The sequence below is a fragment of the Vanessa atalanta genome, chromosome 12, assembly GCF_905147765.1.
Source record: "Vanessa atalanta chromosome 12, ilVanAtal1.2, whole genome shotgun sequence".
In the NCBI taxonomy this organism is placed as follows: domain Eukaryota; kingdom Metazoa; phylum Arthropoda; class Insecta; order Lepidoptera; family Nymphalidae; genus Vanessa; species Vanessa atalanta.
In genome coordinates this window covers 7,129,856-7,201,944 of record NC_061882.1, presented here as the reverse complement: position 1 = coordinate 7,201,944, position 72,089 = coordinate 7,129,856, and the positions used below count along the sequence as shown (strand labels likewise).

Sequence of the window (72,089 nt, the reverse complement as noted above, 5' to 3'; positions counted from 1 at the left end):
GCGTGGAGAATATCCTCTTCATATAAATTTACTACTTTAAATGAATATTAAATACTAAATAGTAACCAATTACTATGAAACTTTGCAATATAAAGTACTAACTGTTATGTATGAGCTATTTCCGAAGGTGCAAGAGATTTGAATACGGAGCTAATAGAGGATTGAATATTAATACGTCTGAGTTACAGAGAACTTGTCAAGCGTATTACTTCATCATCGAAGTTTAGGTCGCTATGAATTAATAAGACTTCATGATAGTTACTATAGAATAAATTAATTGAATAAGTATTTATTTTTAAGAAAATATTTAATTAATTAATCTTAACCAAAATCAAAAAAATATTCCTTAACCAATTATATTGAAAGCTAATGATTCTTAGTATGGAATTACATTGTCAAAAAAATTAGTTCAGCTGGGTGCATGGCAGTAGATTCAAGATGTGATCCACATCACATGTCTTAACATGTGGATCACATATTAAAACTACTGCCATGCACCCAACTGAACTATTTTTTTTCCCTACTGGTGATGGTTCTAGTCTTAATCCAAATCAAAATATTCTTTGTTTAAATAGGCTCATAAAAGCACTTTTGAATCGTCACGTTATACTGTTGAATTAAATTTAATGCTACCACCGGTTCCGAAAGTAGATTCTGCCGAGAAGAACCGACAAGAAAATCTGTAATTGCTCTTTTCCACCATTTTAATTACAGACTAAACAACAATTATTTTATTAAATAGCCTGCCTAAAAGTCCAACTCTTTTTTCTTTAATATAATCTTCTATTGAGTAATATGCCTTATTTATCAATGTTTTTTGATATAAACTTTAAATCATAAACATCCGCAGCGTTACCTCAATGCAAAATGCCTTAACATATAATGCTATAAAAGTAACCAAAATATGCTAATCAAGCATTATCAACATCAGTTGTCTAATTTTTCTAACCGCGTATGCTGCGGAGCTGGGTCTCCCTATCAGAGATAGTATATGAGAATTCCAAACAAGTATTGAATCTAAAGTGATTCCTAGAAATACTGTAGAGGTGGTTACATTTAGATCATTATTATTTGAAGCTAATTTGAAATTTTGCATTGCATTACATGCAGACATTTCTTGCATTGAGTAAGGCAAACAGAATGTATTTTGTCTTTTTAGCATTAAGAACTAAATTATTTTTTCTAAACCAACTTTGTATCAGGGATAATCAACTTTAAAAATTATGAGGTATCTTCAGCGAACAATACAAAATCATAAATACCTTTAACATAAAAAGGAAGATCATTTATATGTAACAAAAATAAAAAAGACCCAAAATTGATCCTTGTGGAACGCCCATTCTTGGTACAGATTCAGAAGACTTTATTCCATTAATAGAAGCCTATTGAATTCTTTGATTCAGGTATGAAGCAATGAGATCAAGAGCATCACTATTAACACCGTAATGTTTTAGTTTGTACAAAAGCGTTTCGGGCTCTACACCATCAAATGATTTGGATAAATCATAGAACACGCCAATATCATTCTGTGATTTCTCTCCTATAATTAGTATATAATATGTCGAAGTAGTGCCATTTCAGCATCAGTTGTTGAGCAAATTTTTCACTATGAAAATAGTATTTATACCAAAGCGAACCAGAAGTTGATTTAACATAGTTTTTTTAAATATTTTGCTTAACATTTGTTCCAATTTTTAATATATGGTAATATTATTATTACTATTATTACTAATAGTAATTGGTTCTTAAACACTTGTTAAAAATTAAGGCTATATAAGGAGCGATATCATAATTAACACTATTGATTAGATGTACGGAAAGAGTCTTGTTTTACTACAAGAATGAAATAATAAATACCATCGTATTTTAAGAAATATTTCAACTTCACAACTTATATCACAATTTACTATATTTAAAAGTCCGTTTTACATTTTATAGGGTTTCCCTTTGTCATGCTTCACTTATCTTCACTTTTGCAAAGCTATTTTTAGAAAACTCACTCTTTTATCAAATTCTTTTATCAAATTCTACTTAATTATTGTAAGGTTTTAGCTAATTTGTTAGAAAACGTGATTCTTAAATGAAAGTTATGGGTCTAAACCTAGCCTAGCATCACTGTATTTCCTTGTGCCTAATTTGGGTTAATAAGGCATCTAGTGCTCGATATTGAAAGAATACATTTCAAGGAAACTTGCATTTGTAAACATCCCACATGTGTATCGAACAATCTATACATACATTTAGTATTTTATACACATAGACAGTATAGACATTATATTTTTTACTTCAAGCTATTTGTTTGTGGAACTATTTTTCTCTTAAAATTTTATGCGACATTTTAGAATTATTAAGTAATATCTGAAGCGTGTCTGGGTGAGACAGCTGTTTTAGTGATAGAGCTGCCTTTTTGTACTTCATTATCTTCCTTGTCAATGTTCTCTAAGCTTCATTGATGTATTGTATTTGTACAATCTACTAAGTATTTTCAGAGCTTAATAATTTTCACAAAGTTTTGTAGTACACAATGGTTGTTAAATTGAAATGAAAAAAAATAAACTGATTAACTTTCTTTTAGTACATACCTGGTGTATTTATCTGAATTTCAGTAGACACTATGAATTTTAGTATATATTAGTTAAAATACATGCAAATTTTATTTTCAAGATGAAATTGAAAATAAATCGATGTTGTAATAAAATTAAAAAAAATGCGCAAATTATTATAAATTTCGCACAACTTGAGTTTAGTTTCGTGATTTCTTCAAATAGCGCTCTACCTTTAAATATTGTGTACTCAATCCACCGTAATCTCGATGGTACAAGGTCAAATCAAGTAGGAAGCGAAATTGCATAGCTCAACAACGCTTAGAGGAGACGGTTAGAATATAACGCCGTAACTTGTAAGCTTGTAAGTAGCAGTTAGGCCTTAGCGTCAAAATTACTATATTCAAATGAGAAGTTCAAATTTCTATATACACATCATCTGTTTATTTAGTAATACTTTACTACTCAAAGCTAAACATAGCGCATATCTTATGAGCAAGCATGCGGAATAACATTTACTCAATTGAATTGAGCGCCTATGCTGCGGTTGATTGGATGTAATTCAATAGATTCCATGTTTAAACTAAGCTTTAGTAGTAAATCACTTTGAAAGCGGTAGATTGTAACATTTGATTTTTTTTATATGCTTAAAAGCTTCATACATACCTTTCTCGTTCTACTACCGCCAGGCCTGCTGTTGAGGAATCCAGGTTCTCCTTTAATCTGAGAATTTGAGCTTGTTGAAATAATACCCTCATTCATCCTACGCTCGCGGACCGAAGATAGATGCCGAATCACTGGGCCTTTGCGCGAGAAATTTCTGTACTTTGCGCAGGGCAAATTTCTTACGAAAAGCGTCGCTCCGTCCATGACGCCGCACGGTAAACATATATCGCTATGACGCTCTGCGGTCTTAGCAGCAGGGCATTATTCTGAGCCTACCTACTCAATATAATACCTTTTTAACATAAGAATTGATAACATTAAGTGCTTATATATATATACAAATATGAATAAAAAATAGTTACTGTATATCTCTGCGCGAAAAACGAACCAGCCCTCCTGTCACTAGTGGAGGCAATAAGGCGAGGTGTTATACTTTTGATGAAGCTTTTTGCACCATTATCTACATCATCATATATCAAATAATATACTTTTAAATAAATTATCCTAGTAAAGAGGAAGTATCTACCAAAGTACTAAATCAATTTATTTAAAAATCGTTGCATAGTCCATTTTTTATATACACACTGGGTAGGCAAACGACTCCACTCCACCAGTACGATTCCATATAGTACGATTATTCGTTTATATACATAACTAACAGGCATGATGACATTTTTAATGTGCGACCCAAAGCATATCAACAGTATTTACATCAAAAACGCCTTGGTATTTGTTTTCCTGCAATTAGAAGTGAAACTTGTGTTAAAAAATAGCCTAAACATAGAATAGTATCTGCGATTTTTAGATCACTAGGTGGACTAAACACGATTTAATTATACATATGTTATGTACAATAAAATTAAAACTTAAAAATAGTAACTATCGTATCAATCATACCGCGTAGAATTGTGACCAATATCATATCCTTATATAGAATTGCTGTTTATAATTTCTGAATGAAAAATAAACATTACAGTTTTCAATGACAATAAAACGAGGAATAAATTTCAAATTTTTATTTGAGCTGCTACACAAATGTCCATAAGTTTTAGCTGCAAGATTGATAAGTATATAATTTAGTAGATGTTTACTTAGATGTGGAATCCGGAATATGATGCTATGTTTAAACAAGAAGTACTTATAGCACAATGCATGCACTTAATTAATGGGATTTCATTAATCGACTTCAATTTATTTTGATTATTATCTGTAATTATTATAATAAATAATTCATCAAATGAATTAACTTCGTTTTCGTTTTAGCCCTAAGTTGATTACGACATTAGATAATGAAGGTTTACAGTTTTATTGTGATTATTATTGATATCGTTATTTTGTTTTACACGACATTGATAAGAAATGCAAAATCATATTTTCGTCAAAATCTATTGAATCTCAACATATTTTAGCGCTATTCCAGGAAACATTTCGTCCTTCACATAAAATAAAATTATATTAGCGTCAGTTGGGGATGAATATATTTTCTTTTCAATATTCGTTTTTTTTTCGAAAATAATAAAAATCCATCCACGGTTAAGTTTCTGTCTACCGTAATAAACTGTTTAGTTTGAAAACAGACCCATAAAATAAAGATCTGGACCCTCGATAAAAATACCTTATGTTAAGTCAACCTTTTATCATTTTTGGCTGGTCTTTTGGCTATATTAAATTCTTTGATGGGATTATGTTCTGTTGCTTTATCTACAGAACTAAGTGCTTATTAAGTTATATTATCAAGTATTACTGAAGAGAATATTACATGATTATGCTTGTGCCTAGAATATATAAATGAATTTATTAATATGCTCGTGTAGCAGCGTTTGCGATGATTGCTATTATTGTGTCTTTTAAAATATTTTTGTGTTACTGCATACTTGAAATAAAATAATGTGATGCATTTTTTAAATCGTAATAGCGTTTAAAGACTTTTTTTTTTAATTTAAACATTTAGATCTTTACCAATTGAAACCATTTTGCGCGTCATTTTAGGCGTTGTCAATTGACTCGCGATGACGACATAAATGCTCACACACCGCAGTGCCATAGACAATCCACAGACCAGCGTTGTCCGAAACATGTTTGTTTGATTATATTTTAAACATTAATATATAAATGAATGGACCTATATGTTTTTATTTTTGTATTTATAAATTAAATGATAGTGTATTTAAATTATACTTTATTTTCAATAGACTGTAATATGATATACTTACAAACTTTTATAAAGATTATATTTTCAGTGTTGCACACACATTTTTTTCACGTTAAATATATATGTCTAAGAACATGATTGATACAAAGAAAACAATAAGATACTAGCCAAGTTCAGTTCAGTTCATAATAATATGATTACAAGGCTTCCATTTATACAGATAAATAATAATTATAAAAAAAAACTATGGACATGAAAACAGTCCAAATGTTTATAAAAAGTCAACTTACAGGAACAGCGCTGTGTAACCGCGCGATTGTTATACTTTCTAGTTAAAACGCGATATGAGCTTGCCAAGGAAGCTTAAAATAACGTTTTATAGCAACCAAGTATCTCTAAGTAATATTACACAGATGGCTTTACAAACTCTTTGCGGCTTAGGTGTAATATACTGAGACACTTTGCAGAGCTAACGGAAAAAGAGAGATTTCGACTTATAAATTTTTACCATACTAATATTACCAAGTAGTCAATTTCGTTTGTTTCAAAAATTCAGGATGGACTGATTAATTATTCTTTTTTTGAATTTTTAAATTGAAATTGAGAAAGAAAATGTCAACGATAACTTTTATAAAGTACGGGCTCACTATAATGATTTCAATCGGCGTTTTCTATTCTCATTAAGTTATTTTAATCAACATCATCACTCTCTGCTTGCTCTTATCCTATTTATTTCACTGCGTGTAATAAGATTTCGCGAACTAAGCGACTAGCGATTTATATCACTGTCTGTCTTACGCAAACCTTCCTTGGAAATGTTTTTGTAGTAACTGCCCTGGTAGTGTAGTGCTTAAGGCGCTTAAACGGTAGAGAGTATTGATAAATGAACTTAAGGAAAAACCTTAGTGGATGGGATGGGCCTATTATATTTCACTAGTAGAGCTTACATGTATGTAGGTAGGTAGGTATATATATTATCAACGTTACCAGACCTTAAAGGTCTTTTAACGTATTGAATTCTATACGTAATACAGGTACTCTTGTTAAATATCCTTTTCAGTTTTATTATTATAAATATGTAAACGCTTCACACTTCAATGGTCAAATACAACGAAAGAATTATTTGATGGAGTTTTGAAATAAATAACAAATACACATACTACGATAAACACCTGTATCTTCAAATGTTTGATGTAAGCGAGAATTGATGTGACGATATTTAGTTCCATATAAATATATAGATTTCATTTGTGTTGATGATAATTGTTGACTTGTATGGAAAAGTATTATTACGAGTTACTAAAAAATAGACATAAAAGATAGAGAGTTACTGAAAAATAAATAAATACGATGTTAATAAAACATAAGTCGCATGTCATATCACCTTGGTAATAACATTAACATTTAAATAATCTCCGAAAATGGGTTTGTATATCTGAAGACCAAATCTAGTATCGTGAGCGCTCATTGGTCAAATCAAATAGCGCGCGCTTCCCCTTCCCGTTACACACTTCCGTCCCTTTTCACTAAAAACGCTTTCACAGATTGCAGAACGGCAAGATGTCAAATTCGTGTCTTTGAGGTAAAAAAACCGTGAAATTTAGACTTATCTGACATAAATGAAATTTCACTTTTAATATAGTTCTAATTAGTTTGCAATATTTGTCTTCAACAAACTGACAAATAGCATGCTCATTTTAGAAAAAAATTAAACAACTTAAAGATTAACGAATTCAAAATCAATATTTTTATATAAGTACTTTTGAATCGTTACGTAACATATTTCTTTAAATGTAAAACTCAAGCTAAGTTAAAACATATAGTTATATGCCAAAATATCGCTATGTCGTTAGCCACAAATTAAATTAATTATCACAACACACGTCGTACATATTCAAATAGAACGTAATTTAATTATAATAATTACTAATTATACAACGAGTTAGAACTGATTGCGTATGGGGACGCCAAGATGAATTTCTATCGAAACCAGAACTTTGAAACTGCGCTTAAACTACGGCAACTGCTTAATTGCTTTGCGATTAATCCCTATGGACCAAAAACGACTTTCTATTAACTTTTTGAATCTCGGTAAAGATTTTAATTACAAAAATCACTTGACGTACATTTTAGTGTGCGTCACTTAATATCATACATAATACTTATAATGTTTGTGCGTCTCAAAGCAAAGGAATTCAAAGCAGGTTTGTGTCATTTAAAAAATAGGTATATTTTTTTATTCACATTTTACTTACTTATATTTAACAAATACGTTCGGTATTTTAAGAACAAGGAAATACATTTTATCAAATGAACTACTTCCCGAGAAATCGTAAATTTAAATAAAAAATATTCATACTATAAATTTCTTAGAACTTTTACAACGCAAGTAAGATTTTGAAATTTATAACAAGCAACCTCAGCACGAAAATATATTACATCTTAAGCGGCCGGATTGTTTGTGATTTTGAGCACGTCTCGAGTCCTGCACTTGCAACGAGTTTGTTTATTAGCCGTCGTGAATAAGTCCCCAACTTTCGCTAAGTTAATTATATCGCCGAGCGGGAATTAGCGTTCATGTCCGAAACACGGCGGCTCGCTTTCTCCTTCTTTTTCTTCTGTCTAGTCTCGAATTTGCCTTACGTTTATATTTATACGTAGTCGTCTCTAATTATCCTTTTAATTTTGATGTTTAACGTATTTTTAAACGAGTTTGTGTGTATACTTTTCAATGTGAGTATTTGTATGATGGTACGTCTTTCCACCAAGTAACATTTACTTTAAGTTAATTCATCTTTTCTTAAGTATAAGACTCGCGCTGCCTTTTATTAAATACTCTTATTTAAAGAAGAAAATTTATGAATTTCAATATTGTTAACTTAAAACTAATATCGTCGAATGAAAGTAAATCATACATTAATATCTTCAGTGAATATTAAATAACAACATAAATATACTTTGTTCATGTATTTTAAAAATAATTTAATATATTCTTATAAAAGTCTTGCTGGCAGCATAAATTAATAACAGCTTAACAGAACGTTAAATATTTTTCCGTTCAGAAATTGTATATATATTTTTAAAAGTGATACATTATGAAGTTATATTTAAATTTGTTGCTTACGTTCTGGCATTAACGCGAATAAACTGGTGTTTTATATACTTTACTAGCGACCCGCCCCGGCTTCGCACGGGTGCAAAGGTAATACTGAATATACTAAAGAATGTTTAACAACGTTCACAGTTTTCCAGTCGTTAGACAAATCACCCCGCAAATCATTATGGGTTATCCCTAAGATATAGACATCTACCATGCCGTCTTTTTTGTAGACCGTTTTAAAGTATACAATATCATTTTTATCTATTTCGTAGGGTTCAGCCATCGCTTGCAATGTAAGCGCCAAAAATGTGTTTATTTACGACATCACTTCAGTAACCTCTAAAATTATCAGTGTTTCTCTACTATATTGTGCATGTATTATACATATAAAACTTCCTCTTGAATCAATTTATTATAAAAAACCACATCAAAATCCGTTGCGTAATTTTAAAGATCTAAGCATACATAGGGACAGACAGCGGTAAGTGAATTTGTTTCATACTATGTAATGATGACTGGATACAAAACCAAATCCTATTTTCTTGTATATAGTAATCATAAGCCCAGCTTCATTATTGATATAGGTATATAAGGTATATAGGTAAATATGCTATGTATAAGTTTTATCTTACTTTATAGTATCTTCTTTGGATTGTAAGTAGTCCTCGGTAAACTCAGGTCTTGTTGGTAGAGGTCTGGGGTTTTTCTTTTAAGTAATTATTAGTATCTGCGCGGAATATGATTGCATTCAATATGCCAGTATAATACAATTGATCGTGTGTGTGCTAGCTTGCTGACCAGACAGTTTCAAATGTTTCAAGTATTTGTACATCCTTGACGCCCATATACATAGTTAGTACGTATGCAGTTTATACAGTTGCGTGCCACGAACTGCACTTAAAGCTCTTTGCCTTGCGCTTCAGCTTTCTTCAGTCTCGTTTATTGTTACACGATCGGAGTATTAAAGATAGAGCATATATATTTGCGCGTATATTTTACATATATTCCATGAGTTTAGTGCTTTTTATGAAATTTTTTTTTTGTCCGGGGAATACTATGTTGTCAACACCACCAGATAAAGGACGTATTTTAGGCCTAAAGGCCAGACCATAGCAATGTACCTAACCTTTGTTCCAGTCTTTTAATTTATAAAGGCCTATTAATATTCAAGTTAAATAACCGAGAAGTGGTTGGCTCTTAATCAGATGGACTAACACAATGAGCAAATATTAAAAATAATATGGAAGGCACATATGTGCAATGAAAGTAAGTAGATAATTATTATTTACTATATCATGTAACAGAAGCTTTTAGGAGCTCAGGAGAAAGGGTTGACAATCTGATAGTTTTATAAACTATTTTATATTAATAGATTAAATAAATTAATTTATTAATGAGATATTCGAGATGTTTCAAATGAAGATAATTTTATATAGAAATTCATTAAAGGTAATTTTTTTCAATAAAAGTTTGAAGATTTTCCGTATAACTTAAGTGAATTTAAACTTAAAGTGTAAACAGTCAATTTCCAATGTAATAATGTAATAAATTATAATATCAAGAATCACCAAGAAATTTATATTCTTAACTTTAGTACAGCTTACCAAAGATGACAGATGTTTGATTTTCCAAACAGTTTTTTCATGTAGAAATATAAATCAGAAGCCAATAAATTGGCGTAGGCAAATTAAACAAGAGTTTTCATTTGGCAAATTTACCGAGATACTCTATAACATAATTTTGGGGTCAATAAACTCCTTTCAGTATCTATATGTAACTAAGTGCATAAATATGTTGATTAAGCGTTGCAATATTTACACAAATAAATGCTGTATTCAATTTATTTAAATCAACCACAGAATTCCTTACAAGATATTACCAGGTCATCTCAAATAAGCAATTGTATCCTGATCTACACCAGCATCTGTCCCATGAAATAGGATCTAGACATATTGAATGTGTAATTATCGTTTTGTCAACTACAAATCCTCAGCAACTGATAGAATTCAATTATTGTTGCATATCAGAATATCTCGGTGTCACCGCAGATATTCTGCGGTCACTAATTATACTTACTTTGTACATGATACAGGGACGAATATAACCAAATGACACAATCCTATAATTTACGTATGGTGTAATAACACTAAATGCTTTACTTTGTTAACAGTAGTGGTTATTATATATTTGATTAAATTTTACAATAATTATTTTTGTATTTGGTATTTTAATAACTTTTATTAAATAAATAAGTTGTGAAAGCATGTTTTATTTATCATATACAAAAAAAAAAAACAAATCTACTTCAAAAATTTATTAAATTTTTTTCACACACAAATTTAAATATATCCAATTTTTTTCATATATTAAAAATGGTATTTATTGTTTCTACGCGGAGTCTTGCTTTGTTCAAGTTAACAACGCATTCTATAAAAAACTGTAAAAAATTTTTATTTAGAAGTGTTTATTAACAGTACACGCATATATTTTTTATAAGATTATATTTATTAGAGTAATTTTATTTTTTAAAGTTTTATGATGAATATGTATTATATTTTTATATTCAAGAAGGACTCTCCCTTAATATATTAAGTACTGGCAACTAGAATCTTCACGTAGAATTTTCACCTGTATTAGAAATTTCTCAAGGTAACGATTTAAAGTATTATCAGTAGTACAACGATTTGTCCAATCAAATTACAAGACGTGCACACTTAAACGCTTCTTCTGTACAATTGTTCAATCTTCATTCCGCTTGTCACTTTCGAAATCACCGTTTTATTTTACAATTTAATTTAATGTTATATACTTCTATACTATACTATACTTCTTTGAGATGGCAATATGTTCCGATTTATTATTATTGAAATACCTGTAACCTTATTATTCATAGAAAATTAAACTCATGTATATGTTTGTAAATGTAAGTATTTATTATAAAGGGACGACTTGAAATAAAACTAGTTTTTAACGGATTTAATCGCGTATATTAATTATTTTAACATCCCGACGTTCCGAGCACTCTGCAGTGTTCGTGGTCACGGGCAGACTCTGTCGGGATGTTAAAATAATTAATATACGCGATTAAATCCGTTAAAAACTAGTTTTATTTCAATGTGTAATAATCGCGAAAATCTAAGACAACATTAAGGGACGACTTTTTCGGACTTTTGCCATTCCAACCTAACCTAACCTAACATGTAAATCCTAAGATTTACCAAGTGAATGATGGTAAAAGTTCGAATCCCAAAGTTTTACTCGTGTATATTAAAATCTGCTGCAAATAATAATCCATATTTCCATTATGTGTTATTTTTTTCATTTGTATTTAAGTACATTATCCGATATTATCGACATGGTCGAATTTTACGAGAGGAACTTTATTCGAGTTACAGTTATAACGGAGTCCAGGTTTTTAAGTCATTTATCCTTGTATCGAGATATTTTTTACTGGTACAAAGCTGTCGATGCGAAGCCTTCGCACAGTCAACATCCTTTGTTGATAATCCCGTTGCACACATATCGATCATATATATTTGTTTTGCACAAACGCGAACAGTTCATTTATCACGATATTTACACGTCGTACGCGTCACTTAAGAATTTTTTAACTCGACACTTTCGCAACAGTAGTATAGCCTCATGCCTTAAAAGATTATTATTAATATTGTATTAAAAAGCATAAGTCTATTTATTGTTTATAAAAGTTTAGTATGTCAGGGACATACATAACTTTAATGTCTGTCTCTATATATGCTTAGATCTTTACAATTACACAACGGATTTTGATGCAGTTTTTTTTAATAGATAGATTGATTTAAGAGAAAGTTTTATATGCACAATATAGTAAAGAAACACTGATCATTTAAGAGGTTTCTAAAGTGAAGTCGTAAATAAACACATTTTTTTTCGCTTACATTGTCGAACCCTACTAGATAGGTCAAAATAATGTACTACAGTATTTTACACCTTAAAAAGGTCTTCAAAAGTCCGCAATGGTATAAATATGTCTATCTCTTAGGAATAACCCACAGTAATTGTTTTTACGAGAAATAATGGCTTATTTTCGAAGCGATTTTAAGCAATAAAGCATTAATTTTATCCAATTAATTACTTTAAATACATTGTGCATTTAATATAGATTAATATGATCCTTTAAATTAGGTAATTTATTAATTAATATTTTCGAAGATTTAAAACGCAGGGACATAGCGGTTTGTATTGCCTTTGTCTGAAAAACTGTGAACGTTGTAAGACATTCTGTAGTATATGTAGTATCAGCATTGCACCCGTGCGAAGTAGTCTGTTTGGAACGACTTGAAAGTTGATTGGCGGCTTTGCAACTTTATCATGTAGTATCATGACATAATAAAAATTGACTCTCATATTTTTTTTTATAGCAAACTACAAAATACCTAAAGAAGAACTTCAAAGGTATTTAAACACAACCTATGTCGAGCAATGCTATCTAGTTATTAATTTGTACTATTTACTTGGTTGTACTGCATTGTGCAAGCTCGTCTGGATTACCTACAAAGGCACTCATTATATATTTTACCGCCAAGCAGCAATACTTGTATTGTTGTATTCCAGTTTGAAGGCCGAGAGAGACTATAGGTATAACTACAGGCACACTTGATTACAGGTACATAAGGAATGGTTAAACTTTCTTACGGCACCAGTGTCTATGACGGCAGTGACAACACCAACCAATGTCATAAAAAAAATTAAACCTTAATGCGTTAAGGTTTAATTTTTTTTATCCTTATATATTTTTTTCTCGTTATAAAATATATTGAAAACAAACGGAATTTATTATTTTAAACTTTTTTTTATTAATTAATAACAAAAGACGCTTTTTAATATAAATGGACTTAAATTTAATTTAAGATTATTGATTTCATAATTTTAATAGTTCTTATATTTATCCATAAAAGAAGGATAGATAAATTTATTGTTGCGAATAATTCTGCAGCCATTATGGAGATTAAAAAATCTTACATACAAAGTTCTCTTGTATCGTTTCAGTTTTGGCAATGTACCTACAATTTTTGCTCTGTCTACGTTGACAGGACAAAAGGATCAAATTACATACTATTTCAATCCATAACTTTAAAAACTGAACTAAGATTATAATGATGAGAGTTATTATATTGAATGGATAATATATGCGTGATTATGAAAAAAAAAATTACAATCGAAAACTTATACGAAGAAATAGTTTGTTCTGAAAATTTAAATTGTGTAATAGCTATTACATGAAATATGAATACTAAATGATATAAGCTATCTCTTAAGTAAAATATAACGAGCGTTCAAACAAAGGATTGGTTTCACCCCGCTATTTAATATGTAAATTGTAAGGATGTTCAATCAATGCGTTGTACCCGCTCTTATAATATCGTTGCCCATCAATTATGGTTTCGAACAACGCAAAGGGAAAACAGTAACTCATTATTATATAACAAGCACGTGTCTCATTATTTTAAATATATTTTTATACAAAAATAAATATCAATAATAAACAAAATGAAAATAAAGAGGTTATTTTCGAATAGTTACTATCATATCGTGTATTTTTTACCTTTTTATATTTCGGATAAATCATATGTTTAAGTATTTGTTACAAGAATTTATACAAGAGTTTTTAATACAATATGTAGATAAAAAAGGGATAAAAATTTACGCATATTATGTTTAGTATGGCCGAGATTGGGTGCTTATTCAGCTTCACTACAGTATGACCTCAATTTTAATATGAATGGTTCCTTTGTCCACCATTTACGCGGCGTTTATATATCTTCCTCCATTTTTTTTCGATCATGACTACATAGGCTTGACGAGCCTACACATACTTAGTCATTAATACGGACATTATAGCGTGATTTGTATTTTAACACCTAGAGAAAAACACAAGTGCTGGTTCCTGGTGACGATTTACTGAGTCTGGGAGGCGAGAGGTAGTTGTGCTTCAGTTTACATTATTTGCCAAAAGACTGTTATGTGTTTCAACATTCAGTGTTTAGTAACTTATTACAATTTGTGATTATTCATGATTTTTGTAACTATTTTACAAAATACAGCTATTTTGTCGAAAGGCTGTCTCTCTTTGCGCGACACCCGCGTACGCCCACACTTATCGTCGTCGTGTGAAGACATAGATTAGTAATTCTTCTTGTCCAAATACCTCGCATATATATATATAAATACTTATATACTTGGTCTGAGGCACATTTTGTATAAGTCCCTATCTAGATAACACCCACTTTCAGTAATTCTCTACCAAACAGATTTCGTTATTAAATATTGACTCTGTACTACTGTTTTGCGGTTTAAATATTGAGCGAGCCAGTGTAATTACAGACCCAAGGGACATAAAATTTGAGTTGCCATGGTAAAGGATGGTATATATTTCTTACAGTGTCTATGGGCGGTGGTGACCACATACAATTCATGGCCCGGGTGCAAATGTTGATATTATTCGCATTAAAACAGTTATAATTGTGATATAAGTATTAAAATGTACCTACATATATCACTTCAATATTCCTTTTGCACGTCCGCTGTCGCCCTTTATTAAATGTTTTGAAGTTGTCTGATCGAGAATGTAGAAACGCTTAGTAAAAAAAATATTTTACAAAGTAAGTGCTTTCTGTTTAATCAACTGGACATTATGTTATACAAAGTTCATTAGACGAGCGCGATAAATACAATCTTGCGCGTCGTAAACCACAAGTGAGCCGCTTAAACTAAGACGAAATTAACCCAAACTGCTGTAACGTTGTTGCAGAAGATTTTCGTATAAAATAAGAAAAGTAAAAAAAAATTAAAAGACTCAAAAATGTACATACTCTTATTAAATATGTTCTATTCAGTATTTCTATCAAGTTGGTTTGGCTCTGTACATACTAATCTAAGTTATGGAGATTTAAATACTCACAAGTACTCGCAGATAAGCAAATAACAGCACTTTATTGCGCTAATGATTGACAAGTCTTATCTCTGTCAATACGCAGGCTTAAGAGTATGCAACCTCATTATTGCAGTGGACTATTATTTAGTAATTTGGCAGGAATTAATCTGTAAGATTAATTTTTCTTATTATTTTTTTCTCACCCATCCACCAAGAAATCAATTGTAAACATAAATTATACACACTAAAATATTTTTAAACAAAATTTTATTTATAAAATATTCTTAAATATAAAACATAATTTACTGTGAATTCGAAATGAGATTAAAGTATATTACAGTATTAGGGCTCTGTGCAGATCTAGATGGGATCACGCCACCTCCACACTAACCATTCACCTTTTATTAAATCTAAACGGCGAATTGACGCAGTTCATATATCTTACAATGCCAGTGTATACCCTTTGCCATAATTGACCACTTAACATAAGGTCCGTATTATATCATATCATATATCATACATATCATACCTCGTACAAAAATAATGATAAAAAATCGTTACAGAGATAGCTATATAATACAAAAACATAAGGTATTAAATACATAAATAAAATCTGTTGATACTATCATGTAGTTGTATATTAATTTATTTAAATGAAATAATAAAAGTCTAAAACTACATGAGAAAATTTAATTAGATTAAATCTGTTTCAACGGACGAATGTAATATAAACGGAATAGTAAAATAGAAAGCTTTTTGAAAAAATCATTGCATAATGGCGAGTAGGCGCAATTACCCGACATGTTAAACCTCGGGAAAATTAAAACGTGAAACGAGGCCCGGTCTCCGTGCAAAATGAATAAGATAAACGTGCCAAGCTTGCTGCGTTCGCTACGCCGAGGAAATTAAGAAAGTAATCATTTAAAAACTATCCGTATAATTTCTTAAATAACAGATGTATATTTAATGTTAACAATTATAAATCTCCCGGTGTTTTCTTCCATCGCTAATAACGAGGCATTTTAAACATAAATTATCAAGCGTAAAAAAGTAGTCTGGTTTTACAACCTTAATCAAAATTTAATAAAAAACAAAATCGTATTTTCGTTATTGTGTAGTTATTACTTTTTATTAATGTAGAAGAATCAAGCTTCGTGTTAACAAATATATAACATTTCTTTTTAATTTAGAAACTAAACGAAAGAATTTGCTATAGCTAAGACTTTAGTTGCTTCTTTTTTTTCGCTCTTATCGTATGGGATATTAATATAAGGACAAAAAGAACCAGCCGCTACGTCACGAATACGTATTCTTTATTATTTCTCCAATTAGGTATTTCTCTGAATAAACGGATTTTTATTTATATATAATTTAGAAAAGAGCTAAGGCATTTTATATTTTACGAATTTTCACAAGACATTCTTAGATTAAAAAATTCCATTCAAAGTTCAAAGATATATTTTTGTTTGAAATTTTATATAAATGAAACGATTTTGTACTATTAAATATATGATTATTAATTTTTTAGGCATGCTTAGCGATAATATGTGGGTAACAAGCATTTTTTTTAATAAATAAAATAATTTTAATTAACTATCTTTTACTTTTCACGTTAAAATATAAAAGATAAAGAAAAAACTTGGCAAAGAAAAATGTAGCCCGGTTTGCCAAATCCATGTTAAGATAAACGAATGAATTATAACTCTTGGTGAGAAAAATACAAATGTCTTCTCGCGCTAAGATTATTAATCATATCGTTTCAGATAAAAAAATATGCTTTCATTTCTATGGGATACTCATCCCAGTGTTTAAATGATGCGTTGGCGTGAGAATAACGAATGATATTGTAGAAGAGCGGAATGAAATGAATGAATGTTTTCTTTCAACAGTAAGGACAAGATAAGCATTATTTGGTTATGAATTAAATATTAAAAGTTATATTTGTAACATGGATCATAAAACTTTACGTCGAAACGATTCTGTTTGGATTTAGTTTAATTATTTTTCTGATATAAGTTATATATTTAACAAGAATTTAAATTACTTAAAACAATGTACTAACAAAACAAAAATAGTTCTAACTTCGTATTTATTTTACCTAAATAAACCACCAATTCATACATATTGAAGTAAACTACTTACTCAGTTAAGCTTACAAATTCAAATAAAACACAACAAACACTATTAACAAATTACAAGTCGCGCCAATATCGACCTTACTGTCCGAGACCAAGAATAAATATTAAAGGCAGTTTAATTCAGTTGAGCGCTTTTTTTTCTAGACAGTTGTATGGACAAAGGAATCTCCTAAAAATATATATTTTTTTATTGATGTTAAAATCAAGTTATGCTATGGTATGTATTTCGCAGCTCACGTAATATTGATTTTATTTCAAGCCCGATCGGTTGTCTGGGAAAATTTTACTTCTATGGATTCTCATCATGAAAACCCTAAAGTTACACCGAAAATTATACCATCATATCATCATACGTATAAGTATTTCTTCTCGTCGTACCTCTCAAATCATTACATGTTATTTAAATTTAAATATAAAATTACATATCATTGTAAAATTGTAAATTCCGTTACATTATAATATATCTCGAAAGTCTGTAAAAAGTAAGAAAGAAAGAAGCAATGGGTGATATATGTTTAAGAAAAGTTTTTGTGTTTTTGCATTATTACTCCATGGAACAAACCTAGGACTTCGGTATCTGCGGTTAGACCAATGAGGCAGTCACATTAAATTACAATTATTATTATAAAATGTATTTATAATCTTATTCCAAGAAGACTGAAATCCGATGCACTAAACACACTTCAAAGTTTCTAGGTTATAAAATGTATTATACGGTTTAAAAGTGCCCCTACATGCGGTTGAAGACGGTAAAATTTATGCAAACCTTCAACAAAGTGCTCTCAAAAATTTTCGTTCCGTTCTCGTGTGATGTATTTGCTGTTACTGACATCGCTTAAAATGTATCTTAAAACATTTCTGAATGTACAGCTATTCCTTGGTATACTATAATCTATCACTTTTGTATGTATGAAGGCTATCTTTCTGGGCCACCTGATGACTAGTAAGTGCTCACCACCGTTTATTATATCGTTAACTGCCACCAACTTTTTGCACTTCTTATGTCTGCAATTACACTGGCTCGCTCATCCTTAAAATCGGAACACACCTAAATTAAATTGTGGTGTTTATCAGTAAAATAAGTATTTTTCACCTGGTGGTAGAGCTTTGTGCAAGCCCGTCTGGGTAGATATCACCCATTTATCAGTTTTCTACCGCCAAACTCAGTATTATTGTGTTTAAGTTTGAAGAGTCAGTAAGTCAATGTAACTACAGGCACAAGGGACGTAACATTTTAGTTCGCCAAGTTGGTCGCGCATTGGTGAAGAGATGTTTAATATGTCTTACCACCACCACCGATCTTAGACAATCAGTGCCATTGTCTATGATCGATGGTGACCACTTATCATCAGGTGGCCCATTTGCTCGTTCGCCTACTTATATCATAAAAAAGTAATGAGTTGTTGGTTCCTATACAAACGGACAAACTTATGAATTAGAAGATAATTATTATCTAGATATCTAGTATTCACATTGTATTGAAAACTTTATATCAAAATATTGCTAGAATTTAGGTAGCATTAGCAGTTGCTAATAAATAAAAGTATTCTTTAGCCGGTGTAGCCGTCAGCATACTATGATGTTTCACACTTCTTCTTGTTCTGCCCGGCACTTTTTTTTTTGCTATAGGTGGCAAATATAGCAGTTGTTCACCTTGTCAATATGACACCATCTGGTCAGCAGAGAGTCAATTTGAGTTGAATAGGACCTGCTCTTATATATGTAAGGTGCTGAGCAATCTTTTAAAAGAACGTGTTCACGATGGCCATATCAGACTCAATAGCTTTTTCAAGCTCTTCAGAAAGCACTACCGCTACACCGTTTTTACCTGATGGTGACCCAGTGTATACCAGCTGCTCTGTCCGATATTTATTGCCCTTCCAGTGAGATTACTGATGGAAAGCACACTAAACCCGACGTCTCATGAGTACATCTATAAATACCTGCATTATCCTGTTAGAGAGCCAATAATCCAAGTTGACAAAGCGGAGTTTTTATCTGGATACTAACTTCTTTAAAGATGTATGATGTTTCAACTTATAGTAACAAATACTTTTAAAGGTATACATACTTTACCTTCCTACATACATGAAAATTACAAATGCCTTAAAGATGTTAGTGATTCGATTCAGAGATCTAAACGTATTTTACCTCATTTGTACTACCCACATAGTGTAAAATAGATAAAGACTATTGATGACGCAGGAAATTCGAGCAAACAAACTAAGTCTAACTAAAATGTTCGATACTAAATAGACGACGTAGTTACGAAGAAAATCTAATATTTAATTAATAACACAAAGATTCTCTCAACATTTTATATTTTTATTAAAAAAGAAAAAGAGAAAATCGAACTACTTAAATATATATAAAAGTTTCTTTAGCATATACCGTTTAAATATAGCGTCTCAACAAACTTCAAGGCATTTGCTTGAGAAGGCATATATTTACACTAATTGCGCGGAGTTGGATGTGATATATAAATATTTCAATTCGTCGAATGCTGTTTATATTGCCCTTTGCCAGTAACATTACACGGATGACTTAATGTTCTTACCAATTAGTAACTTTGATGAATTTCAAAATCATTCAGCTCAAATAGGTTACACGAATTTTCTAATTAGAATTTCTTGAAGGGAAAATTTTAAATATTCGAGACTAACTTTCTGTTATAAATTTGATTTATATATTATTTCGTGTTAATTTATTATAAAGGCTTTTTTCGTTCCATGCTATATTTTTTTATTGATAAAATATTAATCAATTTATATTTTAATATTATCTTATAATTATTCAGGTTTATTTATAAAGGTTTTTCGTGTTGAAGAATTAAATTAATTCTAAGCAATAAATAAAAGCTTTTTTCAGTATATTCCTCTCTAAAATAGGCCCTTAAAATGTATACCAGCAGTCACACTATTATTTTGAATGTTCATGATTTGCATAGTTTGTTTTGACAGCTTCATGATTTTCATAAGGCCACAGATCATGAGGGTCTGGGACAGCTAAAATGTTACTGCGTTTTTTTGTCGAAACAAAACTAACAGCCCGAAGTATGGTAGAAGTTGGAATTGTGTACACTCTCGTACCCCGGAAGGAATATAAAGCAGTTTGTCCTGCGCCTGAGTTAATTCCGGTTGTATATTTGTCGTCCCATCAGATTATGACAGTAACGGAATTGAGAGTTTACCTGTTTGCGGTCACGCTTTTGCTCATAATTTGGCCTACGCTGTTGTCTAGACCCTTTAAGATTTACCGCCTTGACCGAAATCGGTCAGGACAATATCACGTAAAAATGAGCGTTTTTTAAGTTGAAGAGAGGACACTATTACTTTTATGTTTTTTTGATCTAGTTGCTTTACTTAATGGTGTTGTTATGACATTATATTAAAATCACTTTGGTAATTCAAACATTAATGAATAAACTGCTTAGAAACACATTTAAAAATACCGTTGTAATATAATAATTATTTCACTGCTGTTAAAAATATGTGTTAGTTATTATATATTGTTGTTGTTTTTAGCGCGATCCATTTGATAAAAAAGGAAAAAAAAAAACACTTATCACTCTCAGTGTACTGTAAATAAAGAATGTAACATAAAGGTGGTTGATTGGGTGGAGTTTAATATTGGAGAGAGTTCAGCGCTCGCTTCAAATGAAAATTTCATAAAGCTTTTCATGATGTTCATCTAATTTATATATATTTTCTAATATTATTTTTCATTGTATTGAATTTTCTCTCCGTATTTGAAGTCGCATAGATTGTCAGTCACTTGTCAGTCGTCACTCAGTTTGAGTTTAGTTTTTATATTGTACACATTACAAAAACGTTAAGGAATTCAACGATTCCAAAAAGTAGAGTTTCGTAGCACTTATTAGATTGTACCGGTTTATTTTGCCGATGAAAATTTGTAGATGAATTCAATTATTATTATACATAATCTACAATGTTTTATCAATTTTAGATTTTACCTGGAATGCTTTCGATGAAAGAGTTCGTCAAGTGAAACATTTTAAATATTTTACGCTACTTCTGAATCTTCTCAGAAACAAGTTACAAGAAACTTAAATTGCTAAAGCTTTTTGGCACTAACATCTACATGAGAAGGACAGAATTTATTTAATCATTAAATTGTATTTTATATTTAAGATATATTCTTTGAAGTAATTATTTTGACGTACATAAATCCTAATTGTATCAAATTAACGGTAACTAAATATATTTATTATTATTTACAGATAAGTTGAGTAAATTATTTTTATGACAAATTAAGCTTGGGGATTTAATAACTCCTTACAAAGGCAAATTAAATTGGATGACTTGAAAAAATTATAAACAAGTTGTCCAAAAGAAAAAAAGATTAATCTTACTGAGCGTTCCATAGACAAATCGCTATGGATATAACTTTTATTTTTATATCTACGTGAACATTACTTTAATTATTATTCCTAAACAAATAAATTTACCCCTGGACAGGTCCGTCTGGGTGGATATCCACTTGTCAATAGTTCTACTGCTATCATGAATCACTTAATTACTGCATTTTGGTTGGAAGAGTCACTTACCCTTAGTGGTGTAACTAGACACGAGGGATATAATAACTCTGATCCTATGGTGTGCTAGTGTCTATATGTTGTTACTAAGTGAATTTTCCTATGTTGTGACTTGTATTTTATCGTTCAATCAAAAGCCAATCGTTGTCCACTGCTGAACATAGGCCTCTCCCAAGGTGCGCCAAAGCTCCCGGTCCTCCGCCTTCCGCATCCAGTCGGTCCCCGCCACCTTCATGAGGTCATCGGTCCACCTGGCTGGAGGGCGCCCTACGCTGCGTTTGCCGATTCGCGGTCTCCACTCTAGGACTCGTCTGCTCCAACGGCCATCGGTCCTACGACATACGTGACCAGCCCACTGCCACTTCAGCCTGCTAATTTTGCAAGCTATGTCGGTGACTCCGGTTCTTTTCCGGATAATCTCATTTCTGATCTTATCCTTCAAAGATACTCCGAGCATAGCTCGCTCCATAGCCCGCTGAGCGACTTTGAATTTGTGGACTAGTCCCGCAGTCAGTGTCCACGTTTCGGCACCGTATGTCATGGCAGGTAAGACGCATTGGTTGAAGACTTTCGTCTTCAAACTTTGCGGTATAGACGACGTGAGGACTTGACGAAGGTTGCCAAATGCTGCCCATCCCAAGCGAATTCTTCGATCGGCTTCCTTCTCGAAGTTGTTCCTACCGACTTGAATGACCTGTCCTAGGTAGGTATATTCACTGACAACTTCGAGAGGTTTCCCTTCGACGTATATCGGCCCCGGCACGACATGCCTATTGAACATGACCTTGGTCTTGTCCAAGTTCATACCGAGACCGACACGTCGGGAAGAATCGCTTAGGCTACGCAGCATTTCGGTTAGCTGTTCCAGCGACTCTGCTATGATGACGATATCGTCGGCAAATCGAAGGTGTGAGATGTACTCGCCGTTTACATTGACTCCACATCCAGTCCAATCCAGCGTCTTGAAGACGTCTTCCAAAGCGTTGGTGAACAGTTTCGGGGATATTACATCCCCCTGTCTCACCCCTCTGCGCAGTTGGATCGCCTTCGTCTTACAGTCCTGAATGTGGACAGTCATTGTAGCGGCGTTGTACAGACACCTCAGTACCTCGATATATCTCCAATCGATATGACATCTCTGCAATGAGTCGAGCACTGCCCAGGTTTCGATGGAGTCAAAGGCTTTCTCGTAATCCACAAAAGCCATACACAGCGGCTGATTCTGATTTACTCTTCGGTCTTCTGCACAATCTGCCGAACAGTATGGATGTGGTCTACGGTGCTGTAGCCTGATCGAAAGCCGGCTTGCTCTGGGGGCTGGAACTCGTCAAGTCGTCTGGCGAGACGGTTCGTGACGACTCTTGAGAACAGCTTATACACGTGACTCAGGAGGGAGATTGGTCTGTAGTTCTTCAAGAGGGTTTTATCACCTTTTTTGAAGAACAGTACCACCTCACTCCCGCTCCACGTTTCCGGGGTCTTGCCATGTTGGATGACGGAATTAAAGAGGCTTGCTAGCTCTTTCAGGACCGGAGTCCCGCCTGCCTTAAGCAACTCTGTTGTGATTCCGTCATCTCCCGGAGCTTTGTTGTTTTTAAGCTGTTCTAGAGCCGCCCTAATCTCGCCTTGGTCAACGACCGGGAGCTCCTCGGAATAATGGCGCGTAAGAGGGGCGCGCTGGTCATCAATACTGATTCCCACAGGTTTATCCGATCTTGAAGAGAACAACTGCCCATAAAACCTCTCTACTTCTCCGACGATCTCAGGCCTTGAGGTAACGACCTTACCATTTTCAGTTTTAAGTTTCGTCAGACGCGGCCTGCCAAACTTGCGAGCGAACACTTTCGATCCCCGATTTTGCTCAATCGCAGCCTTGATGGCGCGGGTATTGGAGCATCGGAGATCGCGCCGCGTCAGCGTTTTTATTGTTCGGTTTAAGGCCTTATCTGACAAAAACGATGGTAGTTCTCGTCGTTTCCTCGTGAGCTCGAGTGTCTCAGCAGAGAGTTTTGGTGCGCTGTCTCTTTTCTGTGGCGGAAAACACTTGTGGGATGTGTTTTGCAGTATTTTGACCAGCGTGTCGGTTTTCTCATCAATACTGCTTACGGTTTCCAACGCGGTGAATTGATTTTGCAGCTCCATTTGGAACTTTTCGGAGCCTTGAGCAGCCTGGAGCATGGTAGGTCGGAGAGTAGACCTCATCATTCGCGATCTTTCGGCTTTGAAGTCGATATCTAGAGTGCCTCTAACCAGGCGGTGATCACTACCGGTATTAAACCTGTTGATCACTGAGACATCTCTAAATATGTGCCTTTTATTCGAAATGATAAAGTCTATCTCGTTCCTTGTCACGTTATCGGGGCTTCGCCAGGTCCACTTCCTCTGGGGCTTCTTTTCAAAGAAAGAATTCATCAAAAAGAGCCCCTGCGCTTCGAGAAAGTTTACCAGCATTTGCCCCCTTTATCGTTAAATGATTAATATTCAAATATATTACATTATTCAGCTACAGAAAGATATCAATGTTCAAAGATATAACTTTATTTACTGATATACCCGTATAAATCAAATTGATTTAAAAATGTATGTTTTGAAATAAGTTCAAAAGAGTAATAATTACAACAGTCATCCAAGATTATTATAAATAGTGTTAAAAAAATATAATAAAAAAATAATATAATATATAAGTAAAACATAACAGGGATATAATAATTATTATAAGGCCTTATTATTATTATTATTTTTAAGTAATCCGGACGCAACGAAAGCATCCGGAGCCGATGACATGTTTACCACGTGTTCTCTCCGCGATGATAAAAGCCATAATCTACATGAAATATATTCCTTGATAAAATCTTAAGTGAAAGTAAGCACATTATTTAAACGAAGACTATTATTATGTAAAGTATTTTTATATTTATATTATTAATAGTATATTAAAATATCTAGTAAGGTTTTATATTATTAGTAACGAAGAAAAATATAAAAAAGTAACGGTAATTATAAAGATATATTATCTACCATAAATAAATAGTATAAAATAAAGTCGCTTTCTGTTTTTGTTTGTATCATTAAATGTGTCATTGTCAGTCAGACATTAATCAAAATATAATTACTAAAATAAATGGAATGGATGGAAGCATTATTAAAAAGTTAAAAAATACCTTTTTGTCATTGTAATAAGTTTAAGAATGAGTGAACCATCGCGATCCCTAAAATATGACACAAGAATTTATCTCGCATCGGGAAAAACTTCTGTAAAAAGATCTGTTTAACTTGGAAATGGATTTCTGCGGTAAGAAAAGTTTTATCGTATTCTTACTTGATATTATCTTTGTATAATCCAAAAAAAACGTAAAACCAATACGTCTTGGGTTTAAAACCCTCACATTGCTTAAAATCTGCATTCTCCTATATTTTTTTAAAGAAAAGGTTCTCTACATTAATGTATATCTTTATATTGTTATGACACCCTAGTAAGGCATTCCTTGCTAGGGTATCATAAGACAATGCCACTTACTTAGTTTATATATTAGTCGAATCCGGTCACGCGTACAGACAAACGGAAAGCGCGCCTACGGTTGTGAACTTGACTTCGGTGTATTTTGCTAGCTTCAGCGCGCTTTCGACAGAGTCGTGAAGGCATCGCTCTGGTCGAGGCAGAACACTTACTGCAACGCATTAGCCGAGTGAGGTCACAGAGCCGTCCTACTGTTCCCGAGGAGCTGAGTGTTATCATTCTAATTTGATTACTTTTTGTGTGAACCTAATAGTGTAATTAAATATTAACTAAGTGTTCTTTGCATTTTTTTCACGATTACCCAATGTACGCCTAAACGATGAACAATAATAATGACAATAAATCTGATGTCCCTTGAACAAATTTTTATTGTAGTGTACGCTAATAAGCCGACATGGCTCAGCAGTTATGCTAGCTTACAGCAACGTAAATTGTAACGAATATAAGATTGAGGTTAAATCTTGGCAGATATAAATACATTTTTGTATTCCGAATTCCTTTTTAAAATTTCTACTCGAAGGTACAGAAAACCATTGTGAAAACCCGCTTGACCATGTCTTATGAAATTCTGCCACATTTTTAACCACCAACCCGCAACAGAGCAGCGTTATAGAATAGGCTCCAAACTTTAAGATAAAAGGGGCCTTAGTCTAGTGGTAGGATGTTTTATAAGATATTACTTTATCTAATTTAATTTGCGCCTTATGTCATCGAATGGATTAAGTGTCTACAAGGAGGCGCTCTGTACCTTACACATAACTTTATTTACTTGATAAATATATACAGGCTCTGGGGAATTAATTAATATACCCTGTTATAAAGATCTTGCCCGTGCGATTTTGTGACGACAATAAATTTAGTCAATTTGTGCCAACTTAAGGTAACCTGTTAATTTTCTACTGCTGGTTACAGACATTTTAATAAAATAAATTATTTTGTAAGCATTTTAAATATATAAAAATACCATTTTATTTTCAATTAAAATCTTGTAATATTGTTAATCAAATATGCTTGTAAGTCTCGAATAAAATATGTCTCGAGAAGACTTAAACTTTTTTTTAATTAGTTTGTTTTAGGTAATAAATTATGAAGTATTTTAATTGGACTAAGCACTTTACTTTTAATGTTATAAAAAAATATAAAATGTAAGTTCGATTAAATTGCTCAAACAGCATTCTTAATTACAGAGCTGATTTTCTTATTTCTTTTTCTGTTTAAATAAAATAAGAGTTGAAATCTTGATTAGAGCAGATTAAACCCAATAAACCTTATATCCATTGTTACTACGATCTCTTTTCATTGTATTCATTAACCGATTTCGTAGTTACGTCTTTTTATGTATGAAATACCGGTGAATACAGATTACACGAAGCAGCTAGACAGATTTGGAGGATTTAAACTATTGTTACGAGACTAGCCCTAGCCTCCAATACGGTGCTACGTCATAGGATATCATAATTAATAATATCATTAATAATGTCACATTATTATTATTATTACATATTATTACAATTATTATTGTAATTAATTGATCAATAATTTGTACAACTTTAGTTGGTATTATTTTATAACATTTAATACTGGCATGTAACACTATTTCTTATTTTAAAAGTGATTGAGGTGTCATAAGGATAAAAAAACAATTGGATGATTGGGGATTGTAAAAATATAGAGAGAGATTGAAACATCATGGTACAACATAATTTTATTTTGCCATCCCGAACTACTGAAATTACACTATATTATTTCAAAATAATACAAGTTCCCCAAGTAATACAATATATTCTTATTCTGTAAAACATGACGTGTAATGTCAGAAATTAAATAAATGAATATCGTAAGTACCTTTTATGGATTTAGTTTCGTGTTATAATTTGTCAATCGATCAATATTAAGATAATAAAACACCATTTGTCGTATCTCCACGATTCGAGAACATTCCGTTAGCCGCCACAGCTAGTATCGGAATACTTGGCGTTGATGTTTCGAGCCTCGTTCAGTTCCGCGGTCAACTGGAAGGCAAAGCCAAATTGGCATCAAAAAAGCTTGGTGTGCTCAGCAAGGCAAGACAGTATTTCACGTCGGCCCATCGCCTAAGACTATACAAGGCGCAAATTCGGCCTCACATGGAGTACTGCTCTCACCTCTGGGCGGGTGCCTCCCAGTACCAGCTCCTTCCATTTGACCGTATCCAACGTAGAGCAGCTCGAATTATCGACGATCAAGCCCTTTCTGATCTGCTCGATCCTTTGGCTTTGCGTAGAGATGTTGAATCACTCTGCATCTTCTACCGAATTTTCCACGGGGAGTGTTCCGAGGAATTGTTTGGATTAATCCCGACAGCTGAATTTCACCTTCGGACATCTCGACAAAATTCTAAATTTCACCCGCACCACTTAGATGTCCGTAAATCCACAACAGCGCGATTTTTAAGGCATTTTCTGCCTCGCACAATTACTCTGTGGAACCAGCTTTCGCCGGCGGTTTTTCCGAACCGATACGACTTGGGAACCTTCAAGAAATGAGCGTACTTATTTCTTAAAGGCCGGCAACGCACCTGTAACCCCCCTGGTGTTGCAGATGTCCATGGGCGGTGGTAATCACTTTCCATCAGGTGAGCGTCCTGCACGTTTGCCCCCTATATCATAAAAAAAAAGATGAAAGATCTATATTAGTATGAATATACATAATATCGTTGTAAACAAAAACATCCTAAAGTGAAGTGTAGACTACAATTAAAAAAAAAAATTAAGTTGCGAAGTGGTAAATATTTCTAATATATAATATAAACCAGCCGATTAAGCATAAGTGGTTCGCTATTATGGGAAACAGCGTGATCTTATGTAGTCTATAAGTATATTTAAAGGCTTTAACTTTAAGGATGCTGCTCATAATATTTTAGAAATGCAAACAAACAAGCCCGATAGAGGTGTAAAATACATTTCATTGATTGTTACTAATGTGATAGATGATTGTTTTACGTTGACTTACATGTACGTTTATTTGTTATTGTAGACTAGCTGAACCTGTGGCATACCCACGCTATATTTATAGAACTTTACTTTACTATAACACACAAACCGTCACCACATATTTTATCATCTCGAGAGGGGAATTAAAAGCCTATATCCTTCTCCGGGACTCTAATTATCTCCACGACATATTTAATCTAAATTCGTTCAGTATTTTAAAGTGAAGAGACTACAGACAGAGTTACTTTCGCATTTATGATATTAGCACAGATACGTCTAGTGTATCGGACTTTACATTGCAAATTGATTTAAAATACGTGTAAGTAAACCACGTTACAAATATCTTTATTTACGATACATATTTGGTTATTTTTTCCGAGTTGTTCCATATTACGCTTAATGATAAAAATGTTAAATTAATAAAATTGATTTGAAGCATTGTTTTACTTATTTTGTCATAAACCTAGATGTCATATCATATGCAGAAACAATCGAAATATTTGTTTTTACAAACTAAAATTAAAAAAAAAACCCAATAGTGTATAAATCCTCAGATGATCTTCCATATTTCTTCGGTCTTTTAAGTTTTATATGCGTTGAATTATGTGATATGAGTTAATAAAGATAATTAAAATTACTTTGCAACTTCGTAGTTGCTAAACTTAGCGCAACTTGGATTCCTAAACTTGAGTAAACGCTATCTGTCTAACTAATAACGCGCAACCTCGTTAGTCTGAGCGTAATTATTTAAACAATTTTAAAAACTTCTTCCACATTTTGTTTTATAATAAAAGCAAATAATCGTTCATAGAATCTGGGGATTTTTATAATGTTTTGTAAGTAGTTTTCTAATGATTATATAAAAGAAAAATAAACTTGAACTTCGTGCAGCTGTATTATGTACTCGTATGTTTGAAATAAACCGTTCGTGCAACAAAATTTGCAAACAAGGGAATTTAAGGATATAGTCGGTATTTGAGGCTGGTAATTGTATTGATTGTACCGAATATTTGTTAGTAATTTTATATTTACTTGCCCTTTTTATTCGTCTGTAGCGTTGCACTTGTAAAATCTTTATCGGTTATTTTGCAAACTGTTTAATTATTATAATTTATTGTAGAACATCTCGTAAAAAAACCGACTTAATATTTTTTATTAATCAAAACATAACAATAAGACGGATTAGCTGTCCGACTTAAAAAGGATTTTCTAATATAATTTTACTCACTAGCTCCATCTCATATAAATAAATATAACTAAGTTTTTAAGTAGGAAATGAATATAAACATTTTTATGAATACAAATATTTACTAATTAAAATAAAATAACATCGAGTTATTATCTAAAAGACGCTGAATAAATTTGAATAATATTATTTTTTATCGATGCCTATGATTAGATTGATAGGATTTTATTAAATTATACTAAATATGGCGAGGCTTAATTAATTAAAATAATACGGCAACTAAAACGCAAATAAATAATAGACAAATTTGTAATTCAAAAGTTGTAATTCAATTAACTATTTATTAATTTACTACGTTTAGCTAACGTAGTAAAAAATAAATGAATCCTTTAGTAAAATACCGTAAGGAATTCGCATTGCTCCAGGTAAGGAAGTTGAGAGTTTTATAATGGTGGAGTGCTGTGCTAAAATATCGATTCCAGCATATAAAGCACCTTATGGTAAATGCGTCTCTTGCAGGCAAAATGCATATCGCTAAGTAGCACCTGGTAAAGATTTACTTACATAGCTCGGGTTATACTATTCAAATGTATTTTTGATGATGAAATTTCAAGACAGCGACATTGAATTTATCGACATCAATTAAAAATATTTATTTAAATTTAAGATCAGAGCCATAAAAAAACACATCAAGAAAAAATTATGTACTCCATTTTTCTCAGATGTAACGTCATAAATTCATAAGTCGTTTTAGTGCAACCAATCTGCGTATATAATTTTTATTGTATAGTTAGGCGTACGAAACTCAGCCATCTGGTGGTAAATGGTCATTTACTTCACTACAAAGCAGTCAGAAATATCAAACATGGATACAAGTCAAAACATATTGCAATGCTCATAAAAGTATACCTGCTGTGAAGCAGATTTTTATAAATATCTCTTATTAAGTTTATCAATTGAATTCTATTAATCATAAACATATAATATATACTATATTATATTATGTTATGTTGAATACAGTGAAAATTGCCATACATATACAGCCAGTCGGTTAAATTAGCTATTCAATAAACGTCCAGCCACATTCGTTCAACCAGCGGCCTTTTGTTCATAGAATAGAAAACGCTCCTGGTCCTCCTACAAATAAAGTTGTTTATCAACAATTTCAAAACTCGGAGGCCTTTGACACAGACTTTTTTTTTATAAGTGGAGTCACATAGATGGTGTTCTGTGTTAGAGAAAAATTGAGAGTACGGGTAATGCTAAATATCAAACAACTACTCAAGAAAATTCGCTGAATTTATCGCATTGGTATTGAAAATTAAATAAGCAATGATAACATACAAAAACAAAAAAGAAAGAAAATTTAATTTCAAAGTATCAATTGTTTCTCTTTAAATCTTTTACGGTTCTAACAATTAGGAGGGAGTAAGAAACATTCTCCATTTATTTGATAGATAGAAACAACGAACGCAATATAGCTCGTTCATCTTATTCACTTCACACGGCGCGACTCGACCCCATTTCACGTTTTAATTTTCTCCAAGTTTAATATGTCAGGAAATTACGCTTACTCGCTATTACGAAATATCTTTTCACAAAGGAAGCCGGTTCAATTTTTTAACGCATATAATTATTTTTATAATGTTCTATTTATTATTCTTGTCACACGGTTAATTGATTTTAAATTGAAACGCAGTGTATATCTTGTATATAGAAATAAATCCTTATTTCCCTTGGTCACGGCATCACGCGTGAACGGCTGGAACAATATAACTAATTTTTGTTGTATTTTTCATCGTCAGGTTCCTTTTAAGAAAAATAAAAAAACTTTTCGTGGAACAACTAATATAAAATAAATTATTATAAAATATTATATATATATATATAATATGTATAAACTAAATTATTAATCAACTAAATATAGAATAAATTTCATGGAACAACTAAATAAATTTAAAAGACATAACGAATTTTTAATGGCGTTTGACATAACTGTCAGTAATATGACAGTACATTTTAGTGCACTTTTCATAGTCGGCTAGCATTAAATAAATCTCAAGGGCAGTTGCTGCAAGGTGTTTGCGGCATTAATCTAGAAAATCCATGTCATACACATGGCAGTTGTATGTCGCCTGTTCCCGTTTCGGAATATCAACAATATGCACACCAGAAAATAAATGTAACAATGTTGCATTCCATACATTAGAATAATAAACAATATAATATATAATTCAATATTCATTGATCAGACAGGACAAACCTCTACCGGGTAGCTAGTTTCAGTATAAAAAGTAAGTATTCAATAAATATTTTCTTTTTATAATTCTATATTCCTCGAATAGTAACCTACGCAACGATTATCTAGTATTATATAATATTATTATTAAAAAAAGTATAGTTTTTTGTTCAATGCAGAATCAATACTCATTAGTATGTAATTATTAACGGAACAAAATAATCAGCTATGAAACTGATTAATTTTGTTTATTCTAATATTTTATGATCCTTAGAACGGATTATTTGAATCGAAGCAATTTTGTTCAGCAACCACGAAGTATGTGCCTACGTAGAGTCTGAATCTTGACCTCGTCTCTTGAGAATTGACGCTCGAACGCAGCGTGCACGTGAAGGGGCGAGTACAAATTGATTCCGAGACGCTGTTCTATTCATAAGCACATATTATGTAGATTAAACTCGAAAACCAGACTTAATATACAAAATAATGTACTTCGTATGGAGAAAATATAACGTTAAAAGCTTATATCGATTTAATTTTTATTGATAAAATTGTTAATTCTGGACAGAAATCGAAATATTCTGTATCAAAAACTTAAATTGATATTTTTATGCTTGAAATATGGAAAAAACCTTGTAATGAAATTTTAAGCAGCATTTTCTTTAATTAAACAGTTTGAATATCATTTAACAATTTCAGAAATGACAATTGAAACATTCCGCGAGCGATTCAAACAACCATACGTAGATAGTTCTGAAAAAATGACATTTATAAGGTAATAATTTAGTACAGGTTCTTTAGTATACTGCACCAAAGATGTATTTAACACATACAAGATATATTTAATACATTTAACACACATGCTTACAATATATGATATTAAATTAAGTTATATTAATTGAATACTTTAAACATGTCCGTCTTCATCTTTTAGATATATAAATCTTTGTAAGGAATAATAGATCATTACAGAGACTATATAAAAGATACAAAGTAAAATTTACGTTAAATAAAAACTTTTAGGAAATCACGTCACGTGCAAGCAAAGTGCATCTTCAAAAACCACTTGGTGAAAAGCTTGCGTAACACTTGTAAAGCTTCCAGAGAGCTTAAAAGCACTTTCGAAATAATATATTGTAGTAGAAATCGACTCACTTAAATTATATTGTAACATCATATTCGTTTTGATTTATATTGTACATGTAAACTACTAAGCATGTTACAACATTAAAAATTATAAGCGAATTGTACACTGTACGCAGTATTTAAGTTTATTTGAATATATATAATTTATATGTATAATTAGACTACTAGCTGCACATTTTCTGTTTTATCTACGCTAATCATTCCTGCTTAGCCCCGTGGGCTGTATTGTTTATGTACTAGATAAGCTGATACTACTTTTTATAATTGGACCAGTAGATCCGGAGATTACCGCGCACAAACAAACAAATTCTTCAGCTTTTTGATATGTATTAATAGAATTAGATAAATTATTAGCTTAGAAATAAAATAAATTAATACAAAAATCTTATTTAACGTATTAATTGTTGGTTTCTTATTTTTTCCAACTAACCGAAAGCGAGGAGCTTAGCTCATTCATCTTATTCATCTTACGCGGCGCGACTCGGCCTCATTTCACGTTTTAATTCAACTGTGGTTTTGTACGTCGTGAAAATATACCCATCTTAGTTTTACTTTTTTTACAATTTCCGTTACATATATATTCCTTTTATTATTACGAATAAGATGATAAACGATCAAGCGAACGATATATATATGTATATATTGTGTTGTGGTCCAGGTAAGCAATCGGAAATAATATATGTAATTAAAAACATATCATGATCGTTATCGAAATACATTAATATAATACTAGTCATGTTACCGTAATCTTGACTATTACTTAATATTTTTTTAAACATTTAATGCAAGTTTAAGACGTACAATTATTTAGAATATCCCAACGAGAAGTTAAGGGCTCTCGTATGCAGCATTCACATGAAAGAGCGTTTGAAAATTGATTCCAATACGCTGCGCTGTTCTACACAGCCGAGACCCTCTTTAGTAGGAATTCATGAAAATAAACCCAACTACACACACTCCGTTAGTCTTCCGCTGTGTTATTTCATGTCATTTAATTTAGAGAACTTACTCAATCTAGTATTGACTAAGTTCTCTAAATTAAATGCGCCATAGCCATAGCGCCCCTCTCTACGTGGCCAGTAACTTTAACTAAAATTAATTCTTTGTTAAATCAAAACAGTTTAATAAATTGAATTCAAGAATATGCTTTATTTTTTTCACATTTACGGCTGGAGCTCTTCAAAATGAGACTATAACAGATTTTTTAGGTGCCGCTATCGTCCAATAATCACTGGGACAAAAATCGGCTTACACTTTTAATATATAAGATAGCAATGATTAAAAAAATACCAAGGAGTATACGTGTAATGTTTTATTTTTAAACATAAAATATATAAAAATGTCTTATTAACGCGTGACGATCTTAAAGTCTTAAATACATATGATTTAAAATAAAAATGTGAGTTAAACATTTTCCGTTAGAAACTCCTTGCTATTTGTCTGGAGCAGTTAGGAGTAATTTTACGTAACTCTTAAGCGGTTTACTGGTGGTTTAAGGTGCACAAGCTTATATTTAAAAACTCGCTCTTCCGATGCAGGTGTTTTCGAATGTAGTCTTTAATCTTTGATTAAAAATAAAGGAAAGGCGGGAGCCGTAATATAAAAAGTAGATAACATTTTTTTGTGGAATTTACTGATTGATTGAATGGAAATTTTTGAATAATAGTTGGAATCTGTGTTCTTTTTTTATGATATTGGTCGGTGGTCGAGAAAATGGACCACCTGTTGGTGGTCACCACCACTCAGAGACAATGGCACTGTTTATTAACATTATTTGCATCACCAATGCGCCACCAACTTTACGAACTAACCCTTCAAACCGGAACAACAATACTGAGTACTGTTGTTTAGCGATACAATGCGAGTGGGTGGTACCTACCCAGACGGGCTTGCACAAAGTCCTACCACAAAGTAAAAATGAGTTCGTAACGAAGTATAATTTTTTTAGCTATGGCGCAAAATAGAATAATTTTAATTCTTAATTAAAGTATAACAAATCTAAATCGATAACGTAAAATTTGTTTTGGGGAATGTTATAGAATCCTCGTAGAATAATGTGTAATTTACCCGTATTACCGCAAACTAAAACAAATGGATCTTTGAACAGAAACAAATACACATTGATTGAACTTACCTTTACAATTAAATGACGCGGACTAATCAAAGGTCCCTTTTTGTATTCACTCGACTCATTGGTTTTTGTATAATAATAGAACTATTTTTATTCAAAAACCTTCAAAAAATATTCAAATATTGAGCAATTTCATTAAATAATTATCAGTGATACTTTAATTGACGGTAAATATTTAAAGTACTGCAAAAATTCACAAATATTCGTGCTAGCAAATTGTTCAACTATCGTATAGAGAAGTTGTCAATTTATACAATTTTTTCGTATCGCCGTCAAACCTAACATTGTCATATATCACGCGTAACTGGCAGAGATACAAATTGTGAAAAAAAAAAACAGAATGCATACAAACCAATCTACTTCTATTTATCTCCATATTTTTTTGAAGCATTGAACTCGGTGGACCATCTTGCTAGAAGTCTCATCGGCGATAGAATACATATTCCACTATTTGGAATTCTGTTGACCTTCTCCAGATGATTTTTACGACTGTACACTGTAGTTACATATATTTACCTCCTTAAACCTTCTGTTATCGGACAACTAAGCGCCGAGAGAACCTATACCCCTACGTCATCGACATTTCATCAATTTACACGAAGCGGTTTGCTTCTTCATTCGCACAGCGAAGGCGTGAAATGTCACATAGTAAGCCAATAAATAGCCTGTAAAGAAGTACGCTTCGTACGAAAAATGTTAATATATTCTACCGCCAAATAACAGTACACTGTATAGTTGTGTTCCGGTTAGAAGGGTGAGTGAGCCAGTGTAATCACAGGCACAAGGGATATAACATCTTAGTTCCCAAGGTTGGTGGCGCATAGGTGATGTAAGGAATGGTTAATATTTCTTACAGCGCCTTTGTCTATGGGCGGTGGTGACCACTTATCATCAGGTGGCCCATATGCTCGTCCGCCAACCAATGCCATAAAAAAAAAATATATTTGTTTTTTTGTTTTTGATAATACTTAAAAACAGATATATTATTTTTTTCGCTACGCTAACGGGGATTGTAGATATAACAAGGTGACGAACAGTAATGTTAATAATGTCGATGCTACACTGACTGACTTTTGTAACTAGATTGACATAACATGTGTTTGTAATCTAGACGGCGGTATTAAGCGATGTAGTTCACTTTCAAATGATTTGTAATCGACGATATCATATTCGATCCCTTAACATGTGATGGATGAATCGGTATAGCTCAGAACACTGGCACTTATTTATGATAGGGACGGCCATCGTCCGCGGCTAACCGCGACGGAATTACAGATTGCGGTTACACCGAGTAATTCAGTATCAAGTTTTCTGACTTTAGGAATGAAATAGTATGTCATTTGAATTTAGACACCATTTTTCATTTTTAAATATGAATGCGATATGTAAATGGAAGAATAATCCTCAACTTAATAATTTAATAGTCACTTTTTAATTTTTTTTGTAATTCAATTTTAGAAGCGCATTCATGACATGAACTCGTGTGGTAGTGATCTAACATTGTATTACCATTTATTTGAAAATAGCTTCCATATCTTCACGTGATGCGATTTTAATTGTGTCAAATACTATTTGTTTAAATGTTTTAAAAATGCACTGCACTTTTACTGAGATATAAAATATAATTAAAGCAAGTGAATGAGGATGACAACAATGTTATCTATGTATTTTTGAATGAAGAAAAATGTTCCGGACCGAATGTTATAAGCGTGTAAATTTTGTCACTGTTGGTCTCCTCTTCTTGGAGTTTACTTTCTATGCTCTTCCGCCATTGATTCATCAACACTAGTGAAACAAATTAACATACGATACATGGTTGAATCACAATTTTATTTATACACCGAGGATCAGTTAAATTGTAAACAATAACCAAACACATAAAACTGGCATAAAATCTTCTGTTTCTAACTCACAATATTTGGGTAAGATTCACGTGTTCTTCATTGAACTTTCACGTCCACACTAGGCACTATTATCTGAGATTATTAAGAAAATTGATAATTAACACAAAGTATTGACAGTATATTACGAGTATATTTCTACTTAAGATCCACAAAAACCCAGCCCGATACATTCTTATTGTATTAATATATATGTATAGAGAGATAATTTGTTTTGAGCTTACGTATTTATTGCGTTGATATGACAACTACGATTTCCTTTCAAACCGGCTATTTGTATAGGCATTGAAGTATTAACTCGACTTAGTCAATTTCACGAGAGTGTAGAGAACATGTCTGTGATAACAAATTGGAATGAGGATTAAATCATCAAAGCCTCGGGATAAGACTAAAATTTGGTACACTATGGTTCTTATGAGTGTCTTCGAGGTTACATTGAAATGTATTAGAGATATTATATAATTACTTTGTAAAATATATTTTTTATGTTATAGATAAATAATTGAATAACGGAAAGCCAGTAACGTCTCTTCAAAACCTCTAGTGCTTTCCAGAATCACTTTACAATCAAAGCAAAGACGTAAATATTCGAATCACTTTAGATTACGACAAGATAGAAGTGGGCCAGCCTGAGTAGAAGCCTGCTCTTCTGTCATTAAGCCGTCCTCTTAAAGATGTTGAGGACTCTTGATTCTTCACAGGACCGGATTTTCACGAATCGCTGCTTCCAATAAAAGTTCTTTTTCGTATTCATTATGTTTCATATTATATCAGCTTTTAATATAATAATAATTAATAAGGTAATGAGATAGTATTACATAGATTTTTTTTTCTTGTTTGTCTTTCACTAGCGACCCGACCCGGCTTCGCACGGATGCAATGCTGATGCTATTACTTACATACATATTGGAAGATAGCTGATGTAATAAGGAGTAACTTAGTGCTCACGAAGTCGCGGGCACAGCTAGTTATATATTACCTTCTTCTTAAATCATTCTATCTATTAAAAAAACTCATTAAAATCTGTTGCATAGTTTTAAAGATCTAAGCTTACACAGAGACAGACAGACAATGGAAAGCGACTTTGTTTTATACTATGTAGTGATTTTATTTATTCTTGTTTATATTTCATAATAACCATTTAATAAATAAAGACCTTTCGCCGCGTTTATCTCTGTCTGAAGTACCGAACGGATTTTCATACAGATTTCACCACTTGATTGATTAATGACAGAGAATTGTGTTTATAATTCATTAAGTATTAGGTAGATTGGCTGAAATAATACGACAATTGTTTTAGATTTTGAAAAAAATCTTTCGGATCTGGAAGCTTCAGTGGTGTGCGCCGCGCGATCTAATAGAGTTAAGGGAGATATGTATTACAATGTAATCGTTTTGTGTAGTAACCCTTATGCTACCCATGTGAAGTCGGGATGGGCAGCTCGCTATATTTATCGAGTATTTTATATATTTATACCAACATATCAATTTTTTGCAAGGAAATCAGCATGTGTTGAATGAAATGATGTCACAGGTGTTTATCAGTCACTAAGATTTATTTCACTAACATGGTAGAATAAGCCGGAAAATTCGTCAAAATTGGCCTTTATACGCTGTTAGTTATTTCACTTATAGAAATTACATTACCGGCTATTAGAGAAATATATTTTTTTTATGAATTACAAATGATATGCAATGAATCGAAAAGCATACAGGAATTGTTCAATGAAATAGTCATATTAATATGATTATAACGTGAACTATGTGGCGGGAACGTCGCCAATGCGGTGCACATCTATTTTATTATTCCTATTCGCAAATTTTCGCCTTCATGACAATACGGGCCAGCTGGCTTCGGTAACCCCGATCTGGGTTAAAAGATTTACTTTATAGAAATGTAGGATATTGTAACGATATGTATTACGACTTAATGAAAATGTGAATGCTATTAGAAAGTTATGACCGCAAGTGACATTAAATTTTATGTTTCTCAAAGAGACATAAGTGTTCGTACGACGTAGTATGGCCATTACAGCGGTACGATGAATTTTATTTTTATTTTATTAATCTTTCTATGATCAAAGGTTATATCTAATTATTAAGTGAAAATACAAAATATGTCTAACTAGTTGTCGTCGTGGGGTCTCGTTCTCGTTGTAGTGGTTAGGTGTCAGGTGTTAGTAATAAAAAATGACTAAAGCGTATGTCCTTCATTTTTTGTTTTTTCAAAATTCGTCAAGTTTCGGTTTAATCGTTTGGCCGTGAAAGAGCAACAAGCTGACAGAAAGAGTTACTTTCGCAGATATATTTTATGATTTTATGATTTTTTTAGACTAATCTCGTTTAGTAAAAAGATAATAAAAGCGGAACATTATTTTTTCCAACAGTGTAACATCTGGAAAGCGAAGCGAATGTGGCCAGACACCTAACCATGAACCAGCGGGAAAAAGTAAAAATATTTTTAATAAAAAAAAAAATGGTTGGGTTAAGTGTCTAGTTGTTCTTATTTGAAAACAAAATAAATCTGTTTTATTAAATCATTTTTTTTTGTTTGAAACTATTGTTTAAGAATTTAATTTCAATAATGTAAATACTGGAACAAAAAGATTTGGAAATGATGACCTCACTCTGAAACAGATTAGAATTCCATCAGACACAGTTGCTGAGCTAAGATGACCTAGTGGTTAAAAAGCGTTACTTCTAGTTTATATTAGTTCCTATGGTAAGCTGCACATTAGTGATGTAAGGAATAATATTTTTTACAGGGCAGATTTATTTAGTGGTAGTGACCGGTCACCACAAGCACATTTGCCCGCCCTACAACCTATTTTATAAAACTAGATGAATGAAAAACATGGTAACTTAGTTTGAAGAGATCGATAAATCGAGTGATCTCCGGTTAAGGTAAGCTTGTTTGAATCACAAGTTGGACTCTTATTCACTAGTCAAAGAAAAAACTATTTAAATAAAACATAAATGTATCGCGATTTATATATATGTTATAACATCTAATTTTCTTTCCACTTACATTAATATGAAGACAAATGGCATGTCTGTTAAATTAAAAGGTAAATAAATAGAATTAGCTTTGATAAATGCCAAGAAAATATTTAAATATCAAAGGGAATAAGATGAAATGAATGAAATAGCAAAAGCATCAACGAAGGAACTAATATTATCTTTCAATGTATAAATATTTTATATTAAATTATAAAAAAATATTTATACTATTACTGGTTTTAGGTTCTGACTTCGTAGGTGAAATTTAATGTTAAGTTACGCATCTCGCTTCGTCCTGTTAAAGTTGAAATTTCCCGAAGTTTTTTCGTACAATCTAAATCGCAAAAGGAGTAACTATGATAAGTCAATCGGCGATAAAGTTTTGGAGATCTCGCGATGACTCAGTTAGTGGTATGTCGCTAAATATATATATATATATATATTACAAATATACAGATAGTGTGTTCATTTGAATACGCGTGACAATCTTTGAAAGTCACTGAGACTATGCATTTTGATTGTTTTATTAGATACCTTATTATTAAGCAGTCCGTTTATTAAGCAAGGCGTAACCTTGAGAAATTTTGTACTCTCTGAGAAGCGTAACACCTATGATAAACGTGAACCAATATGGTAAACGTTAGGGAAATACCCATTTCGTTTATGCTATAAGCGTACAATCGTACTGTACAAAGATTTTTGTATATAGATATGTATTATTATAGTTTTGGAAGCTTGACAACTGCCTAGACATAAAATTCTACCTCGTTAGCATATGAACTTTCTATATAGCCAACCTTTAAATATACATAAAAATTTAATCAAAGTACTCTTAATATAATATATTAGTTTTTTCGTTTAACCAGCAGACAAGACGCAAACAAGCAATACTTACCTTTTTATAATATCAGTATAACATTGGACATTAATAAAAAAATATTTTCCAATTGAAAGAATATTTTATATTCAGGACAATCGTTACCGTTTTATTACAGAAATATTTCATCAAACAATCAATATTGAATCGTATCCGAAGAATCACTCGAGAAATTTAATAAAAGTAACATTCGAATTGATATTAAAAATTTGGAGCAATGAATCTTTATCCATGAAATTGTGAAATTAAATCTCGGGTTATTTTATTTTTTTTCGATTGTGATGTAATAACGTGTTCCGCATATTAACCTTTTAACCCGGTAGTAAGGTTTTATGAAATCTCATTTGAGTGGGTCCTTGTTACTCACTCAGCAATAATTCTAATGATAAACAACTTTACTTAGTATTTTTGTGTTCCGAGCTTAAGGCTGAGTGAGTCAATATAATTTCGGGCGTAAGAGACTTTTAGGTCATATTGATGTCAGTGATGGTATTTTTTTTTATAGTGCCAACATTAGTCCACTTACTATCAGGTGGCCCATTAAACAGTCTGGTATATTAGGTATTAAAAAATAACTTTAATTTTTAATTTATTCCTCTGCTCTGGTTTAAACAGTACTTCTAATATATAAAAATACCTTTTGATTATTATTCTAATTATTATAATTTATAATGTTATTACAATTATTTTCTTTTATTTCGCTTATCGCTGAATAGCTTAGATTTTTTTTTTAAGAAAATATAAATATTTTATAATAATTAGGTCAACATTTTCCATTAAGAATATCTACAGCTTCTAGCCGTATTCTGATTTACTTCACGATTGATCTCCACGTTTAGTCGTTATTTCAACACTGTCACTAATCGCTGAAGTTAGTTTCAAGGTCCTAACCCTACTTCGTGCTATAACTTATCTTTAATTCTGATAATAAACATCGATATTGCAGGAAAGGGCGCAGATCATAAGCGTTGTCAAAGTTTATTTATTAGTATACAAATTGTTTGATATAAGTGGCAAAGTACGATAAACTTGTCGATACAATTGATTCAACTTCGGATATTTCACATTTTTTGTGCATATTATATTTATTTTCATTTACGAAAATGTTGCTACACCGTATAAATATATACATACGGTATAAAATTAATGCTTGGAGTTAAAAATTAACCTTCCATTAATATAACTTTATTTACGTGTATTAAAATTCACGTAGAGGTAACCTAACCTAAACTCTTCAGAATTCCATCGTGACAAAACCAGATGACAAAGATTATTTTGCTACCTAGTCGTTGATGTAAAATTTATAGAAAACATAACTCAAAACAGATAAAATAAATTAATTACGAGAAGACGCATTCGCCGTCTCCACCGAGCAGGATCAGCCCTTTCCTGTTCCCGTTCCGTTCCTTCTGGACCATGATGGACTCACAGGAAGAGGATGCGGTCCTCATCGCCGATTTCCTGCAGAACATCGTCGATACAATTGCTCGCAGGGAGAGGTCTCGTCCAAACGCAGTTCAGTATCTACCTTTTCGTGTTAACGTATGCTGCGTCACTTTGCATCCGATCTTACACAAGTATTCTCCAAAAAACCGGTCAACTTGTCATCGGTCTTAACCTACTACTTGCGTAAGTCGAAAGGTTACTGGCATGGCACCGACTTTTAACTTTCCTCGCGGAGTTAGTAGTGCCACGTCGATAGAGCCCTCCATTCCCGCCGCTTTAATGCCTCGAATGCACTCGGAAGGAGCGTGCTGTTCTGACAGAGGAGGCAAGTCTGCTGCTAGACTCCTGCGTCTATATTTGCCAGAACGTTAAAGTCCGAGGTTTAAAAAAAACAGTAGAAGATTGAAAAAAAAACTTAAATTTGCGTATTTCATCCAATTTGCGAATTGCTCAGTTATAGTGTGGTAAAAACAAATATTGATAAATTCGTCTCCATTTATAATACAACTTTATTCCACGCAATTACTTATAAACATTTTAATTTTATTTGAAAAGTTCCGATAACATCCTCGTCGACACTGAAAACGCCCTGTTTTTGCAAATCTATAATGAATATTCATGCTCTCGACCAATAATATCGCGTCAATTCAAGATCAAATATTATTCATTTGACATTTTACGATTTTTGGTTGAAATAGGCTATAATGGTAAAGCGATAACTCCATGTATAGACTAATTATTATATAAAAATCTTTTTAAAAAGGCTGTATTATAAAATTATATAAGTAACTATGTTGTTTTATTTACGTTTAGAAATGGTACTTTAAGTTTATATGTTGACGGTTATAATATTTCATAGTCAACGCCGTAGTTGTTAGGATTTATTTAATAAATAGTTTTAAACGACCTATTGTTATATTAAAACAGAGTCCAGTCCATTTATAAAAAAATGCTTTAATATTTATTTTATAAACTTGAAGATTGTCGCGTCCATTAGCTCGAATAAGCTTTTATAAGGAAGTCAAATTACATTATTATCAACTTATCAAAGAAGACTTAACAAAATTATTCAACGTGACGCCTGACAGATAAGAAACATCGAAAATGATGGTTATTGAATTAATTTATAATTAAAATATCAAATATATTAAGTAAAAAAAATTATAGTTAATAAAACAAAATATAATGTATGCGTGTGCTTACACACACTCATAAGGTGACCACGAACAACGAATTATATGTTTAGTTTAGTATATGCGCAAACAAGAGAGTGGAGAAGGAAGAGGGTGTAATAGCATAAGAGAGCGTTATGCTGTTTGCCGTGACTTAGATTCTTGTTTTACTGCAGTTATTTTTTTTATATTTAAGCGCTGCGATGTTTTTGCTAAAGGTAAAGTATGGGGACAACATAAAAGAAACGCTTAGTTATTTCTTAACGTTTTGAAAGTGCCAGGCTTTATTGTACTTTCGTAACGCTACTCCGGTGGACTCAGAAAGTTTGTATCACCGCACTTTTCTCTCCAAAACTTCTGTTACAGCCTTGCGGTACCCTTTAATCGAATTTAAAGAGAACTTCTTTGCTGAAACTTGTAAGACAAAACTTGAAAATCTTGTACGTCTATTGAGTTTCAACGTACTAGTGACTTGGAATAAAATAAAATAATACTTAGAGTTTAAAATATGTTTCTATTATATTTAATTTAAGTTTATTATAACTAACTATTATAATTTGGATTGTACGAATGTTTTTTTTTTATTAGAAGCTGGGAATATTTTATTTTATCTACTTATGTAACTTATGTGCGAAGATGAACTTTGCTTAATCTTTGATTTATGTATATTCCTATGATATAAATTTATATAAAAAAAAACAATGCGAACGCAGTATGTTAACACTTTTTCTTTAAAACCTTTGAGCTTCGTGGTTGACCTTTGATGAACTTCAAGTGTAAATTATATTAGACTTTAACTATACATGTTAATAAATTCTAAGTATTTTATAAATATATTTGATATTATTTGTTGTTTATATTGTATTTGAACATAAATAATAAAATACCACGAGTCATAAATTTGAAAAGTAAAATTTTAAAATACATAATATCAATAATCTTAAAAATATGCTATATGTCATAAAATGTAATTTGATTTTGGTTTACAATAAATGTTTGATTTTTATAGAAATATCCAGTCGTGTCGAGTCGCAGACTACGTTTTTAATATTATAATAATTAGCTTAATTCTAGTTAAAGCAACATTTACTTGTAATAAAATAGGTTTGACAAATTTTTTACTTATGTAAATATTTACTGACCATTTAAATATATAAATTTATGTATTTCTTTTAGATGCAAATTCTAATTTACCTGAAAACTGGCCATGTGAATGGAACGACGGAAAAATTGAATTCGCGTTTAATTTTTTTTTATTAAGTACGTATACATATATCGTTTGAATTAAGCAAAAAAGTTTTAATAATTTTTCTACTTACTTTTTTTTTTTAAATAAACATTCGCGAGTTACAATAAGCTAATATTTTGTAGTACTCGTACTTCTAGGGCTTCATTTTCTAGTAATAGATGAAGTGGTCGTTTTACGCCCACCATTACCGAGATAGGTTTTTGTAATCTTCATCTTACAGAACAAAGGCAGAGAGTTATTACCGTTTTTCGTAATAGGCTCTTTGATATTATTTTTCAAAATCGTTTTGAAATATAACGAGTACTTAGCTACTAATTTGTGGAAAATAATTGAATGCCTGACTTAATAACAATAAATTTTAATGTATATACATATTCATTGGTTCTCAGTTTATAAGAAAATACTTAATTTTTAAGACCAGTGAGGATATTCTGGCTAAATACTTACCTTATATCCTATAACAAAATATCGACGCTTTGTATTGCTTTGTTCTTCTTTGAAGTTGAGTGAGCCAGTTTAATTATTAGAGGCTCGAAATATAAGCCCTAACTGCCACAAAGACCTATTAACGATACAAATTATTGATAGCTACTTAGAACAGAGCCGAGGTGGTTAAGTGGCTAGAATACGTTAATATTAAACAGAGATTGTGGGTTCAAACAATGCGACAATCGCTACTGAATTTTAATTATACTCCAGCGGTGGAGGAATACATCGCGATCCACATTGGAGCAGCGTGGTGCAATAAGCTCCAATGCATCACCTGAAAAGGAGAGATCTCTCTTAAATTTATAAGTTTAATTTTTGGTACTCAGTAAAGTTTAGTATATTATTAAAACTGTTTTAATAAATCAAATAATATAAATGGTCATAGTTACAGTATTCAAACAATATCATCTATAGTTCTATCTTATCTCTGCAAGGTCCAAAACGTTTAGTCAGTGTCGTCCGAAGAGGCATCGAGTACATTGAAGCACGTTCCTGTTTGATATTCAAAGAAAAGAATCCAATCGAGTTAGCTAAAGGAACCAATCTGACGTATCTATTCTTTACATTCTCTGACGTTTTAGAAAACTGCTGCTTACCGTTCGCGTACTTTGATAGACGACGGGTATGGCAATTAATGTATTAGTGATTGGAATACCTATACTATATTTATTTATTTTAACTTATATTTATGTAACTTTGTGATAGGGCTATGTACAAGCCCGTCTGGGTAGGTACCACCCACTCATCGGATATTCTACCGCCAAACAACAGCCGGTACTAAGTATTGTTGTGTTTCGATTTGAAGGGTGAGTAAGCCAGTGTAATTACAGGCACAAGGGATTTTACATCTTAGTTCCCAAAGTTAGTGGCGCATTGGCAATGTAAGGAATGGTTAATAATTCTTACAGGTCTATATGCTCGTCCGCCAACCTATACCATAAAAAATGCAAATCGGTATTCCAATTTTATCATCCAATTAAGTGTGTTAACTTGTGTTATATATGAGTAATATTCGACTCGTGTACCGTTGGCTCTTAACCCTGACAATGTATATACTAGTAAATTTGTTTATTTGTTTGTTGAAAATTGCTTGAAAAAAAAAAACTTAAAATAGATTTTTTTTTTCTTTCATAACAGCGCAAAAAACGAAATAGTTAAACACGGGCAACATTGTCCCTAAGTCATTCAACCGATTGTGAGGAAACTATAGTGAGTTGCCATACGAAAAAAAAGGAATCTGAATTTTGTCTTTGTATATTAATTCTCCTTCAAAGTACACGTTAAGTGGTTTGCATGCACCAATGTTCTTCTACTACCCATACAAAGCTTGAGCTGGTTAATTTTATGAAAAGGTTTGTGAAGGGATAGTTCATGTTTTCTCACCGCATATTATAATTGTAAAAGGCAATACTAATCTTCATTATCATTACGCTACGGATACGGATTTAAACTGTTAATGGTCTTTATGTCTGTGTATCCACAACAATTAACTATTATACTGCTGAACAGGGATTTTACTTCAAATTGTATTTTACTGGCTGTACCAAGTTATAATTGATTTTTTAAAACATATCCATATTTTTAGACGGTATTGATTACACCTCTGTGCACTCTACCAGTGGAAGTGGCTCACGTGATACTACATGCGATGGGTTTGAAGCATAAGAAACACGAAGCATTTTCAAAACATCAAACAATAAATCTATTATGTTCTACTAATTGTACAGCAATGAGTCAGAAAATGCGTATTTCAGATATCCAGTAAATAATTTAAATTGCAACGAGCGTTTATATTATAACATAGTCATAGTTGTATTATACTGAACTAATTCCGGATAACGATACGTATCGTCTCCGTATTTAACATAAGTGGGAATCGAAGTTGCGACCATTAATTACTATAGCTTACGTACATTACGTACGACTCGAAAATATATTATCTATATTGTATTTTAGTCACCAACGCCTGTAGACCAATGTCTACATTCCTTACATTACCAATGGGCCACCGTAAAAACTAAACTGTTATGTCCCTGGTGCCTGTAGTTAGACGGCTCACACACCTCGAAAACCGGAACTTAACCCTAACCTACCCAAAGGGGCTTGCACTAAACCCTACAATCATCTACATGCTAGTCAAATATTCCTTTTAATTGTATATAATTACATAAATACCCATTAATTAAAACCCAGTCATTAATTTCATACAGTTTTGACGAGTATCATTATTAAAGTTAATAGTTAGATATATCGAAATGGACGATAATCCATTGTAATTTATATGTTAGCTTAATAGCGGGAAATAAATGCTACCTCTCTTTATTATACTGAGCACGTAAGAAAACAATGTAATAATATCGTTTATCGTACAGAAGTATAAAGTAAATTGCAATAGAAATTGATTTCAAGACTGGTTTGTGTAACGGCAAACAGTATCGTAGAGAATTTATTGATTCTTGGTTTTCTTTTAGTTTTCGTTGTTCTTAGAACAGAAAGTATAATAAAAGTGATAAGTATATTGTTTTATGAATTTACTTTGGTTTTGATATCGATATTTTTTTAGGTATTAAAGGAAAAATAAAAATAAACAGTGATCTAATGTCTACAATACTCGGGGAATTATTAAACATATATACTAAATTTCTTAAAGACATATGACATATATGATTATATTTCTGCTAACCTTATACTACAAAAAATAAATACAGGGTATTGCTATTTGGAAAACTACGTAAGTAATAAACCATATTGAGGCTCTATAAAAAATAAAAATTATAATTGTTAATAATAAACACGAAAAATATCATGACAATTTTAAGTACAATACTTTTAAACAAAAGTAAGTTTTATGTGCCATTTCTGATCTTAGCTTGGTGTGTCTGATATAGAATACAAGAGCTTCTTCGTAATACTAGCCCACTATCTCCTGCATATTGCTCTCATAACCGATTCTCATATGTTTGCATAAAGGATGTTTTAATATAAAGTTTTCATTGTATATTGTAAATTCATATTCACATAATTATTATATTAAAAACACATGTTATGATAATGAGAGAATTAATTATTTTTATATAAAAATGGTAATACAAATAATAAACATGATAATAAAAATAGTTCGTTCAAATAACCGTGACTAAAACATAGCATAAGCTGCTTTAATAACGCGTTTCAATATTTGTGCATGACCTTGAATTCTACGGTTTTATTTTATTACGGTTAAGAGATTTCATTTCTACAAAAAGTATAGATAACAATCTATAAGACTAAACTTTAGTTTGCATAATGTGCTATCAAGAGTAGTGTATGAAATACATCGAAGCAATCGAAATTAAGTCAAACTTGAGAGTTATACGGGAAGCCAATAAAGATTCCCACTTTCCATCTCCTCGCAACGTAATCAGATCATCTTAATGACACCAAAGTTTTGTAGTACCATTCATATTACGCATACTGAAAAGGTTTCAAATGGATACGATAAGAATTAGAAGTAGTTCAAAATTGTCTTCCTAAATATTTGAATGGAGATGACGAGTGACTAGAACAGGCGAATCTCAAATGAATGTTGCTTATTAATAATTCTTGTGATTGGCGATAAAGGAAGTGATGTATATGATGAGATATCGCCCCATTTTTAACCACTAATCTGCATCAGACCCGCTTGGTGAATCGAGCTACAAATTTTCTTCTTAAAATATGAGTCTCAGTCAACCGTAGGTCATGAACTGTCTAACTTTTTTTAGATACTTATCGACTTTATTCTCTATTTACAAGTCAAGAGAATACTACTTGAAAAATGTTTAGCAAAATATTAAATTTACGTAAAAATACGTTTTCATCACGACTGTTACTTGTAGATATCATTGTATAAACGGAATTATTCCCGTTTGCATAATTTCGTTACGGTTTTTGTATAAGCCATCGTCATAACCGTTTTCGATGAAGTTAGCAAATTTAAGATTTGAAACCGTTTGCTGCGATTATATCTTTTACGACTGCTCCAGAAAACTCTCAAGAGAAAAGTCATATTAACGTTCCTGTTGTTAACGTTTATGAATTTAATATAAAATAAATCATAGATTTAATGAATTAAATAAAATCAATTTTTGACACAATTGTCAGCAAAGTGATGAAGTATAGAAAATTATTATTTATTTATTTGGAATATTCATTTATTTAACTCATTATTGTATTACATTATATTGGTAAAAAAATTAAGAAAAGATTAAATATTCCCAGCCCACAAATGTTCGTCAAGTATTAGTGATAAGGTCACCTATTGGTTTATATATGAAAATTGAAATCTGTGTGGTTAATGTTTTAATGTATTACATACATTGACGTATACCAATTAATACACAATAATAGCTATAACAAAATATATTATTAAATTAAAATATTCTTCATTCAAGTAGATTCATAAGAGCACTTTTGAATCATCACGTTACAGTGTTGAATTAAATGTAAAGCTACTTCCGGTTCGGAAAGTAGATTCTACCAAGAAGAACCGGCAAGAAACTCAGTAGTTTCGGTAGCTTTTCCACTGTTTTAATTGCAGAGAATGTCAATTACGTAGTATGTAAAGTACAATTTATTTTTGTATCCTGCATAAAAATCAATAAATACTAAGTCCACACTTTTTTATCTTTTATAATAATATTATTTATGTATTGAGTAATATGTTTTATTTATCAATATTTTTTCTCATGAGCTTTAAATTTTTTACTAAGCCAAGTTAAAGAAAGCTCTGTGGAATCCTATTATAGAAACGAATACGGTGCCCCAAGGACGTATTAAGTTTGCGAAGTCGGAAACTAGGTGTTATAAGTTTACCCTTCCTACTCGTGTCTATACAAAGAGTGCCACTGTCTCTTTCGAAAAGATTTATCTTATTATAAAGAAAACAATTTTGTTGACAAAAAAGCAACAAATCCGCGACAATTTTGTAAAAACGGGTTTCATGATGCAGTAAGGATGTAAATAAGAAAATGAGTTGACGTGTTTCGGACATGAACGCTAATTCTCGACTCTCGCGAAATAATTAACTTAGAGAAAGTTAAGTCCCCAACTTTTCGCGATGGCTAATAAACAAACTTGTCGCAAGAGGGACTTGAGACGTTCTTAAAATCGTAAATAATCAAGGCGCTTATGATGTATTATATTTATCACTATTCAAGTACTTAAATTACAGTAACTAATATAACTATTTTTCATATATGTATACCTATCTTAAGTACTTAATGTTAATAATTCTTATAAAAATAAATAATTCAACAGTTTAAATTAGTAATATTATAAAACAAACTTAAAGTGTAAATTTTAATGGAAACTTAATCATTATTCTTGAAAGTTATTCTATGTAAGAACGAAATACTGTTAAAATTAAAATGTCATAACCACACACACAATGCTTTATTTAAGTTAACATTTCATTTGAAGATTTCGTGGAGATGTTTATGCTGTAGCAAGAAACTATTTTGTGGTGGGCAAACGGCTGCGACAATTTATTGGATTTTTGCCAACCGTTCGGACAGATGGATTTTCGCGACCACACATTTTAAGACATTGTCTTTGAAGTTTAAGTTATTATGAAATAAAAGAAAGAAGAAAATACAAAGGCTGTTTACCTATATTTGTAGTGTACATGAGGATTTATTTACCAACGTTTTTATGATATTGGTTGGCGGACTAACAAATGTGCCACCCGGTGGTCACCACCTTTCATAGACAACGCACTGCTTAAAATATTCAGCATTTCTCACAAAACTAATGTCGAATCCACCTTGGGGACTCAGATGTTATGTCCTTTGCTCACCCTTAAAACTGGAACACAAAAATACCGTGTATTGCTGTTTGGGGGTAGAATATAAGATGGGTCGGTAATATCTACACAGACGGGATTGCAGAAAGTCCTACCACCAAGTAATGTGGTTACCTTATTATACTTATTAATACTATTTTATATCGACGAATTTCGATACGATCGAGGCTATTATCAACAGAGACTCTATAACTACATGTGAGAATCTACAAGCTACATAAAAGTGTGCAAAAGTATGTGTGCTCTTTATTCTCGTCCAATAAAATGACAATAGAACGCGATTGGAATCAGGCGCAGCACAGAAATGAACGTACGTGCTATACACCCAGGACTTTGATTTTCTAATCAAATAAGATTCAAAACTTAAATAGACTTCAAGCCCGTAATCCTTACTATCTACAATGGAACGAATTAGCAAAATCAAATTAGAGAGTTACCATTTATGATTAATTTATAATCTAGTGTTACAGTAATTTAATATATAATTATATACGGCCACAGCCGGTTGAACCGAGATGGCCCACTGGTTAGAACGCGTGCATTTTAACCGATGATATCGGGTTCAAACCTAGGCAGGCACCACTGAATTTTCATGTGCTAAATTTGTGTTTATAATTCATCTCGTGCTCGGCGAAACCGGCATGTGTCTAATTTCCATGAAATACTGCTACATGTGTATTCCACCAAACCGCATTAAAGCAGTGTGGTGGAATATGCTACAAACCTTCTCCTCAAAGGGAGAGGAGGGCTTAGTCCAATCTTAGTCTTAATCTAAAAAAAGAAATTTACAGGCTGCTAATGTAATGTTTTATTTTTTGTTACGACTGATAACTGAGTTATTACATGCGTAAAAACAAAACTTTAAGTAATAATAATTTCTCATGTATCTTTTTGGAATGTTCTGAGTATAATGAATGACTCTTGGCCTCTTAAAATGTGAGTCAGACCCGCACAAGGTTTATTTACCAGCCTAACTTCCTACTTTAAATACCACGTTTAGGTAGTAGACCCATAATTTATCTACTATAAACTTTACTAATGCTTAAATGATTTTGTTAATGCAATATATGAAATACATTTTTTTTTTAATCCCCACCGACTTGTTACTGAGAGAAGTCATGAAGTTATCCAATTAACTTTTTTTATATTAAATTGTGTCTGTGTTTTTTAATTAAGCTTAGGAGGAGGAGCGAAATAGGTATTACTAATACAAACAGTATATTGTATTATTAAGCCGTTGTCACTTGTGCGCGTAGTAACAGTGCGTATGTATGTGTAAGTTACAAGTTTTCTTGAATATTAAAAAAGTAGACATACTAAACACATACATATAATTCGATGTATTATATAATTACGTTATATTAATGGTATGGTCCAAGCATAAAAGCGAACGGTCGGTAATATGAGCTCTGGAACCGTTTTGTTTTACGGTTATGTCAATTTTATTCTCTTTCTGGTTAATTCCTATTAATAAAAACAGATAACGTTGCTTAGTTTGGATACATCACTGAATTAGCGTCCTTAATAACGAACGAAAAATTTACTAAGTTCAATGTTTTTAATGAAGTTTTGGTAACGCATCATGTAATTCATATTTGTCATGTCGATAGTGTAACGCATTGTGTAATTCATGTTTGTCACGTAAATAGTCTAAATTTAAAGCGGATGAATCTGCTAATCACAGTTACGTATTACTAAATATCAGTTTCTTATTTATTAAAATAGATGTCGATTTCAAATTCAAAATAAAAATAGATAAATAAACAAGATCAGAGTTCTGTATGAAATGCTTTTCTTATGTTGTTTATTTTTAAAAATATTTTTATTTACTTAAACGTGCTTTTAATAACACGAGAAGAAAGGTTTCCATTTTAGATGTTGTTGAATGAATTTTTATGTTATGCTTAATCTATTAGAATAAAATTATAAAATATTTTAAGGGTTTTAGAACGAAATAGGTCATTATCCTGTTAATAGTATAAACTCACACTCACCTTGCCATAAATATTTAATAAAGTCTAGTAAAAAACCGCCATATTATAAAATAAGTTTCTCGCAAGGTATTCTCGCAAAATGGCATTGAACTGGCGTGGTTTATTTAGCTCTGGTGCTTTTTCTTGAAAGAGGAGGAAGCCTTTACGTGCCATTAACGAGCTGTTGGCCTTACTCTGTGCTCAATACTAAATAGACCATGTTATAATAGCTTAACTTCGTATCGCACTTTAATAAGCTATGCAAATGCTTTTACCTGCAGTGCCTTAATGCGAATGAAATGTATTAGAAAAAATTGAGTTCATTACGAATTCAAAAGGTTACCCGTTTGGTTATATCTGATACGGTCATAGTTACTTTTAAATAAAGCCGCATTTTCCCAAAAATCCTGTTACTAATATTATAGGCATTGGGAATGTAGAACGTGCAATTGTTGAGTGTAACTTTATAAATGTATTTTTTTGTTTTAAATCCGAACGGATTTTAAAAAATACGCTGAATAGTTACGTTTTTTCCAACATTTATGTAAAGCTGAGAGGCGCAGTGGTTAGATAGAACACGATGAATCTTTTTAGAAATTGCGGAATCCATCCTGGGTATGCACTAAATTTTCATTTGTTTAATTTATGTTTATTATGAATCTTGTGCATGTGCGAATGAAAATCTATCATATGTGGATACACCGAACCACATTGGAGCTGCGTGGTGGATTAAGCTCTAAAATGGTCCAAAGAAAAGACCTCAGCCCAGCAATGGGAAATTTATCTTTAACATTTATGTTATTTAACTTTCCCGACTATGTTTTCTGGTAAAGCTATGGGATATCATGCCTTGTCAAGTCATGTTTTACATACATATTTCATACAAATATGCCAAGTAACACTCTAATAGCTCAAATGGCTTATCTATTAACTTTTTTTTTTTTAATTTATAATATGTATGTAGGCAGACTGTCAAGTGTTGTATAATCTGATGATAAGCGGTCAACACTCATTGGCATTGGCGATATGAGGACTTTTTTTCTACAATGTCTGGAAATTTTTGCCTGTAAGTCCAAGTTCACTGACCTGTGAAGCTTAAACCCAATAATATTATAAAACACTGTGTAGCGGTAGAATAAATTATGAGTGGGTGGTACCTACACAAATAAATTTTCATAGAGCTTCACTATTGGGTTTATTTTAATGGTACGCAATAGTTGAAACAAATAACTCGAGATTTATTGTATATTATTTATATATATATAAAGGTTCATTGCTCCAATTTTTTATATGAATTAAAATGTTACATTTATTATTTCTCAATAATAATAATAATTTAAGTGGGTGGTACTTATCCAGACGGGCTTGCAAAAAGCCCTATTACCCAGTACTAACATCCATTTACATATATATAGACGGCAAAACTCGTGTTTTTCTAGAAATGACAATGTAAATTATAAACTGAATGTCAAATGGTTAATGAAGCTGGAATGAAATACGATTCGCGGTATCGGTTTCTATTAGCGTGGTCGTACATTAGCACATTATGCAAATACATAATCCCGATGTACCGAGTAAGGAACCACCCTCGTTTGTCATGGTAATGTGGAAACTGGGAAGTTAGGTTTATTTCAATTTGCATTGTATGCTGCGCACGCAAATCTCTTGTAAATAAAACTTTAAAATCAGCTTTGAACACATGGAAATTATGCTGATCATTTTGTTCAGCATTTATTTAAACGTTTAAACTGCTGTATTTTATTGAGTGTTGATGGATTTTATTTCAGAAATTATTGTGACATGATTCTATTTCTATATTTTGATAAGTGTTTTTTTATTAAATTGCAAATTTAACCTCAGTTTATTTTATTTTTTAAGCGAGAAGCTCAATCTAACTTAATACACCAATATTTAAGGATGTACTGTATACAAAACAAATGTAGTCGTCACGGGATGCTCGGCTGTCGTGAAATATCGAGATTGATGATTGAAAACATAGTATCGTTTATTAAATAAATATATGTAACCTATTATTATAGTTGGTAATAACATATATCATCGAAGTATAATAGAGTATACGCGCCAGAGTAAAGAGTGTTGGCGGAAAGGAGACAAAACCGCATGAGAGAGCGTCAGGCCGTTTGCCTTAACGACGAATCAGTCTAACCTCCGAGGCACGTTAATGTCTGTTTCACATAAGTAAGGTCATTAATTATTTCATTATATCAAATAGCAAATTATAGCATCGAAATATAAAAAGGCGTTAGCTTTAATAGAGCATATTTATTACATTACATTAGCCTGTAAATTTCCCACAGCTGGGCTAAATGCCTCCTCCTTTTGAGGAAAAGGTTTGAACATATTCCACCACGCTGCTCCAATGCGGCTTGGTGGAATATACATGTGGCAGATTTCGTTGAAATTAGACACATTCAGGTTTCCTCACGATGTTTTCCTTCAACGCCGAGTACGAGATGAACTATAAACACAATTTAAACAAATTTTAATTTAACATGAAAATTCAGTGGTGCCTGCCTGGATTTGAACCCGAAATCATCGGTTAACATGCACGCGTTAATAATTAGAAAATATAATTAGTTAAGGACAATTATAAAATCTTTTCCCCCGTTGTTTAATTTAAAAAAAGAATAGAACACATATAAATACGCTGTAAGATATTTAATGTTGTAAGGTCTTACCTTGTAGCTCTAACTTGCTTGATTAATAGGCGTGTTATTATTTAGAATTTTAATATATACATATACATACATACATAACATGTAAGTGTCGTGATGGATTCCACTGTGTGTTAACGCACCAGGCTTCTCTATCTATTGTATTTTTTGTACGCCTGCACCGCCTCAGCAGTTCCCTTAAAGATATTACAGTAACGTAGATGTTTTCTGCCTCAATTATAGGTTTCACTTAAATTCGTCGTGACAATTAATGAGTTTAAAATATAAGCAAGATACAATATCGAGTGTTACTTTTCAGGTATCGTAAATAGATAATAAAAAACCGTATAATATTATCCAGCATTCAGAAAATTATTTGACCGGATCATAGTTTATGCAAATATTTTTATCCCATAGCAAAGTCAATGTGTTCGAAAAAATTGAATTCATTATTTATTCAGAAGGTCACCCAGTTGATTCGGTGAAATTGCGTATTTACCTCCGAACGAATGTCCTTTGCAAAGGTCACTTTAATTTGCTGTAAAGCCCAAAGGAGTAAAAGCAATATGTGGTATTTTGAAATTATGTTACATATTTGATGGAGGTGCTTAATGTTATATATTTATACTTTTTTTTTTTTTTTTTTTTTTTTTTTTTATGTCATAAGGTGGCAAACGAGCAGGAGGCTCACCTGATGGAAAGTGACTACCACCGCCCATGGACATCTGCAACACCGGGGGGCTTGCAGGTGCGTTGCCGGCCTTTCAGGAAAGAGTACGCTCTTTTCTTGAAGGTTCCCAAGTCGTATCGGTTCGGAAAAACCGCCGGCGAAAGCTGGTTCCACAGAGTGGTTGTGCGAGGCAGAAAATGTCTTAAAAATCGCGCTGTTGTGGATTTACGGACATCTAGGTGGTGCGGGTGATATTTGGAATTTTGACGAGATGTCCGAAGGTGAAATTCAGCAGCCGGGATTAATTCGAACAATTCCTCGGAACATTCCCCGTGATAAATTCTGTAGAAGATGCAGAGCGATCCAACATCTCTACGCAAAGCCAAAGGATCAAGCAGATCGGAAAGGGCTTGATCGTCGATAATTCGAGCCGCTCTACGTTGGATACGGTCAAATGGAAGGAGCTGGTACTGGGGAGCACCCGCCCAGAGGTGAGAGCAGTATTCCATGTGAGGCCGAATTTGCGCCTTGTATAGTCTTAGACGATGGGCCGACGTGAAATACTGTCTTGCCTTGCTGAGCACACCAAGCTTTTTTGATGCCAATTTGGCTTTGCCTTCCAATTGACCGCGGAACTGAACGAGACTCGAAACATCAACGCCAAGTATTCCGATACTAGCTGTAGCGGCTAACGGAATGTTCTCGAATCGTGGAGATACGACAAATGGTGTTTTTTTAGCAGTTAACGCGCAAACTTGCGTCTTTTTGGGGTTGAAGTGAACTAGGTTTAGCCGACCCCAGTTCGAGACTTTGTTTAACGAAGACTCGATTTCAGATACAAGTTTGTTCCGGTTTTCTTCGACGTTTTCCCGAGAAATATTAGCACGGCCGGTGTATGAGGTGTCTACGGTGCTGTCGTCTGCATAGCAATGAATGTTACTGATTTGCAACAAGTCATTGATATGCAGAAGAAACAGAGTGGGTGATAGAACGCAGCCTTGTGGAACACCAGCATTGACGAATTTTAAGTCAGAGCATGCACCGTCGACAACGACCTTGATGCTCCGATCTGCCAAAAAACTGGTAATCCAATTGCATAATTTCCCGGGAAGCCCATAGGAAGGAAGCTTCGAAAGAAGCGCTTTGTGCCACACGCGATCGAAGGCCTTCGCTATGTCCAGACTGGCTGCTAATGCCTCCCCTTTGCTCTCAACTGCTTCCGCCCATCTATGAGTAAGGTAAACTAGAAGATCACCGGCTGAGCGACCCCGACGGAAACCGTACTGGCGGTCGCTAATCAGCTGGTTCTCCTCTAGGTACCGCAGGAGCTGGCAGTTTATAATGGACTCCATTACCTTGGAGAACAAGGAGGTGATGGCTATAGGCCTATAATTGGACGGGTCTGAGCGGTTGCCCTTTTTAGGGATCGGATGCACCAAAGCAGTCTTCCAGGAGTTCGGGACGACGCCGAATGCATAGGATTGCCGGAAAAGACGCGTTAAGACCGGCGCCAACTCGGGAGCACAAGTCCGTAGCACGATTGGAGGGATGCCATCGGGTCCACTCGACTTATGAATATCCAAGGAAAGAAGTGCTTTACGAACAGCACTTTGCCGGAATTTAACCTCCGGCATCGTGGTATCACACCGCGGGATTGTTGGTGGTGACTTTCCTCGGTCATCCAGAGTCGAGTTCGCTGCGAAGAGAGAGCCTAAAAGATCAGCCTTCTCCTTCGCTGTATGGGCCAATGACTCACCGTCCTTGTGCAGAGATGGTAAGGAAGGCTGACAGAAATTCCCTAAGACAGCCTTGGCGAGAGACCAGAACGCACGTGTTCCTGAAGGGAGGCGCACCAGTCTCTCGCCAATTCTGCCAATGTACTCCGTCTTCGCCTTAGCAATCACGTTTTTGAAGGACCTAGAGGCAGAGTTATATTCCTTTCTGATTGCGCTGGTATTTACATCACGAGACGCTGATGCGTTAGCCCAGTCTTGGTAGCGTTCCCATTTTCTGCGTGAAGCCGTTTTGCAGAAACGACCAAACCAGGGCTGGGACTTGCCACCGATGGGGACCGCAGAATACGGAATGAATAGTTCCATACCCTGAAGTACCACATCGGCAACAGAGTCAGCAACAACACTCGGATCATCCGGCGAGAAACAAACCTGCCCCCATGGGTAGGATGCAAAGAAGGACCGCATCCCATCCCAATCTGCTGACCTGTAGTGCCACACTCGGCGGCAGCCATTTACACATTTCATTTAAGACATATACATTTTAAATTAAACGCCGTTCATAATGTTGTCTTAGATTTTCGCGATTATTACACATTGAAATAAAACTAGTTTTTAACGGATTTAATCGCGTATATTAATTATTTTAACATCCCGACGTTTCGAGCACTTTGCAGTGTTCGTGGTCACGGACCGTGTTCCGTTAAAAACTAGTTTTATTTCAATAAACGCCGTTCGGTTGTGACTGTTTCATGCATTCTTCTGTTTCAAATATGCATTTCGAGTGCTCAAGTGCTCTTTCTGTTGTTAATGTTAAACCGTTTTGTAGTATGTCGTAGCATACGAGTACGTAGCTACAACGTATATGGGGAATTCAAGTTCAAGACTGTATCAAAAAGATGCATACTTTTGTTAATTATATATTAATAAATTACTTTAAATATCTAAGTTATTAGATGAATGTACAAATAAAAATAGTTTTTAATTAAAGGTGACTGAGGTAAAATCATTTGAAAAAATGAAAGTCGCCAAGAAGAAATTTGTAATATTTGTAAAATCAAAAATTTTCATTTAAAATACTATAGAGCTATTGCAACCTTTTTTACTTGTTAGAAGTTTTTTTATGTTAATAGAGAACAAAACGTTTTAATATAAAATGTAGAATAGGTAAATTTTCCATAAAAAATCATAAAAGTTCAGATATTTGAAAATAGCAATTTGTTTTCTATTACGAAATAGATAAAAAAAATATTCTATCACATGCTCAAATTCAAATAAATTTTTCAGTTATAGTAAATATAATCCATTCTGCACTATTTTCTAATAAGGAAATTTAAATGCATCATTAGTTTTTTTCTTTTATTGTTATTATTATTATTTGCGACAAACCATGAGTTTTTTACATAAACATAAGCAGCCCGTAAATGTCCCACTGCTGGGATAAAGGCCTCCTCTCCCTTTGAGGAGAAGGTTTGGAGCATATTCCACCACGCTGCTCCAATGCGGGTTGGCGGAATACACATGTGGCTGAATTTCGTTGAAATTAGACACATGCAGGTTTCCTCACGATGTTTTCCTTCACCGCCGAGCACGAGATGAATTATAAACACAAATTAAGCACATGAAATTTCAGTGGTGCCTGCCTGGGTTTGAACCCGAAATCATCGGTTAAGATGCACGCGTTCTAACCACTGGGCCATCTCGGCTCCCATGAGTTTTTTAATAACAATTAATATGGAAAAAAGGATATGTATTCATCGAACGTTTTGTTATTCAACAAATTATAATTAAAAAATCGTTTTGTTCTTTTGTTCGAGTTGATATACATTCATATATTTAAAGACCATTAAATACATCTCTTTATTAATGTCGTAATTTAATCTTACTAACGTTTGATCTTTTTTGTATTACAATTATGTCCTCGCTTTAGATATTAAATGTTACTTAATACAAAAATATATACAATTAAGAAAATGGAGTTATACCAAAAATACTTTTTTATATGTTAAATAAGAGAAATATATTGCAATAAATACTTGTAGCTCTTTGAGTAAGCCGGGTTGAGTAAATACCACTCATCTGTTATTCTACCGCTCAATCAATACTTTGTGTAGTTTGCTTCGATAAAAGGGGAATTAAAATGATAACCAATTTATTACAAACTAAACAAGCGCCTCATTCAAATATCAAATATCTTACAAACTTTTTAGCTGCAGAGTATGTCAAAAAAGTAAAATATTTTTTAAATATATCCTGCATTTAAATCAACAAATACTAAGTTTATGCTTTTTTATCAATAATATAATCCTGAAATGAGTAATAATGATTTATGTATCAACGTTTTTTTGCCATGAGCTTTAATTTTTTTAATAGTCCCTCTGCTCACATATTTTATCGGTCCTCAGCCCAAAAGTTGGCTAGAAGACATTGGTGCATTAGTAATAAGGCCGTTATTGATGAAATTACTGTGTCCTCTAACTTTTGTATACATTTTCGTTATAGTTTATGGAATGCTATAAATAATACACAATTAAAGAAATTAAAGTTTATCATTATCAAATAGATATATGAACAAAGGTCACGACTAACTTGAATATTAACTTTTGGAACAGCTTAGTTCTAATCAAGAAGTCCACGATAAAGTGATTAAGCCAGTAATTTTCTAGCGTCGACTTACTAGATTCAGTAGTAGGTAAATTACCCGTTACCGTTTAGCTGACTTTACAACTGAACGCGGTCAGAGGTCACAGGGTGTAGTATTACGGAGGCAACTGTTACTTTGGCTATGAAGCTTGAAGATGTAATTTAAATTTAATCAAATATTTTGAATTTTATTAATACTATGAGCGGTTTGGAATAACAATTTATGGGAGTAACAGAACACCCTCGTTATGAAAGCCAAAAGTTTTAATGTAGACGAATGTTAGATGATTTATATGTGTGTGTACAAACAGCTTAATATTTCAAGTTTACATTAAACATTTCAACGTATTATGATTTTTAAAATTAAATTAGCTTCTATTTTTAAATACCTTGGAGAAACTTAATTATACGGGCGTGAATAAGGTCTAAATTTAAACACAAACGAAGGCATTATAATATTATTTTAATTTATTTTAATTATATCATATTGGATAAAATTAGAAAAATGATTGCGCCTTACAATATTTTTGATGTTTATTTTAATTAAACTATATTTAAGAATTAATAGACTTACCAATTTGATTCAGACGATTATATATATGTATATTACACCCATATTATTCTCTAAAAGGTTTTTGTAATTTTATACGTTAACAATCTTTTTTATAATTAGGAAACTAAAATACGACTGAAATTAATTTTGATATGGTTTCAAGTTGAAATAACAAATACTAATTATGTTTTGGCCCTGGAGTATATATTTTCGTTGAATAACTTAGTAAGGTTTTCGTGTAGGTAGATACCATTATTTTACCAATATTTGACAGGTTATTTATTCTCACGCATAGCGAATGTTATGACCTTCTTCAATGTGTCGAAAAAATATCCATTAGTGTCCACCATTTACAATATCGATTTGTTTTTTAATAAATTATAAAAATCTTATCTCAAGGCCTAGATATTCTATTCTTAAATCTTTCAATCTTTGGCGGGTTGTAGTATCTTAATAATGTTGTAGCAATAAATGTAAGGCTTATAATTTTACTTAAAGCCACCGGCCGTAAAATTTATCGATATTTCTACTACTACAGAGCCGAGATGGCCCAGTGGCTAGAACGCGTGCATCTTAATCGATGATTTCGGGTTCAAACCCAGGCAGGCACCACTGAAATTTCATGTGCTTAATTTGTGTTTATAATTCATCTCGTGCTCGGCGGTGAAGGAAAACATCGTGAGGAAACCTGCATGTGTCTAATTTCAACGAAATTCTGCCACATGTGTATTCCGCCAACCCGCATTGGAGCAGCGTGGTGGAATATGCTCCAAACCTTCTCGTCAAAGGGAGAGGAGGCCTTTATCCCAGCAGTGGGACATTTACGGGCTGCTAATGCTAATGCTAATTTCTACTACAGATTAAAAAAAAAGGAACTAGTACACCCAACACTTGAACATAAATAATAGTTTAAACAATAAAATATGAAATAGCTGTGTTAATCTATTTTCATCGTATAAGCTAATATTAATACAACAGCCATTAATAGGTCTTTTCTTTACTCGTCATTGTATACTTAAACTCATTTGTAATGGAAATGTTGGAAGTTAATTTTAATTCAATTACCAACATGTTAAACAAAAGTGCAATGAAACTTTTATAGAAACTATACAATTATAGAATACAATATAGAATCATATACGTAAATTACACTTTATTTCATTACAATACAACTCATTAAAGTTAAAATAATTCTAATATTCAGAGGGTTTTCTTAAGAACCCCTTCTCGTTGTTAGGAATTATTGCGACAGGCTGGACAGTGTTCTGTCCGCTAATAAATTTCGTACTGAGACCAAAATGCTACAATTACTGTGGACGCTGTAGACTAGTTTGACAATGTCTAGTCAAAGACGTAAACATACATACATTTATAGCTTTCAGTTAATTTCTTGCGATATTAGATAAGAAATAAAACATTTGTAAATTAGGACATCACATCACACACATCACATTAGCAGCCTATAAATTTCCCACTGCTGGGCTAAAGCCTCCTCTCCCTTTGAGGATGCTTTAGCCTTTGAACAAGATTTGAAACATATTGCACCACGCTGCTCCAATGCGGTGGAATACACATGTGGCAGAATTTTGTTGAAATTAGACACGTGCAGGTTTCCTCACGATGCACGCGTTCTGATCACTGGGCCACTCGGGATTTTTTTTTTAAATTAGTACATAATTATGATTAGTGAGGCAACCAAAAAAACCAATGATTGATACGGTGGCCAATGTTAGCAGGATAGATCGGACTCCACTCTAGTCTTATCAAATATCTTTTACGTGTCTTTACGTCTCTTTTGTATAAGTATGTATTTGTAAAGATCGAATTCTGAAGATTAGCTTGACTTCAAAATGTTTGCTAATACTATTTATATTAATGAAATTAATAAAATTTCATACACTGACAATTTATTGATACACTTTGTAAAACTATATGATCTATCTAGTTTAATTACCATTCAAGGTTTCAATCTAAATAGTGGTAATTTATTTTATTTCAAATAGAAGTTTCATATTTAAAATAATAAATTATAAAGCATCACAAGGTAATTAAACGGAATATTATTGTATTTATATACATTGGTGATTTTATCAGTATACAAATACGGTACGATTGGGAATTGTTGTTTGGAGTACTTGTCAAAAAGACATTGCCAGAAACTATGGAACTTAAACAGGCCAATTTACAAACATGCCAAATATGACAATTTATTACTTTATTTACTGATCATTAAAAATCTCTCTAATGCCTTTTAAAGCGTAACAATAATAATTGCTTGTAGATTACTTTGGATTGCTTTGATGTTGATGGCTTTGTTTTTTTTTTTTTTTAATATTTGTCTAGAATAGATAAATAAACGTCTTAATGTACGACAATTTGGTATTCGACATGTTGGTACATAAGCTTAAAAGGATGTACTGTATCGGTTATTTATACCAAATTTCTTTCTAGATTTTCTTAGATTTCTATTTAATTATGATCAATGCTTAAACGCCTGTCTGGTATTATATATATTTTTGTATATAATACCAGACAGTATTATACACATAAATGTATTATAATATTGCTTAACCAAATTACAGCAACGATTTCTATGTCGCAAGATTTACATACATTACACATAACATATGGCAACATGTTGATGCACAGATTGCAATGCCTTTTGAAAAAACAAAACGTAAATCAGAATCTGTAGCAAGATGTTAAAAGCTAGAGAGTAGGCATAAAAGATAACAAAATAATAGTCATAATTATTTTCATAGAAATTGTTACCTTTATTCAAGCATATTTATATATATATTTAATCGATATCTGTAAATAATATTATTTTTAATATCAAATATATTTCTATTGGCGCGCTTTTGGACATAATTGGCATTTTGTACTGAGTAGCGAATTTGTTGCTATAGTCGGAAGAATAGGAAATGACACAAAATGGCACATGGGTCGGGTAAATTTCTTTTCATTTCATTTCATTAATTTATATTTGTTTAAGATTAATGAAAATGAATATGAAACTACGATTATGACAGTGTCAGAATATGGCATTGTCATTTTACGCGGTCATGATTTGTTTTGTATTTATTATTGTTAGTTTAATATTTTGTCTTTAGATACTTCAATGTTATACCGTATTCGTAAAAACAAAATACTCTAAATAATTAAATAAAATAGTCGAAAACTGCAGTCAAACATATAATTCATATTAAAAAGTATATGACAAATTTGTGTTTTCGATTTATTTCCTATAAAAGATTTAACATAACAACATGATACGTAGTGCGACATGAAAGAGAATTAAATATTATATACTACGACTACATGTAATACAACATACTTTCATCCATATAAAAGAGTAAAAGGTTCGTTAAACGCCACTTGGAATTCGGTTCAAAGTTTATGTTCAAAACCTCTGACTAACTACGAGTTATATGCGGTTTCAAATACGCTTTAGCTAACTGATGCTGGAAAATCTATCTCAACGAAAAGTTGAATTGGTGGAATAAACTGACCAAATCGATATTCGATTAAAACATCAATGGATCTAAAATGACGTAAGTAAAAAAAAACATTTAATATTAGAAGATAGAAACTAGAAGCGTCACCAGTTATTTCTTTTTGCGAAGTAAACCTTCTCTTGTTTTGAACTTAGACTTAGGTCTTAGTTTTATGACTGTTACTAAAAGGTATTCGCTGTAGAGATAAAAATATTTTATATTATGTGGAATGAGGGGATACCGAATGTCATTATATATCTATTTAATTCAAACATACATAATAAACTGCCAGAATCTTTGTATGTTTAAATCTTATTATATTAATATTTAATATGCTCACATTGGTGTCGGATATGTATTTCTTAGTTATTTTAATTTAGTGAAAAATAATTATAATTAAACACTGGTTTATCCACACTAAGACAGCCGAATGATTGGTAACTTGTAGTGAGAAAAATGCGAGTGTCTTTTTGAGCTGGTACTATTAATCAAATGCGTTTGCGCCAACGAAAATAATATTATTTTCTATCGAGCAACTCATTTCTGCGTTTGAATGGTGTTTTCGTAAAAACGTTACTCGGAAATTTTTTGCTTTATATAAAGCTTTTTGTTTTATTTTTTATTAAATATTAATTTCGTAGTAAATGCTGCTAAATATATAATATCAACTAAGTTTATCTACCAACAAATATTAATTATAACTAAGCGTCGCGGTTTCTTTCGCGTAGATTCAAATTTAAAATATATAAATAAATATTATGATAATATCCAGTTGAATAGAATTTTGATTAAATGAACAAAAAAAACAAGTTATATAAATTAACTTTAAGAACGCGTGCGCGTCGTAGTATAATTGAAAGAACAAAAATTTGATTAAATGAATTTATTTGAAATATTATAAGTATGGCCATTTTTTCATTAAGCTGCTACATATATTCCTGTCATATTCAACGAGCGATTACAACATCAGCGCCTGGCCTCTTTTTTTTATTTATTATACTCCACACTTCTTTACTGGTTTGCTTTGATTTTAAATTCTTTCATCAATTTCGATACCTTACATCTGCCGTACCCGTGACGGCTACATTTTTCTACCTTCGTTACACTCTAAATCTTAATTCCTTATTATTTGATATATCTGGCACGAGATTCCATTACTGAATTTTTATGTAAAGAATAACTTTAATAACGAACCAAGCATTTAAACCTTTTTTTGGTAGTTTAGTGGATGAAATAATAATATAAGTTTTAAGAGATTAATAAAGTTTTAATAAATAAAATCTAACGTAGTTTTTAATCTACATACATTCTTAAGTGAGAATTATTTATCGTAATTAAACTTCCTTGTTATATTAATGTGAATTTGTTTACTGCGAATTACGTGTTTTGTTACTTTTGACTGTGGCGTATGTGGAATAAATTGTAAATTGAAATGGAACTAACTTTCCGCATTACCATGACAAACGTGAGGGAGGACCGAACCCCCCTGCGGTTACGAATTTGCATAATTTGCACTAATATTGTTATTAGGCACTGATACAGCGTATCGTATTTATTATACCCTTGTTTCCATTATTTTTAATACTAATGTACTTAGGTATAAATCATAATTATCTCTTTAAAATATAGCTATAATATGTACCTTCGTTACGTGTATATATCACTGAACCATTTATGGGGCTAAAAGGTTTGACCGATTTTATTTTTATGTATAAGCTTGGGCGAATCGTGCTTAAAGGAATTTTTCAGTCATTTCTACTGACTCGAAACTAAACATGCTATAGTTACACTTTAATGTTTTTTATACAACCGCAACTTTAACCGTCAAAAAATATTTTTATTAAGATAGACGGATAAACATTTGTCTGAATTTTACTAACAAGAAATTATCTTCAAGAATATTAATTTCGAAATGAATATTATAAAACAGATTTACGAAAAAAGTTTCAGTTGACTGCATTTCAACCCGCATTTTATCTTTCTATTTATTGGGCTATCTCGGCTGTCAATGTGAAGTAAGACACATAACGCATATAATAATCAAACTCGAACAAAATCAAAGTGTGGACTTTTATAAAGAAACAATCAAAGGGTGAGCCTACTCCAGCCACTTAAATCGTTCTAAATTGTAGATTAAATATATAATAACTGCATTAAATATTTCTTATAGTTCAATTGAACAAGTTCAGTTCACCATTTCCAAAGCAGAAACAGCAGTTGTGCTATTGAGCTGTAGGATTAGTTAGAAAATAGACGTCTTGACCCAACTTCACTATAAAGTTCAGAACTGACCGACGTACACTTTAAGCACTAAGAGCCCGTACTGGCAGTTTATTTGTCATGATCGATTTAAGTTAGAGTTTTAGTTATGATATTATATTACTGGTTTTATAAGTAAAACTATATATGTATATATATTAATTGCGCAATGTATAGATGAGAATAAACTTCCACAGAGATTTAAAAGTAAATAAATATTAACTGATCGTTTATAAATGTATTTTATAAATTGATTGTTCGTTGTATAAAATTGTTTGATGAAATTATTTAACTGTGTAATAAATTTGCTAATGGAAAGTGGACGCGTTTTCTTTTAAAATTATTAACATAAAAACAAAACTTTAAAATTGTTGGATTTATTTCAAAAACAAAAAGTCAATGCTGCCTTATATTTGGAAAATAATTACCCCGAACTATCGAAAATAAGTTTTGTAACATGTTAATACCAGTTTAGTAGACACTGTCTTGTAGGTGGCCGCTTGAAGACCCATCTGTCCAAACCGTCCTGGCAAGTTTCCAAAATTGTCTGTTCATTCGCCACAGATAAAATATCACCTTGTTTGCACTCTAAAGAGCTATAACTTCCTGTCAAAATAATTTTTATTTTTTAAGTTCTATCCAAAAAGCAATGTTGATAAAAATGAACGTATGCATGAAAATTATTTACATATAGATTTGTAGATCTAGATTAAGATGACCGACAAGTTTTGAAGTAAAACAGTACATTTTATTTAAAACTAGTTATCGCCCGCAGCTTCGCTCGCTTTTTAGGGGTTGTCAACAGGTTTAAGGCACAAAAAGTACGTCCTCCCGTGGGGTTCAAGCTAGCTTCATAACAAATTTTATCAAACTCGGTTCTGTGGTTCAGTCATGAAAGCGTAACAGACAGAGTTACTTCCGCATTTATAATATTAGTCTAGATATTTTGCGTTATTTTATTGGTATTAATGATATTAAGTTTATACCGTTGCACATATATATATATATATATATATATATATTTATTGTATGGCAAATGGCTAAAAGGTTTGAATTTTGCCATTCGAAACTATACCCTTTTAGGACATCAAACTATAGAAATTTACGATAACTATTAGTCATATTGAGACTATTAGCTATAATTATGTTAACATAAAAACACTATTCAATTTTCCAGTATGTAATATTGGAAAAGCGTAATATCAACTTTATTATTAAACTTTTGAACTCAAACAAGATTTAAATAGTATACATGAAAATAATTACTCGAGTTTTTGTTTGTTGTATGGAGTTGAAACTGTGTGAAGTTATTGTTGACACTCGTGTGAAAGGGTCTGGTATAAACTTGCATATAATATGAAATTACAAAAAAAAAACAACAAAATGAAGTCGGTAAACAATGCATACATGGAACTGTATTCTGTAAGAAGAAACTCGAATCTCACCGTAGAACACGAATGTGAAATATCTGAATGTGATATGTGACATTGACTATAACAATTAAAAAAAATATTGAACACATGTATTAAAATAGTATTTCACCGTAAGTCGGTTGTCAACATTTCATGATAAAGATTCGATGTGAATCCTCACATGATCGCGATGCTGATTTTAATTATGTAAATTAAATATAAGAAGTTTTTCATTTTAATAAGAATATTTAAAACAAAATCGTATCTCATTTTAACAACCAACCTCAGCTTATTTCTAAAGCGGCTTAATTGTGCATTTGTAAGTTATAACGAGTTCATTAGCTGACACGACTAAGTCACAACTCTCGGTGACTTATCGTTTTACAGGGAAAATTAAATAGAATTTAATTTATATATTTTACATAATTAATTCTTTAACGAGGTATTTTATACATTTTTTTATTTATTAAACATTTAATCAACTATTTAGTTTGCATGTAGTACCTTAATTTAGTTAGGTAGGTTTAAAGTATTTATTTATGTGTATGATTTATTTGTGGTAGATAGGACTTTATGCAAGCCTGTCTAGGTAAGTACAATGTACTAATTGCATTCTACCACCAAACAGCAATAGTCAGTATTGTTGTGTTTCCGGTTTGAAGGGTGAGTGAGCAACTCCTGGAGTTACACAAGGGATAACATCATAGTTCCTAAGGTAGATTTAGAAAAAAACGTGCAGGCACATTGAAATAACATAAATCAAATAACAAATAGAATATGACAACGGCATGGATAGCGCGTCACGACATCAATAATAACATTATTTTCGATATATTATATCATATTTCTTGCAGCGTGAATGAACGGTTCTTACATATCACTTAATGGCCCAGGTCCTGTCCGCTTCTATTAAATAATAAAAAAAAACATAAATACATAAAAAGTAAAAATATGATTAAACTACATAAGTATACAGAGAATTATAACACACAACAATTTCTGTAATATTATACATCTACTTATATTGGTTGAAAAGCTAACTTCGCTGAGAGATATATACCAGGGCAAACAAAGCGACGTAATCGATCCGATGCCATTCGATCAGGAGATAACTGAACCCCGCGAGATGACCTCTCACTCTTTATATCGACTTCTTTGTACAAGTATATCGTTTTTATTTTCATCCGTATGTGATACAGCTCTCGTTACTGGTTTATTCGATAGGCATCTAATTTGAAAGGGTTAATATTATTAAACGAACTTGTCTAAAGTATTGGACGGAAATTTTAATTTTAAACTGCGCTTAAAGTCGCATTCTAGGATTTTTTTAAATCCCAACATTTACCGTTGCAGATATCAATTCTATTTATTATGTAATTTTTTGTATGAATCTGTATAAGTTTAATTAGAGTCACGATAAATTATTTAAAATTATTATTTAAACTAATTAAACTCGAAGTATCAATTAATTCGGTTTAACGGAACGTTAATATTGTAAGTAGTTTGTAAGTAATCGTTCACGTTACACGGATATTGTTGTTGCTGGCTATCTATTAGCGCTTGTTGTTTTCACATAACATCGTGCCTACATTTTTATTTGCTTTCGCCTTAACTAAGAGTTGGTTGAACGTGTCGGATGCTTGTCTGTATATTAAAACACATACAAATAATAGGTAAACATCTGTCATATCAATCGGAACAGTCGAATGTAACCCAGCTGTAAGTTCTCCGATAAGAATTTGATAGTTGGGGGACATGGTATGAGCCGGACGTTTATTTTCAATCAAAATTTCTCTTTTAAGATAATACCAATGCATTTACATTTGATGAACTTTTAACACGAGTTTTACTAATTTTTAACAGAGACAATCCAGAAACAGATTTTTTAGGACTTCATTAGCTCGCAGACGCCTTTTAGGATACTGAAACTGTTTCAATCCTGTACTTCAAAATCATGAAAAGTTGTGAGACTCCGTTTTTTTGGTATATAGATTACGCATTTACTTACTATTCCATCTCATAGTCTGAGGAGATATAATACACATTATTATGATTTATTACAAATCATCAATGGCAGTCGATGCCAAAATTTGTTAAGAGGAACTATAAAATTGAATTTTCTATTGAAAATAAAATACTGAACAAACGATTTATTCAATATTACGTATTGCTTTAATTATTACAGTCTACGTAAATGAAGCAACGAAATACGCGAGCATTTATAAATTTAAATGGAATATAGATCAACGTATTGAATTAGGGGCAATTGTAAAATGCAATAAATAACGCATATTTTGTTCAGTTAATGAGAAAAGTTATTGGAGTAATTTTGTTTTCATGAAACGTACTGTAAATCACATTTAATGGCTTTTGCTGCATTTTTATACCGACGCATAAATATTAATGTTTTACGCGTATTTATAGGCAAGCACGTGAGATTTTATGAATCGAAACAGGTCTATCTGAAAGAATTAAATGTAAATAATTATATTAAGATTATCTATTTTGATTACATACTTGTTTGTATTTTTGTCAAAACCGGGCATTCGTCCTTTAATTTATGTTTCATTGTTATTATTACAAACCCTAGAATTATGCACATTAAGGTCTTAAATTTAAACAAATAGAAATTAAAAATTGCTGCTGTATTACAAATCATGTCCGCGTGGATAGCAAGAATGCCAGCACCATGTTTCCGTTGAAAAATATGTGCATTTATTTCGTATATACAAATTATGTAATCCCTACATCTCTTGACTTTTGAGTATTTTTGGTTTTGTATCCTAACGCCTGAGAGCGTTAGGATATATATACTACTCAGTAGAATAAATGTAGCCCTACAGATATTGATGTTAATCACTTGTAATATTAATTTTATATTATTCAAATAATATATTACGTTAAACTAAAGATACGCTGCGACGTGTTTGTTGTTGTGTTTTGTGTATGTGTTTGAATTTATTTTTAACAATTTATGTTTGTTTTACGAAATAAATGTATAGAAATTTAGGGTTCGAGTAACAATTACACTAGTGGCCACAGTTTTAGAGCTCTATTACGCTAGTGCTTAGTGTACAAAACCGTTGATTTAAACTCAATAAATCGTGAGGTTACGCCAACACGGCTCTTGTTTGGTTCACACTTGCCAGTACAATAAGAGTTTAATTACATTTTTAAATAAATTGTAATACAAATTTATATTTTAGTTGCTTATAGAGTTGTCATTATTTACATGTATCCTGATGAGAAGGAGAGCTGCAGCATTATATATAAATTTCATCTTTATGGTATGGTTTCAATAATATGGTTCTGAAATAACAATTACTCATTTAATCTTGACGTCATGATATGCTGACGAGCATATAGGAACTAATTATACAATAATCACTTCGTTTTATTATCAAATCAAATTTAATCAAAATATTAATTAAATAAATTACATCGCTTATTGATTAGTAATA

At 32.1% G+C, this 72,089-nt stretch overlaps 1 protein-coding gene and 1 long non-coding RNA gene across 2 annotated transcripts; both read left to right on the top strand.

Moving 5' to 3' along the window:
- Positions 1–31,879: 31,879 nt before the first annotated feature.
- LOC125067957 lies at positions 31,880–33,033 on the top strand. The gene is made up of 3 exons (XR_007119749.1): positions 31,880–31,924; positions 32,681–32,756; positions 33,005–33,033. It is a non-coding gene; the product is annotated as an uncharacterized LOC125067957 (long non-coding RNA).
- Positions 33,034–42,452: 9,419 nt separating this feature from the next.
- Positions 42,453–47,173, top strand: LOC125067921. Its single transcript, XM_047676818.1, has 5 exons — positions 42,453–42,535; positions 44,664–44,758; positions 44,831–44,914; positions 45,827–46,014; positions 46,978–47,173. The coding sequence occupies exons 1-5, from the start codon at positions 42,453–42,455 to the stop codon at positions 47,155–47,157; spliced, it is 630 nt and encodes a 209-aa protein (XP_047532774.1). The 3' UTR covers positions 47,158–47,173.
- Positions 47,174–72,089: the final 24,916 nt, after the last annotated feature.

Excerpts from the sequence above, each read along its gene's own strand:
- LOC125067921 (XM_047676818.1), top strand. The coding sequence starts at position 42,453 with ATGATGGACTCACAGGAAGAGGATGCGGTCCTCATCGCCGATTTCCTG. Across the intron at positions 44,759-44,830 it reads ATTTACTTGTAATAAAATAG|ATGCAAATTCTAATTTACCT; the intron begins GTTTGACAAATT and ends TATTTCTTTTAG. Across the intron at positions 44,915-45,826 it reads GTTTAATTTTTTTTTATTAA|GTCCAAAACGTTTAGTCAGT; the intron begins GTACGTATACAT and ends TATCTCTGCAAG.